Source organism: Phaseolus vulgaris, chromosome 4 (genome assembly GCF_000499845.2).
Source record: "Phaseolus vulgaris cultivar G19833 chromosome 4, P. vulgaris v2.0, whole genome shotgun sequence".
In the NCBI taxonomy this organism is placed as follows: Eukaryota; Viridiplantae; Streptophyta; class Magnoliopsida; order Fabales; family Fabaceae; genus Phaseolus; species Phaseolus vulgaris.
Genome location: NC_023756.2, coordinates 46,676,628 through 46,748,716, shown reverse-complemented (window position 1 = coordinate 46,748,716; position 72,089 = coordinate 46,676,628). Strand labels below are relative to the sequence as shown.

Sequence of the window (72,089 nt, the reverse complement as noted above, 5' to 3'; positions counted from 1 at the left end):
TAATATACTTTTTAAATTATTGAATACAATTATTAATATAAAACAGTTACAATAAACTTTGGAACTATTTCTTTCATAATTTTTCTCTCTATTATTAACATTTCTTGAATACTTTAGTTTATACATTAATAACATTAACATTATTAAGGGAAACATAAAAATTTTTATTAATTGATTTCTTAACTAGTGGTGCACAGAAAACACTGATTTGTAGGATCCAATTATTTGAATCGTGCAATGAAAAAATAGGGAGAAAAACGAGTTGAAAAGTACACCAATAAAGATACCTCTTGTTTTTTTAAATATTTTTTAAAATTATTTATCCATAATTAAGAATGTGGGAAAATATAATTGTTGATGATAGAGAAGAATAACCAAAGTCTGAAGCAAATCCACTCAAAAAGTGGGACAATATCTCGACACCAAAAAGTAAATTCAAAATCACCATAATTAAACAACCAATAATTATCAAACACTTATATATGTAATATATCTCACATTATTAAATATATTTTTACTTTTTAATTTATAAAAATATTTTTTAAAAATAAAATTGTGATAAATTCTGAATTTTAAAATAGACAATATTTCAAATACAGTTATTAATTTTAATAATATTATCTTAATAAATTTAAGATTAAAACTTTTAAAAAAAAATTTGAAGAATGCACACTTCCTACAATTAGCAAATTAGGGCAAGGTTACGTTGAAATGGTAGAGTTAGAAAAATTAACAGTGTTGCTTTAAAGTTGACGTAAAAATTATGATCATATACCATCTATTCATAAAGTTTTGTTTTAAAAGTTAATAATGATTATATTTAGGAAAAAGAGTTGAAAGGCCAGTTAAAGGTTTTTAAAAGACCAAAACGTTGTTTTTAATTAAAATTTTAATAATTTAGTTTATTGAATTAAAAATATTAACTAATACTTACTATTTTTTATTGATTAATGTATATTATATATCTTTTATCTACAATAAAATCATTAAATATAAATTAATCTTAAAAAAAAAATTAATTACTGTTTTAATTGAATTAGATATTATTTTAGATACTAAAAAATATTAATATATAAAATAATTTTTATTATTAATATATAATTTTTAAATTGATATTTAATTAATTATTAAGATTTTAGTTTTGGTAGTTAAAATTTGATATTATATTTCTTTAATATTATTTTACTAACACCAGTTTAAGTAGAATTTAATCACTTATTTAAATAAAAAGCCTTAAATTAATGTATTTCATCGAAGCAATAACTAGTCTAATTGTCAAAATGTTACCTACAAATATAAATTACACAAAATCTCTAATGACAAAAATTTTAAATGTAATAGTACATTAACATTGAAGAGAAGGTTCAGATTGCAAAGTTATAGTGAAAATAATAAGTGTAATTTTCATATTAGTAAACGAGAAAAAAATGTGTTACATAGCATGATATTTAATTATCTAAATCTTATATATTTTATATTATTTTGATGTCTGATTTGTCTTTTATTGAAAATAATGACATTATAATAACATCTCATCTAATATTGTTGTAGATCCCACATCGACTAGAGATTAGAACCTTCCATAGTATATAAGTGGGTGCAAACCTCACCTTATTGAGTCGATTATATGAGGTTGAGTTAGGCTTAAAGCCCTTTTATAGTATATAAGTGGGTGCAAACCTCACCTCATTGAACCGGTTCTATGATGTTGCATTAGGCTTAAAGCTCACTTCTTAACAAATACAATTAGCAACGAGATTTTTTTATTAATTAAACAAAATTATGAAAAAATATTAAATAATGTATTAGTTTAACCAAATTTAAATAAGAAAAATGTTTTGAAAAAAAAAAACATGTTAAAAATGATGAGTTAAGATTTATATGAAGTGAGAGTGACTAGTGTGCCGAAAAAGGTACAGTGATGACTGTAGAGACCTGAACACGCGCGGCAACAGCGAGTGGGGTAGGATAGGATAGGATAGAAGAGAGAGAAATGGTTTTCATATTTTGAATTTCGCTCAATACAATACAAAGTATTAGGGTTGGAATTGTGCATAATTGAAATTTTTATGTAAATAAGTTATTAAAAAATTCAATAATTTTAATATAATTTTTGTGAATATTTAATGTATAATATCATTATAAGAAAATTAAAATTAATTTTAAACACAAACAATAATTAAATTAAGTATTATTACAGACTAAAAAATTATTAGTATTTAAAATAATTAATCTGACTATTTATTTTTATTTTTATATAGAAGTGGATATTAATTTTTTAGATTTAATACAGAATAATTTATATATAAACATGTTTAAAGAATTCATGCAGAAACTTTAAACAAAATATGTTAATTAGTACACTCATTTTTTAGGGATTCATCAATAGACCATAAAGTCCATATTGGTTGTCTCTTCCTCATTGGCTCATTTCTACATTATTATAACCCTTTCCCACTTTTCAAGTGCTGCTTCACCATTGGGGAACACATTTTTATACATCCATTATTCTCATACTATTTTTTTTCATATATATATATATATTTATTGTTTTTACAAGTTTTAGAAATAATTAACTTCTTCTTCTCCTTCTTTTGGCTACTCGATCACATGTTGATGACGTGAACTTTCGATTATTGATTTAATTTGTTTGGACTCTTTGTTATGTAAACTTGAGTTTGCTCTCACCTATTAGATGTGAATTTTCATTTAGCTATTAGATCTAGGTCAATTCTTGACTTTTAGGTCCATGATTACTCTCGGTGGTGTGAGTACCTACCTGCAAGAGGTTCCAATGATAAAGTCAGAATCAGTTTGCTTAATTCTCAAATAGAAAACATCATACTTACCTGTTAAACAGATCACCTATTTATACTGCTCGTTGTTGGGCCTTAACTTGATTGAACTTTAACTTTTTACACCTTATAATTACTAAATATATTTTCAGTGTTTTGGGTATATAACTTTTCGACATTTCAACCTCTCGGCCTAGTGTGTATATATATATATATATATATATATATATATATATATATATATATATATATGAAAATGCAAAGTTGGGAAAGATGAAGTTGAATGGCTTCCTTATTCCTAATTTGGTTTTTGAAATTTGATTGATAGGAAGAATATGAATGAGATGGTAGTATTTGCATGATAGCTAAGTGAGATTATAAAAGAGGAATCTACTTACCCCACATATCTATAATGGTAGTGATGATCTCTCATATTTTATTGTTAATAATGTGCATGATTGGTCCTCTCATTTAGGCAAAGTGTGATCCATTACTTGCCCAAACAAGAAATGATGTTGCAAATTTGATTGTTGAGAGTTCATTCTTTTGAATATATTAATCTATCTTACCCACTTCACGTAATATTAAATGTTGTTGTAGAACCATAACCTCCAACAAAACTTCAAAACACTACTTGGCTACATCACCACCAGTCATTCTTACATTAAATAATGTTTTTAGGTTATAAAAGAAGAAACATCTTTTTAGGTCTAAGTAGATATGTATGCTTCATTATTGACTAATATGGAGCTACCTATGTTTACTTCAACTTTTTTATTTCTCATATCCAATGAAAATTCGTGATTTCATAATAATAATCTTGGGGTGAACCTACACAAAAATGCACCTCATTGGATAATTAGGTTAATTTAAACTTTTGAAGTTTTATTTGTGTCGGAAGATGATTCGTGGTTATATACCAAAGTGATTTTCAAACCAACAAAAGTGGAGAATGGATATTAGTAATTAGTAAAATGTTGAAATGATAATTATTAAAAATACTTCACTTTTCTCATAATGTATATAGTAATGAAAGGATTTCTATAATATAAATCATTTTGATGAACCCTAATTTTCCATTTTATAATCATGGTTTGAGATTTAATATTAACTAAAAATAAAAATATTTTATAATATATAAGGGAATGTAAACTTTATTTTATAAGTCAGTTTTGTAAGGTTGAGTTAGTCTTAAAGTTTATTTTTTAACTTTTTTTAATAATAAATAAATTGAATAAAAAATATTTCAGGAATGTTTCAACCTTTATGCATTTAAACCTCTTTTATTTTTACAGTTGGTCAATACCAAACTGCAAATAGACCATAATAAAAACATAAAAATTTTATATACATCCAGTAATATAACATTTTCATATTTCTAAATCTATACTACCAATAAATTTTGTCTAACCAATATCATTTCAGCTAAATGTATCAGTGCACTGTATAACCACTTTTTAATTTAATATGAAAGTCATTTGGAAGTCTATTTTTAAAAAAAAAATATCCAAAATTAAATTACACTTAAAATTTATTTTTTTAATAATAAATTGTTAATTATCAAGTTAGGAATTTTTTAATTAATTTGATGTATTCTCGTATGTCAATATAGTCTTACATTCCTCAAACGAAACCAAAGACAATTTATATATTTATTCCTCTCTCAACTCATCGATACACTTATGTGGACAAAACCGATAAAATATTAGAAAATTTGCATGTAGCACATAAAAGTGGAAGATGTTGAGTTGATATACAGTGGAATGTTGGGATATTTTTGAAAAGAGGGAAGAATGAGAGGCTTTTTATTATATCAACACTCTTTCTTCTGTTCCTACGCACACTGTCTCCTATAAATTTGTAGATGCACAAAACTTTTGTTATGTTTTCAAAAAATAATTATTACCTTGTTATGTGAGAACTTATATGTTCCTTTCGAGTATATTATACATATAAAAATAAATAAAAGTTAAGACTCAGACTAATTTACATTATCAATGTTCTTTACTTTTTAATTAGTATATTTTAATTCAAGAATATTGATTAATACTCAAAAAAAAATCTACACTTAAAGAAAGTTAGTTGGTAACATTTAATTATACTAATTCTACATGCAAAATATTTGTTTAAATAACCTTTCTTAAAACTTAATATCAAGGAAAAATAGTCTTACAAATTTCTAATTAAATATAGGTGATCAACAAGACTATCGATATATAATAAAATCATTAGATAGAAATCAATTTTAAAAATTAAAAATAAGTTATTATATTGATTAAATTAGATATTATTTTAAAGATTAAAAAATTATTGATATCTAACTTAATTTTTATTATTAATAAAATTTAAATAGTTTTTAAATTGGTATCTAATTAACTATCAATATTTTAGTTATCAATTACTTTAGATTCTAAAATTAATAAGTAAAACCTTTATATTTAATTAGATACCAATTTATAAATTTTATTAATAATAAAACTTATTTAATAATTTTCTTATATACTTTATTTGTATTTAATGTAAAATAAGACATATATAGAAAAGGGTTATTTTGTACTTCTTCCACTCTCAAATATAGGTTTAAAAAACTAAATTATATTAATTGAAAAAAATTAGTAGTATTTGGTTTTATTATTTCTAAATTGTCTTTTCTTAAAACTTAATACAAGAATTAAAGAGGATTTTGTTAAATGTGAATAGGTACAAAGCATTTAAATCTTTGGTCAATGAAATAAGTAACATTATTGGTGAATGACTTTATCTTGAGTTTGACGTGCATGCATTTAAATATTTTATCAATCTTCTTTTATTTCCAGTATTTATGTTGCCCTTTGCTTAAGGGTACTTCCCAATTCAGTATGTACTTCTGGCCCTACTTATCTATAACTTTATATATACATATATGATTTAATTCATTACTTTATTTTCCACACTACTATAAATTTATTAAATATAAATCAATTTTAGAGATAAAAAATTATTAATCACTATACTAATTAAATTAAATACTATTTTAGAGACTAAAAAATTATTGATATCTAAAGTAGTTTCTAAATCTATAAACTAGTTTTTAAATTGGTATCTAATTAGTTAACAAGTTTTTAACTACCAATTTTAAAAATGTTTCCAAACTATTTAAACATAGTTCAACATATCTAATGCTTAAAAGAAAATTTCATTTTGCCTAAGTGCAAACATTGTCATGTAAAGAGCATATACACTAAAAAAAAAATATGAAATAAAAATCAATTTTTAGAGACCAAAATAATTAGTTACAATAGTAACTAAAATAGAGACCATTTTCGAAACTAAAAAAAAAATTGGTTTCTAAATTAGTTTCTATTATTTTCTATTATTGTTAAATAGTTTCTAAATTGGTATCTAATTAGCAACTAAAGTTTTAACTGCCAATTATTTAGTTTATAAATTTGGTAGCAAAAACCTTGGTTGCTAATTAGATACTAATTTAGAGACTATTTAACAATAATAGAAACTAATTTAGAAACCAAATTTCTTTTTAGTTTCTAAAATAGTCTCTAATTTAGTTACTATTGCAACTAATTATTTTGGTTTTTACAAATTGGTTTTTATTTCGTGATTTTCTTGTAGTGATATGTAATATGTGAATATTAAACAATAGTAAATTAAGATATTAATTGATATTAATCTCTTAAGTATTTTTTTTCCTTAACACACTTGAGACATTTTTTCAATTCAAAGTAAAAAAAAATATAATTAATAAATAATTTGTTTCGATTTTAAGTTTGTTGAGATAATATTATTGGGTTGCCACACTCAAGGTATTATTCGTTTTGAATTTTAGAGTTTCGTCACGAATTTGTCTTTAAAAAACATATTGAAGGGTTAATAAGGTAAAATATATTTAAATTACTATTGATTTCAACTTATAAGGGATGTGAGATTATATATTGAACATACCGGAATAAACTCTCCAAACCAGGATTAATGGAACGAGAATTTATCTTTAGAATAATGTCAATATTCCGACCTCAAGTTCATTGAGATAACATCATTATGGTCAATCATCATATCCAAGATATTATCTGTTTTAGAGTTCAAAGTTTCGTCATGATTTTGTCCCAGAAGCACCTCAAAACCTTAAGAAATAAATATATATTTAAATTATCATTAATCTCAACTCCTAAGCCATGTGTCAAATTATTCATTCTAAAACACAACTCTTTGTAATTATCTCATGCATATTAATATAAGAATCGAGATTTTCCGATATTTCACCAAAAACTTATTTCAAAAATATTAAAATTCCAATTTTAACTTTTAACATCTCCTTTATAATATATACTATTATTTTTTTATCTAACACTATAGTCTTGGTTAGCAAAATCAATAGTAACACATTCTTTAATCGAATAAAAAGTGAAACTTAATAGTTTGTGACATTCATTTTACGGATTAAAATAATTGTGGCCATAATCAATGTTTAGGTAAGCTTACATATGAAATAGGGTCTTCAATTTGTCTTATCTCTTAAGAAAACCAAGAGAAGTATAGCACAAAAATGAGATTTCAATCTCTGATTAGTTAATTAGTGATGAAAAAATGATTTGAGTGTAATGAAGCAGGTTAAGTAAGTGATTGGTCGGTTCATATATTATTATTAGTAGTAGTAAGTTGAGATGAACGTTTTCTTAGGGTCTATGTTTGATAAACAACTCCAAAACAACAAGATTTCCATCACATGGATTATTGAGGCAACCAATAACATTACTTGAGATCATTAAAAGCAAATAAAATATTTTTTCTTATACCTCTTAGTTAATAGTGTTTTTGACTTGTATTACTAGATTCAAGATTTGCATAGTAATGGAAAAATCGAGGGTAATGATGACTTAAATTGCTTGGTAGGTATACTTCACCTCTTTTAACTCTCAATCAAGGATAATAAATTTTCATTTTTTCCTAAAAAAAAATCTTAGTATCCAACACACAAAATAATAAAAAATTATTAAATAAAAAATATTTTTAAAAACTGAGAATAATTAGTTAATATTGTTTAAATTAGATATTATTTTAAAAATTAAAAAATTATTAGTTTCTAAAATAATATCTAATTAATTATCATGTTTTAAATACTAATTATTTAGATTTTAAAGTTCACAGTGAAAATCTTAATAATTAATTAGATATCAATTTATAATTTATTTATCAATAATAAAAATTAATTTATAAATTAATTTTTTTTTTTAATTTCTAAAATAGTATCTAATAATTTTTTTAATTTTTATTTAATAATTTATTTGTAGTGAAATGGTTTTTTATAGTAATAAAAACAAATTTAAGAAAGTTTTTCTAGAAAAGAAAATTGGATGATAGGCACATTGAGGTAACATCAAGAAGATTTTGAACCATTTACCAAATCTCAAGTGTCTAATCATTAGAAAAGCAAAGAGCCATGACCTAATTAATTAGCTATGTTAAACCGACTTAATCATAATTATAGTACAATTAAGAAGAATCTAGTACTATCACTATCACTTCAAGTATGTTCTTAGAGATGGTTTGAATTAGAGGGCAAGTTTACAACAAAATTTTCTTGCTAAATTAATTGAAGTAACTATGCATTTGTTTTATCTATCTACCTATAAACATATGAGCATAGTTGGATTTAACTTGCTTTTGTCATGACTTGGTGAGGTGGAAATGGGATGCATGTGTATACATCAAAAGAAAATTTCTAATTTATTTTCCATGTTGTTCTTTTCATAGGAGAGAATGAATCATATGATTCAAAATAGCTTTTTGAATCCAAAATGAAGCTGAATCATGGCTAGCCAAAAAGAAAACTCAGAAAGTGAAGCTTCATTCTGTGTATTTGTGTGAGGGTGATGTTACCCATTTTCCAAGTAACTAAAAGACATGAAAAAGTTTTGAGAAATAACAAATTCACAAGTTCATCCTTGACTTCCTCCATGATTGTCTGGTTTTGAAGGTGTCATTGGGAATGAAGACAAGACATCAGGTGAAAGATGAGAGACACGTGGAGGCCTTGTAGCCAATCAAGTTTCAAGTGGTGGCTGTCAATGGTGACAATAGATTCTCCATATCTCCACAGTCAAATGATTCTCAGAACTTTTTTTGTGTGCTTGGTTTTGGATTTCATGAGCAGTTAACAATGTCTACCGACTTCAAATATATGAATTTATAATTGTCCAATTTGTAGATTTTGCTCACGGAATTTTGATGTTGCAAGATTGATATATGCATTGTTGGGGTTCTTCAAGATTTATCGGTTGTAACCAGTTGCACAATGTTCAAATTAACATTCTCTAAAATTCTTTATCCTAATAATGGGTTATGCTAATTAAATATGATGTTTGATTCTAATGATATTATTTTAATAGATTTGAGTAAACTAATGTATCATTCTGAAAATATATAAATTATTATTAGACATAAAAATCATTTAATAAAATTAATTATTGTTTTAGGTGTATTTTAATTTTCTGAAGCTCCCAACAAAACAAGTTAGATAAGGTTGGATCAACAAACTATATAGCTGGTCCCAAAGTTTGATATGTGAATAATCTTAAAAAATACAATCCATTTTTAAGAAATATGCAAAGACATAAGTAGAGTTAAAATTCAAAATAAAAATTCAACTCTGAAATCGAGTTCTCGAGTACTACTAACCAAAAAATATTAAAAAGTTAATACACACTATCACACACTATTAAAAGTGAAATTAATCACCTTCAGAATTCCCATAACTCGAATATACGGAAAAATAACTGAATTATGTGCGACTAGAATTGACTTAGTATCTGATAATGGATATCAGTTTTTATTGAGATATTTTCGTAAATCCAAAAACTTATAAATACTACCTTAGAAAATATTCATCTTATTTCAATAGCATCATAAAGTCTTGTACAAATAAATCATCATTCATCTTTTATCAACAAAGCTCAACAATCATATAAAGAAGAGATCAACAAATTCATACACAATCACCTCGAACAATTTTAACTCACTTTTTTAAGAAGAAATACGATAAAGTGGAACATTTAAAATTGAGTTAATGCATGGAAAAACTTTAAAACGAACTGGATGTTTAAAAAAAAATAGGCTGGACAATTTTCCAATTCAATTTTTTTTTTTATCATACATCAAGTTAAGGGTATTGTTAGGAAGCGGTTAAATTGCAAAAGAAAAAAGTTTGTATTAAAAATCATATAAGAGCATATTAAAAAATTAGGGAACTTCATTTATCAGCATATCAATATATTTTTTTTTCTTTTCATTCTTTAACCAATGTCCTAAGGATGGTGTAATATTTTTTCATTAAGCAACCCTAATCTTATTCTAACTAACTGATGAATGATTCTGGCCCAAGGCCAAGGATGTGGTAACAAATTGGGATGCTAGTTTAGGAATTCGGTCCAGTTATCCAAAATGTCAAACGGTACAAGATACACTCGTGTGTAAACTTATTAGTTGCTAATTAAACCTAAACATATAACATTATGTTTCAATATAATAAGTAATTTAATTTGGTTTGATTTGACTGTTAATTTTCTATCTGAACCAAACCCACTAGTTGGGGAAAAATATATCTAAAAAATCCAAAAAGTTGTAGTTTTAATCAATTTTTGGTTATTTTTTTCATTGGTTGTTTTCTTTTATTACCACTACTTATGGTTAAGTTGGGAAGCATGTAGTTTTCGCAAAAGAAATATTTAATTACATTGATAATTAACTTAATATTAAATATATAAAAAATATTTTGATGAATTTATTTAAACCTATATTTAATGAAATTTGATTGTAATTAAATTTAATACTTTGGTAAATTTTTATATTAAGAGTTCTAAGATATGAAGCTCGGATACTCTCTTAAATGACGTGTTCGTATCGGACATCGATACTCATATGACACTCATAGGACACTTATCAGTGAAGTATCTAATTCAAAAAAATATTTGTTGAATTTTTGACAATTCTAGCACGAGTCTAACACAAATTTAAAAAGAAAAAATACATTAATTTTCTAAAAACTTAAACTTATTGTATAAATTTTTATTATAATTATAAAAATAAGGAACAAATCATTTTGAACCAAACATGAAAAACATCTTTCTGCTAAAAGAAACTGAAACATATTTAGTGCACATAAATCTTTATTGTCAATTTATATAATTCATAATTATATAATATATAGATTTGTGTTCCCATGTCCTACACTTTAGAAATTATACGTATCTCCGTGTCCGTGTCATATCAGTGTCTATGCTACATAGGTTCTAACGAAGGAAATATCATCCTCAGGTAAATCCACTTTTTCTGAAATGAAAATTCCATTGTCCAAGTCTTGGATAGAAGGAAAAAAGTCTTTCATAAAATTGATAAGGATGAAGAAGCAAACACCTTTTTCTTTTCTTTGCGGCATTGGCACTGTTTGGCAATACATTCAGCAGAATCTGAAAAATGTTAACTTTTCTGTCCAAGCTTGAAAAGCACGGTAGACATTTGGCAATTAGCAAGAGTCCAATACGTTGTAGGGTTTAGAATCAGCATGTCATGCCTGTACCAGAATTGATAACGCCGCTTAAATGTTTAGGTGTAATGATAGTCACAAAGAATGACACATCACCAAGCTTTAGGTGCAACAGATGAAAGCATGATGGACATGGACAGTGAGTATCCCTATTGGGCAATGAACCTATCATGATAAAATGCATGAATTATTTTAGCAAATTGACATGTCAAACCCCCTGTGTCTACGTTGTGATTTGAAAGAGAGGTACGAAAATGGTAGTGATCAAGAGGGGGACAAGTGTGGGATCACCAATAAGGAATTCAATTGGAATTTTGCAAGTTACGTAGGAAATTATCACAGTTACAGGATTACCAAACTAATTGATTGATCTGCGTGTGCTTGGAAATATTTTGTGGAGAAAGCAACAAAGAAACAACCCACGGATTATGACTACAGGGGATTTTGTACTTCTGGTAATAATTCATATAAAGAATGAATTTCTGATAAGCACACCTTGACATGTACTGAAGCAAAAGGAAACAACGATCAGGGCATTTCAACGGGATTCCAGTGACTCTTCATTCTTAATCCCGAACCACTCCACAACACCTGTTAACGGGAAGAAAAGGATACCACTCCGAACCAATAATATAGGACAAAACTACAAGCAATTCCCAACAGGGTAGTTTGACTTTACATTGTACTCTCCACAGGTAAAAATAGAATGTGGACATACATTTGTATTTGTATACAAAGTTCAGGTCACAACAGTGACCCGTCAAAACAATTAAGTGAAGAACAAAAACGAATCTGATTCCTATTTGGACACCCCAAAATCAACAATAATCTTGTCAACAGCAACATTTTAACAAATGAGAAACAAACCATGGCAATGAAATCATAGAAGCGAAATCTAAGATCACGAAGTATTCCTCATCCACAACACAACAATCATCTCCTCATTAGCACCAACATCAATTACCAGAAGATACGAAAACATTATACTCTTTTAAACGTCTCTGAAACTGAGCCAACCGTGTCTGCAATTGAAAGATTCCTGTAGCCTTTTGTGATAAAATGGTATTCAATTTGGAAATATAATCATCCAATTGATTTCCTGGTTGGTCCGCCTCAAGAAGTAAATTCATCTCCTGCATTAATTCACAATATGAAAAAGATAACCAAGTTTAGCAAATCATTAAAGAAAGGTGTGGGATTTGTACAAACCTCCCTGACAATGTCTATGGTTTCCTCCACCTGTCTACGATGAGTTGTTACTAGATCTTCCTCTTCCTGTTTACCAAACAAAATAGGCACCATTCACTACTTTAATAGTCTAAAACACTTTAGGCAGTTTGGCAAAAGACTATACCTTCAGGAGGGCATTTAAATTATCATCCGGATCAGAATGATTAGTCTGAAAATGCGATGCATCAACATTAACACGAGATTCTATCTTCTTGTCCACAGCAGATAACTGGTCGTCATCCACTCGCTTGTTTGTTTTTCTTGTTCTGTCTTGTTCATATATGGGTCCTAGGTAATCATGTTCATTTGCAGTTCTGTCATTTTGACTACCTCTTTGACCGTTTGGTGGGTCAGAATACACAGATGGCGCCAAATTTCCCCCCATTTTACCACTTGGAACATGGTCCACATTATTTGGTGGAGAGGGTTCTCTTTCTGGATATTTGGGCCAACCAAATCGATTCTTGTCACTGGAGACATACGTTATTTCTTCCTCCAAGGTATCATCATGAGCTAAAATTGAGGACCCAGGCAACAGAGTGGACTCTCTAATGTTTGAGGAAGAAAGAGGATCCCTTCTAGAGTGGTTCCCTTTTGACAAGCTCTTCACTCTGAAATTTAACCATCAATTAGAATATTTTATCATATCAGATCAATCCTTCTTTATTATAAAATTTCAAACTACATACCTGTCAGCATATCTTAATGTGTTAAGAGTATGCTCGCATGAACCTGAGCTAGGTGAAATGCATGATATCATTACAGTGCGCGAATTACCAACAAAAGAATCACGCAAAACTTCCGTCAATTTACTTCCTCTGAAAGGGATATGCCCTTGGTCGTTGTCTAGAGCTCTAATGCATTCTTTCAGAGCAAGTAAGCTTTTATTTATTTCGGCCCCTTCAATTCTGGAATAAAAGATAAAAAAAAAGTCAGTTAAACCAACGTAGTTACCTCTGGACATAGACACATGCACTATTTGGTAAGTCTTCCAGTTATTCAAATGAAACAGCATTCAGCTAACAAAATATGATTGAAGATAAAACCAAAATCCCACCTAGTCTGCTTGTCATTGTCTGTAGTATCTGCACCTCGTTCACTTCCAGCCAGATCTATAAAAGATAGTTTGCCCACAAGTCGAGCAGGCTTTGATTCAGTCCCACCAGCTGATCTCTTAATGCAAAGCTGAAGTATAGCATGTGATCGAGAGGATTCCTCATTTGCTCCAGTTGTGCCAGTACTTCTTGAGGCATTTCCTTTCTCGATAAATTCCTTGATTGTCTCTACTTTAGATACTCTATACTCTTGCAAGCCAACAATGCAAACCTGTTGTTTCCCATCCTCCCTCATGCAAAGTTTTCTGCAAAATCACAAGCTAATCAACCAAATAACCCCCAAGTTAGATACTTATTCCACCGCACATTATGATGACTTACTTTCTATCATTGAGGAGATCAAAAAGTTTTCCCCCGTATATTTCAAAGAAGCTAACAAACAATTGGAAACCTTGGTTCCAGTAGGTGTGGTGCATTAATCTTAAAATATCTTGGGAAGCTTTGAGAGGCAATGGTTGCATAGTATATGTCTTCCCACTGCCTATATCATAAAGTAATTTCATATCAGCTAAAAAGTTCAGATATAGGAGAAAATCAAGACAAATGAAATGCTTGGTGTTTACCAAACTGTTTTATGCATAATCTGACAAGCTAAACTTATTCCCATATATAGCAGAACACCAACACCTATTCAAATTCATCTCCAAAAATGAGAGATCCAGGAGCATATTCTAATTCAACTAGGATATGGGGAGCAGTTAAGTAAACTAAGGAAATAGGTGTGGTACAACTAAGAAATAGGTATATGGAGTTTACAGAGTTCAGAAACGACTTACCTATGAATATTGAATACATAATAAAAAATTTGGTTTTTAAGATCATCAAGATAACATTATGTCAGTCAACTCATAGATTTGTTTAATTCATATCCTATACAAGTGAAGTATCCAAGATTTACTACTGAATAGATAGTAACTGTTCTGTTAAATTACAAAATGTTGAAAGGTATTCATAATTTTTATAATTAGATTGTTTGTGCACAATGACACACATTCCTCTATTAGCAATAAACAGAACCTTACCAGTTTGACCATATGCAAAGCAAGTTGCTTTTGTTCGTTGGAAAATCAGTGGAACAATAGGCTCCACAGTCTCAGCATATACCTATATCAAAAACCAAAATAATAACTAATATAGTGAAACCATTGAATAATCAGTCAACATGGTCACAAGAGCCACAACAACAAGTCAAATACTCACTTCATCATTTGAAACATCTTCATTCAGCACAGCATCAAAGACAAATTCATGTTTCTCAACATATTCTGTTAAGTCCACCTACAAACACAGGTGAAGTAGAGACACAGAAAAAGGTAAAATACCTAAACATCCAAGTTACATTATGAGTGAGTGTTTTCATTGCAAAATTATAATATGAATCTATCAACAGCAATTAGAAAATTATTGATCTGAGTAATTGTCTCTTTTACAGTAATTGTAAGGTCCAATGCTATTTGAATTGTTTATATACATACCAAAGAATGAGAAAGAGCAATTTTGAAATTTTTGATATTGATGTTTAAAGCATTGATGTGAAAGATTCTCCACGTCTAAGTCAATCTATTTTGATTTCTTAATATATTCTTCCCATACCTCCATTTTGGATTTGGATGCAACAAAAAACTGAGCAAAATATTCATAATGATTTGGCAGGATCATTGGCAGTATATTTTGAAGAAGTTTGTACTTATCAAATTCTATTAGGCATACTTAACATTGAAATACAATTTATGTTCTAGAAAGTCTTTAATAGAATGTAAAAAGCATGAGACATTACATATGTAGAATTTTGATGTCGAAGTATCAGAGATAAAAGCATCAGAGAGTATTATATCATGATGTTCAGTAGTATGGTAGACTCCTGAATTGCTTGTGAATAGTACTTTCTATGTCAATCTATCGCATGCCAACTGCTGCAAAGGCAGCGTAGAGTACTTTGTATTGAACTTGATAATATGTTTCAGAACAGATTCAATCTATAGTTCACATCATGAAATATGACAACCTTGAGTTTTCTTTCATGGACTGTGAGAAAGTTTGAATCTATAGAAATAATGTCTTCCTCTCTCTTTGCTGTTTCCTTCTTATTAAGGGGTCTCTTCCGAACCTGCAACAGACCTCGACATTTTTAGCCAAAATGCAATTGTTAAATGAACTGAAGTCCTTATATTACGGATAAAAGAAAAAGTCACATTTAGCACTAAAAGGAAACACGCGGCAAGAAGCATACCGCAACTTTAATCTTGGCAACATTGTTTGCTCTCTCTTTTTCAGTTGGGACACTTTTCAGAAAATTGTTCTCAGGCAATCCCCGAGTCCTTTGTACGTGTTTGTTACCAGAGAGGATTGACTCATAGCCATCATAACTTTGTCCCCGAACAGTGTGATTAGTGAAGTATTCATTGTGATCACCATACATCTATTAAGAATCAAATTAAAATTCCAGTCACTTGCATGTTCACACAAATCGTCATGCTAAATGAAATATTAAGCAACAAATAAACACTAACATCATGCTGTTCGCTCAGGCAACTCAGCTCATTTCAAACCGAATGAAATTAAAACACATTAGGCTTTCTACTTAGTCTGCACAAGTTTTCATCTAAAAAGTCTATTTGATTATAGGCTTGTTTGGAAGAACTCGTCCACAGAGACTTTTAAAAGAGAAAAATAAGATTCGTCTTATGCACAACTATAGAAGAAAACCTCTACATGTTAGCTTGTGTACAAATTCCTTTTAGCTTTATTTCCCTCTAGAAATACTTTGGAGAAGTTTCTTCAAACAAACACATACTTATAAGCTCTTTCAGTACACGAAATAAGCCAATCAAAACACAAACGCCAAACCTCGGGTAAAAGCTCGGTATCTAAGGAATGCAGATCAAGCAAGCCACTGCTCGAAACATGATCATCGCCGATTTTCCTCAAGCTCGAAGATCGAGTCCCGAACTCCTGCACAAAACGATTTGTTCCGAACACACACCGACGAATTAGCTCTCGCCGTGATTCATTTTCATAAAAGGAAGCAAATCATCGAGAAAGCATAAAACCTCACCTGCGCGAAAGTCGAAGACTGTAACCAGCTTCTGTGAGCGTCGAGGATGAAGTTGTCGGAGCTCTGCCGGTGGTGGTGCACGGCGGAATTGGATCGCGGCATCGCTCTCCCAGTCACACTCGTTCACTTGAAATTTCGCAATCGATATCTCGTTCTGGCACGAGTATGCACACTCACGATACGAGTAATTGAAGCAGAGACTCGTTAATCTATAAACGAAGATAAACGACTTCAACGCTTAATATCATTGCTCTCTCTTTCGTTTCCCTTTCAAAATAATATCGGGAAACAAACAGTGCTGAGAGGAGAGAAAGTGAAAGAAGAGTTGAAACTTCAAAAGGAAAAGCGCTCGTTCTGTGTAGTAAAACGGAGTTGAAGCGCGTGTCGTCACGCAGCAATTGTGAAGAGGAGGAGGAGCGCGTGAGAGGGTCCAATTAATGTTTCCGAAAAAAAAGTATACCAGTGTTGAGCGGCTTTGCGACTTTTGACTTTGCCCCACCAGAAAATTAGAATATCCGGCCACGCGCTGTTGTCCGTCGCGTTGGACACGCGCGCGTGAGCATGCTGAAGCAGTTAGAGTCAGTTGGAGGTCGCATAGGGCGGAGTGGGCTTCACGTTGTCAACGAAAGTCTGGCGCCACTCTGTTTGGGCTGATTCTCCCCTCACCATATCAATTCAGAAATGTCCATTTTTATTCTTAATGATTTTAAATTTTTATCATTCGGATATTTATATCTGTATGTCAAATTACAAAGTTTTGGATATATAAATTCAAAATTAATATGTCACTTTCAGATTTCACCATCTAGAAGTTTATTTGAACAGCATAAATGACTTTCCGAAAGTCAAGATCTGTAAATAAACATAAATGAGTTATGAATATCAATCTTCGGCATCATTTATGACACATCATTCTGGATATAAAAATTCGGAACTCATAACTCACTTCCAGATATAACCATCCGGAAGCTTAAATGAAATAAGAAAATGATTTTCCAGATTTTGAAATCCATAATGTATAAAAATAACTTCCGAATATTGAAATCTGTAAGCAAATGTGTGAAAAGGACAGAATGGGGTTTTAAAATTTTCGTTGGGTGCGAGTCAAAATTGATTGGGTGCAGGAAGTAATTGCCATCTGTTTGTATAAAAGCAACTCACAATACACTGGGAGATTCTTCCTGCACCTCTATCATTTTTTTTTCACCTCCATACTTTAGGTCAAAAGTCTATTTTACCTTTAACAAAATAAAAAAAGTGACTCCTAAGAGACCATCTTTGATGGCATGAACTAATAGATAAAATGTTTAAAATATGAACTAGCAGAGATAGGAAATTACAAGGATAAAAAAAACTTATATGAATTTTCACAAAAAATAACTCAAGTAATGTGCAGTCAACATAACTTTCCAATTCTACATTTCATATAAATTTGTATTTTGAATTACAAAATTCTAAATTCATGACTTTCCAATTTTAGAATATGAATTACAAAATTAATTTTGGAAAATTTATAATTCAACTTTGTATTTCAAATTCTACAATTCAAAAGTTTTTCTTTCTTGAATCCATGACTTTCAAATTATTTTTAGAATTAGATCATTTGTAATTTGCACCCATCACCCGCATAGGAAATGTTTATTTTATCTTTAATTTTTCGGATATCTATATTCGCAACACAAATAAGACAGTTCCAAAAATGCAACTCTGAAACTGAGATGTGTCTTTCAGAAATGATCATTCATAATCTTATTTGGACACATGAATGTCTTCCGGACGCTAAGATCTAAATTTTTTTTTCTCATTTCAAATGCAAAAATCTAGTTTAAAAAATATTATGGGTGCAGATCGCAATTGATCTAATGGTAATGGTGCATGGAGAATTAACCTACAAGGTGCACCTCTTTTCGTTTCCTGCTTTCACATTTTAAAAATAAAATGACAAATTTTAACCATTAAAGTAGAAAAACATACGAATAAATGTCAATACAGTAGTTACTTGCTATAAAAAAAATAAATATTTTTTATTTTAATACAAATAATTTGTAATGTTTTAATTTTTATATTATATAAAATAGTATATATTTTAATAGTATTGGTTAGGCTATAATGTTTTAGATTGATCTCTAACTGCCAAACCTGGTCCAAGGGAATGTTTTCTAAATGGATAAGTTTGTTACATATTTTTGGATAGTTTTTCAGGAGCATCGTTTAAGTACCTAATATTGGTTGCTTGATACATTCTACATATATCAAGTTTTTAAACACACACTTAAAGTTATGAAAGAAACTGTGACACTGTGCATTCTATTAATATTTTAATCATAATGCATGGCATGTGGCCTGTTCAGATATTTCATTATTTTAACTTTTTTTTTTTTACTTTTACCACTTGGTGCCTTTTTTTATCTTACTTTCTAAAGTTGACTGCATGTTGCGCACTTACAAGTTCAATATATCTAAATAAAACAATTAAATTCACACAATTGTTTGTTAAAAATAATAAAAATTTATTTTAGTAATGTACTTGTATGGTCAATCGACATGATGATGTGGCTTGATTTATTCTAACCAAGATGACTGAAACACACGTTGACTGTTCGGGTTACCTGACCGAGTTGGTCAAGACACCACGCACGAGAAGGATCCAATGAAGCTTTAGCAACCTGTCTGATCGAAAAAAGAAAACGAAAACTTCAATAGTTATATAGATTTTATCTTTCTAGTAGAAACAACAAATATTTTAAAAAAAACTATACAAGTTTAGTGTATTTAATAAATTATGCAATGGTAACTAAATAGTACAAAAATTACATAATGTGAATATTAATGGTAACTCATATCTCAATGAGTCGAGTGAATTTCTATGAATTGTCCGATTCTTTTGTTTGTTATTTAATAAAAAACAGATTTCTTTAATTACTTTAGTTTATTTTCTTTCTATTCTTAATTTATCTTATTCATGTCTATAGTAATTTTCTACTGTTACTATAATTAATCACCTTTACAAGGATTTTGATTTAAATGTTCAATAAAAATTGGATATATGGATATGCTTTGGTGATTCTCCAAATCAGAGATAATTATTTATTATTGAATACTTGTTATCTTTTGGGATTTTGTTATTATTTATTGTGTTTCTTTAATTCACTGAAGAAGTTAGTTTTTTTATTAATTAAACATGACTGTTTAATCGCATAACGATAAATGCAAAAAAAAAATGTTTAATTAATGATGCAATTGAGTTTACCCAATTTATAATTCATAAATGAAACAAAATAAAACTCAGTTGATTTCTTTACCTTGTAATATTTATCAGTTGATGTTAAAACGGTCAACGTTATAACGGTGGTTAAACCTACCACATCTATTGCGTTTGGTCCAACCCAGTAAGAAACCCCGTTAGTCATAATGCGATCCAGCTCAGCGTAAAGATTCTCACGATTCCCAATCCCATCCGTTCGTCACACTTCTACACTCACCAAGTCAACAAATCAACGGTCAGAGACTTTCTTACGCATCACATTTGTTTTTGTTATCCGCTGTGGCAACGTTAACATCATCCATTAAGAAAAGAGTTGATGGGAAATCATTCTTATCACGACCTTTAAAATAGTTAATAAATCTATTTATAATATATTATTATAATTAAGTTTTTAATTTGAATAATTTGTTTTAATTAAAACAATAGTTTGAATTTCGTAATCAGATTTGACTTAGGTAGTAAAGAAGTTTGATTAAGAGAAAGGTTTGCTAAGAAATAATCCAAATAAAATTTAATATATTTTTTTTCTTCAAATAAAAACACAAATTCTCAACTAAAAACAAACAATTTTTAAATGAGTTTTTATTTTAATTTTATCACTACAAGAAAATGAGTATGTATTTTTATAATTGATGCAACACTAAGAAAATCATAAAAGATCACAATAAAAAATTTTGTAAATTATTTTATTCAAAATATTATGTGAAAATTTCAAACCACAATCATAAAATAAAATTTAACAATATATTTATTACAAAGTGTACTTTAAGTCTAACTCAACTCCATGAAACTAACTCATGGGTTGAGATTTGCACCCACTTATATACAATGAAATGTCTTAATCTCTAGTCGATGGGTAATCTCCAACACACTCCCTCGCGCTGGGATAACATATTATGGATGGTCCGATAACGACCCAATAGCTGATGACTTGATAAATTCAACAAACATTCACTAAAATAGACTTTAAATGACTCTAATATTCCATCTCCCCAATTTTCATAATTAATAAGAAAAATATTAGTAAAAGAAAGTAAAAGTGATTAATTGAAGAGTGAGTTTTTAATGCTTGTTAAAAAGAATAGCAAAGGTCATTATCGTAATTAACCAGCCTTAAAATTCGCCTTTTTGTCCATCTTCTCTTGCACTTTTTCTTTGTCCTTCTCACTTCTTCAATCTCTTTCCACTGCAGCTCTGTGCTATTGCTCTCGCCGGCGAAAACGCGAACGTGGTTTCGTCAGTGGCGAATCTCGCATTCCGAGTTCCAGAGTTGAATCGTTCGCGGAGTTCAGCCACCGAGTCCGATCTTCAGACATGTTGGATGGCCTGCTCGGTCGAGGATTCTCCCCGAAATGGTTCAACGCTGCGATTTTCTCTCTTTATTTACTTGTTGATAGTTATTAACTGATTCAGTTTGAGAATGTGTCTGTGATATTCGTGTTTTGTTTTGTTTTGTGTTGTGTTGTTTTATTCGTTTGGTTTAGCAAATCCTTGATCAAATTGACGAAGAATCGGATCGATGTGATAAGGCGGAAGAGGAAGGCGACGGAGAAGTTTCTGGCGAAGGACATCGCTGATCTGCTGGCGAATGGTTTGGATGTCAATGCTTATGGAAGGGTAGTTACTTTTTATGTTCGTTTTTTTATTAGGTTCCTTGCATCGTAATACTGTAATCGATAATTCTGTTCATTGCGTACTGTTTCCGAACCTCTGTGTCTAAACGGATTGCAGATTATAGTGTCAGTATAATAAAAGGCCAGGGGTGGATCCAGAAAACAAACACCAAAATTAAAAGAATAAAATCCTTTGACACATACTAGCAAATTTACATTTAAATTATGTACAATATATTTGTTTGTTTATATAGAGAAATATCACCATTGTCAAATATTTGAGTTCGAGTCCATCAATGCTTAAGAAGCTTTATTTTATTTTATTGGAATTAATTAAAAAATTAGGAATAAATCTATGATCAATTACTAATTTAATGTGTCTCAAATTCGAATGTATGGAATCTAAATTTATGAGTGTAGAAAGTTTTGGTATCAACAGGGGATATCATAGGACTGACTAAAATTTAGGCAAATAATATTTGGGAGGAAAATATTGAGATACATGATATGCAGAAAGCCGCGAGATATATTGAGTAATTAGATAAACTTTAGCAATAATATTTGGAAGGAAAATAAAAATTATAAAAATTATAAGATGCATTATATGCAGAAATACTCGATATATTTTGAGAGAAATGGTGTATTGAGATAATTAGATAGATCCTTAATTTCGATAATCAATAATGAAGAATCAAATATAATATATAGGAGTTGATAATTAAGTTAATAAATTATCAGTATATATATAAAAAAAAATATACATAGATTTCTAAAATGAAGTTTGTACTAGGAGAGGGGAGGGGAGTTGTTGGAATCTAGCCTTCTAAGGTGCTTAATGGATTCTGATAATATTTTGGCACCACATTGAGACATTGTTAGAATATAACATGATTGAGATGACTTAGGAGAACTGTTTTTCAACTGTGTTCTTATTTTTTTTAAGGAATGAGAATGATGAATCCCTATATACTATCTTCTTATTGTGTAATTTAAAGGGATTTCAGAATTTACATAGTGTTTTGGTGTACCCATGTTTATTGTCACTGCAACATAATATCTTTGCTTTGTGTTCTATCCTACTTGTGGGGTGTTTATTCAGGCTGAAGGACTCTTTGTTGAGTTGACTCTATCGTCTTGTTATGATTTTGTTGAACTATCTTGTGACTTTGTGTTGAAGCACCTCTCAGTGCTGCAGAAAGTGAGGTGAGGATCTATTTTAATGATTTGTGTTAGATATTGTTGTGACTTCTTTTTTTCATTTGAACCATGCTAAACAGTATACTTGGCTTGATGTGTCTATACTGACTTCTATTTGGTGATTATTTGAAAGAGATAATCAGAAGACCGTGTGATATTTCTTAAATTGTTGTCTTTACCTTTACTTCTCGATGCTGTCCCGTGAAAATTGAGTGTCTAATAGGATTTTCATTTTTAAGTTTGATGTCCTATGATTTCTCATTCAATATCACTGTTTATTACTCAGAAAATATTAAAATAAATCTTAGGATTATCTCAACCTGTCTGATTATACATAATATTTCTTACAAAATAAGTTTTTTCCTTATTTTTTCCCTTCACTCTCCAATATTATAATTTAAAACCGAATGAAAGTTCTATGGTTTTGTTTGGAGGTTATTTATTTTGGTTCAAGATAGAAAGTGGAGTTCAGGCCCTGGTTAATGACAATATCCTAGTTGGTTGTCTTCTTTCTCTTGATATTGTCATAATTTGTCTTTCCTCCTTTCATGCAAAATAAAAACAGTTGTAGAAATGCAATAATTTGTGAAATAAAACAGGATTAATGTTTCATCAGTACAACACCATAAGTTTTATCTATTTAGGATTTAATTGTGTGGTATATAGTCCTACTATGTGAGGCAGTGCACTAACATAGCCAAGTATACTAGCAATTTCAACTCTCAAGGTTATACAACTAACCTTTTTATGGATCCTATACTTAGAATTTCAACACTAATATAATTAAATTTATGTATCTAAACTTGGTGTATGATAACATCCAACAGATGTGGCCAAGAAATATTCATTTCAGGGGAAACACAAAATTTATTATAGATTCTTATGTTTTTTCATTATTATTGTGAGCTGGTTATCAGATTATTGGCCAAAATATTTTCTTCTCCGTAATCTTTTAATAAAGAGTGGGAATACTAAAAATATTCTCCAAAAGTTTCTGTTCCTGTTGTTGAATTTTTGTTTACATTGTTATGCATGGACAGTTGTAGAGTCTAAATATTCTTATGTTCATGCCACCATTTCATTCATTTCCTGATGTCTTTTGCAGTGGATGCCCGGAGGACCTCAGGGAGACTATATCATCTCTTATGTTTGCTGCAGCTCGATTTTCTGATCTGCCAGAGTTACGTGAACTTCGTCAAATATTTCAGGATAGATATGAAAGTTCCCTAGAATGTTATGTCAATCAAGAGGTCACTGCTCTTCACAGCTTTTTTTATTGCTCGAGAATGTTGCATGTTTATTACTTACTCATGAACTGATGCATTAAATTTCCAATTATCAGTTTGCTATAAATTTGAATTCAAAGTCTGCTACATTGGAGGAGAAGGTTCAGTTGATGCATGATATTGCTTCAGAGTTCTCAATAAAATGGGATTCCAAAGCTTTTGAACTGAGAATGTCAAAATCCTCCGGTTCTGTACAGGTGCTGTCCAGTCCTTTGTTCTCGAATGTATTGATTTTGCCATTGTCTTATAAAATTACTTTCCACCACATATTTATTTTGCAGTTGGAAATCATTTTGGGAATATATGTGAATTTTAATTGTAGTTACGGTCCACAAATTTACGTGTGCTAATGCAGGACAAAATTCAGAATGGAAAGGAGGCTCTCTCAAAAGGAGATAAAAATAATCTTCGTTCTAAATCTAAACTTCCAAATTCTGGAAATGGATTAAAGCCACTAAGCAGTTATGATGAAGTCAATTTGAAAAGGGATAGCCATGGCAGTTCATTACCTGGAAAAGAAGAGCTTACTTCTAAAATGAGTGATAGAGGAGGGTATTGGAAAGAGGGTAGTATGCTAAAACCAATTGGATGTTCTTCCAAGGATACAAAAGAGAAACAAATCGAAGGTGGTTCGAATCTGCACGATAGTTGGGGGAATGCTAGGCATGTAAAAGAAAGCCAGGACACTTCCACTGCTGGGAAATCTCCTGTTCATGCTCGATTTATTTCAAAGAACAATGTGAATGAGCCATATATTAATCACGGTGGCATACTTGATGTTGATAATTCAGAGAGAAAATGCCAAAAGGATGAAACTCCTCAGGTAAAGCCCTCCTTCTATAATGACATCCCACCTGCTTATACAAGAGAGGAACAATTTGAACGTGGTTCCAATCAGCATGGTTGGGGGAGTGCTAGACGTGTAAAAGAAAACCACGACACTGTCACTGCTAGAAAACCTTCTGGTCATGCAGGATCTCGTTCCAAGAACAATACAAATGAGCCATTTGCTGTTAATGGTGGTGGTCTACCTGTTGATAACTCAGAGACAAAACCTCAAAAGGAAGAAACTCCCAGGGTAAAGGCCTTCCACAATAATGCCATCCCACCTCCTTATGTAAAACCTAATTCAAAACTGAAGAACCGCACGCATGGAACCGATTCAGTATCTTCAAATATTGACAGTGATGGCATCCCTGCTTACCCTTCTGTACGTGAAAAGCTTGAAGCTACTCCTACAATGCATAGGATCCAATCAGGTTTAGATGATTCTGAACGGGATTTGCAGGCCATTAGACATGCTGCAAGACCGAGTAAACAGGGTCATGAAAAAGAACCCTTTGTTCAGGAAGATGCTACTGAAGTTGTTGTACTAAAACAAAAATCTACGAGACGGAAGCACTCAAAATCAAGATCATCCATTTACGATGATGCCAGTAGCGAAGACACTGAAGTTGTGAGAAAACAAAGGAACAGGAGACGAGAGGAACAAAAACGTGGCCTGCAAATTCTGTTTGATGATGAACGGCATAAAAATGATGAAGAGGAAAGGATAATAGATAGATTACTGATCCATTACAGCAAAAAGCCATCCATCAATGTGCCTGAAAAAGCCAGAAGAAAGTCTCGAAGTCGCCATGCACATCAAATAGATAAGGATGGAAGCAGGGAGGGACCTGATGAGACACCAGAGATGGTTGCCCGTCCACCAAGATCAGTTTCACTTCCCCGCGATGAAACAGAAGTTGTGGAAGTTAAAAAGGTATTTGCTCGTGCTGTTTCCTTTCAGCCTGAGAGATCGAACGAAGCTCGGCATGTACATCCCAAGTTACCTGACTGTGATGATTTAGCTGCAAGGATTGCAGCCTTGAGAGGAACATAACTGATAGAATCACGATGAATCAGTACTCCCCTACCATGATTGCAGTGATTATGAACATCGTGCATCAATCTCACGCACCATTGGTAATGTTGAATACTGCACCTACTGTGGTGCTTTAATTTTCAAGTGTTAACTACGACAGAACTATACTATTACTAATCAGCCATGGTGGTTCCTGTGATGTTGACAATTTCTGTGTTGTCATAATTTTTTCTAATGACGGTTATGCACGAAGTTCGTTTGACTTTTTTTTCACTTATTATGATTGTAAAAGTGTTGGTAACATCAGAAATTGGTATTCTTATTTTCTGGAGTGGACTAAAAGTTAAGATATGTGGTTTTGTGTCAAAGTTTACTCGACCATAGAACAATACCCTATTTTGTGTCAAAAAATTTCACTATTACTTTTTGTTGCAGCGGTTATGTTTATTTGAGAAAAAATAATGAATATTTATTATGTTACATTTTTAACTATTTGAGGATATAATTTATCATTTTTTTATGATTTAATAAACAGACTTAAAAACTTTCGGCTACGAGCTTTTCAATGTTTCAACTAATTTTCCAGTCAATTTACTTATTATACCCTATTTTGGATTCATACAATTAGGCACTATTATTTATAATTATTTCTACATTCATATTTTTAATTTATACCAACAAATTAAAGTTCTATTGGTAAAAAATTTATATTAATTATAAAAAAAATAATTAGGTATATAAAGAAATGAGGCAACACAAAAAAAATTATTTTAAAAACAGAATAATACTAAATATTATTCTTTCAACGTTTTAATGTGTTATTCTTATATTTGTTCATAATATTACTCGTCTTACCTTATTCATGAACTTGCTTAGAGAAAATAAATTTCTTTTTCTATCTACAGATAATACAAAATTAGTATACCACTTGACCAAAGAAAATTTCAGAATCTCGAGTTCTGGCAGAACATGATGCAGAAAATTTAGCAAGATTCCCAATTTTAAAATTTAGCTTTTGTACAAAAAAAGTCATTAAAACGTGTGACATATAAATTGTCTTAAATTTAAAACTGGATCTTATGTAAAAGTTAGAATTTCAAGAATAAAAATCAATTAATTACAATAATTAAATTAATTACATTCTTTGTTTGTTTATGGTCTTCAATGAACCCTAATATTGGAATGATAGCTCCATGGACCAGGTCCCCACAAACTGAAATGAATAGAAAAAGCACATTCTTTTCCCATAGTAATTTTTCTTCAAAGTTCACGTGCACAACCTCGCAATCCCAAAAACATACGTAAATAAAATGGGAAAATCAAGAACCTGTGTTACCAGGAACAGCAACACCTTTCTCTAAAAACCAAACAAAAATAAAGAAAGTGCATACATACACTATAAAAACATTTCTACAATCAGATAAAGGCAGAATATAGCATTAGAAAAAATAATGAATAAAAATCTAAAATTTAATAAACACTTAAACTAAAATTTTGTAATTTAGTACTTAATTTTAAAAAAGTTATAGATGCTTAAAACAAAAACATAATATATATTAAAAATCTAGAGTTTATTTGTCCTAACTAGATTTAAAAGCAAAAATAACATTATTAAATTTAGCACTCAACTCTTCACAAGATTTATCATTCCATGTAAATATTTTCTCAATAGGATCATGTGAAAACTAACTCAATCAATAGACATATGATTCTAAAAAAAATGTTACACGATCCCAATGACTCCATAGTGTGATCAATTTCTAAGTGATACACAATTGAGTTCTGTCAGCAGTTTCTCATACTTGAAAAGATTGAGTACACTATAGTTCTGGTTGGGACCAGACCACATGATAATCACCACGAAGGAGAAGTAGAAGGGGTATCCGAGGAAGAAGAAGAAGAGGGCCCATGGATGCTTTGAGTATCACTGCCTGAAGTACCTAAGGAGGTGGCATCTCTAGGAGAAACAGAAGAACCTTCTGCAGGGAGCTTCTTCATAGGTATGAGAGGAGGTGTAAGTGAAGGTGGTGAATGAGAGAAACCACAAGATGATCCTTCAGCAGCAGCACCATCATTACGATCATCATCTTCCCCAGAAGAGACACTTCTTTCTAAACCAGAGGGTGAAGTTTCTGGTGTCTCAAATGGGGTGTTTACTTTACTTGCTTTGAGCTCTAATTCGTTCTCATAAATGGGGTTGGAAATGTACACAAGGTGCTCCAATCCACCACCACAAGGCTTCTCATTGGCACCACCTTGAAGTGTGTTGTCTTGTTGAAGAGTCTGAGGGGGAGGAGCTCTTGCCAAGAATGATGCCAACGAAGATGATGATGACGAGACAGAAACAAGGCCAATGCCTCGTTGGATTGCATTTGGTTCATCTTTGCATGGGAAAAGGAAGCTTCTAGGGGCTTGGAGAACTCCTTGTGAGTAAACATTGTTGAAGGGAGGAGAAGGAGGAGGAGGAGGAGAGTGTGGTGTGAGTGAAGGTGGAGCATTTGATGTGGTTGTGGTGGCTTGAGTGGTGGAGATGGGAATAGTGTTGGCCTTGGTTTTTTTTCTGAGCTGGCGGCGGTGGAATAAGAGAGAACAGTAGAGTTCAGCTAGAAGCACTAGAATGAGGCCTAGAACAATGGCAAGACTTACCACCATAACCAAGGTTGTTCCCATGATGAATTTGGAGGTGCCCTTCATCTTCTTTTTTGGAGTTTGGTTTTTGATTTTCCCTTCTCTCTTTCTCTTCTTGTGGAACATATATTTGGCGGGAAAAAGATACAGGAAGGGAGTGAAGATGCAGAAAGGGCATTTGTGGCGGGAAATGGTACTTTAGAGTGCAATGCAGTGGTTGTGAAAGGGAATCTTGAAAAGGGGTGATGGTTATTGGGAAGAGTAAAGGCTTTTGTTTGTGAAGTGAGTAATCAGACTTAGGACTTGCAACTTCTGACAATAGTCAGATTGTCACTTTGTAGTGTTACTGTCAACTTTTCACCTAAAGATGCCCATGTTGAGATATGTTTACCTTATTTTGCATTAGTTTACTTTTTAAAATACTATTTTTTTTAAAAAGGATATAGAATTTTATACTATTCATCATTAAAAATAAACTCCAACATTGATCAGATCAAGAGGCTTAAGATTTAAAGGTGAAATACTATTATTTTAATTCTGTTAATATACTGATAGTTTAATAAAGAATGCACAAGTTGTACTAAAACCAGCAGAAATCATCAATCCATTGCTAAGAATTATGTTAGCAACAAGTAAATTATTCCAATGCACACAATTATAAGGGCATGAGAGGCAACACTATTACAGAATCATCACTTGTCATAAAATCAGAACTCAAAATAGAAAAAATCACACAATATTAATGAAATTAAATTATCTGCATGTTAGGATGCCTCAGTGAAAGCTACCATGTCTTTCCTTCAATTTGACATGATTTTAGTTTGAGAAGGGTGTGTATAAAATGATCCAAACTCACGCTATTATTTAAGATATACAAACAGAGTAAAAACCTAAAAATCAGAGCAGCGACCGTTGCGTTCCCAATCACCATACCTAGTGGGTTCAGGCCCTTTGGGTCCACCAATCTCACCTGTTTCTTTGTTAATACTGTCACCATCTTCGTCATTACTTTCTGACTCATGGCTTTCTTTGCTCTCATCATGGAGAGATTCTTGAGGTGGTTGTGCTTGTTTCTTGACAGGGTTTTCCTGTTGCAGGTGGGTTGAAGATGTGCAGAGGAGCCGTGTCACTGAGTTGGAAACTAAACCAGTCAGCTGCTCGGATCTGGTGTGGTGAAGAGCAGTGTTGGCTACACTGGTCAGTGAGCGAGTGAAAGAGCTGGTCATTGTTGGGTGCTAATGATGTTAGGCAGATGATAAGAAATAAGAAAACTTATACCAAAAGGGAAAAAAAACCTGAAAATACAGCAAACAGGAATAATTAATGTTAGTGCCACAAATATTTATGTCTCAGGCTGTGAAATATCCACAAACTGAACATGTGAATCATTGTTTTCTTTTTCAAAAACAATGGATTAGAGCTTTGGTTTTAGATCACATTTCAACCAGTTCAGCACTAACTGTAACACCAAATATAAACTATCTTATTCTATAATTCTTCACTTTTTATCCAGTAATTTTTCACATGAAGCATAGTAAACTCTAATGTAAGAAAGAGCAATATTGTTAAATGAGGTGGCGGATATTTTGCCGATCATCACAAAGGGCTGCAGTTTGAAGTGGGCAGGGTAGATGAAATCTTTCATCCAACAGGGCCTTTTGTGTTGTCTTGTGGGTCTGGCGTTAACAGAGGCCAACTATAGCGCAGCACTATTGGCTGCAATGGTGTGTTTATATGGTGGAATTCTGGCAATCCACCCTTAATAATACTAGGAAAAATATTAATAATAGTTGACAATGGGTAAACAAAAAAACTCAGAATTATAAGACTTAAATTATGGCAAACTATTCCACCACTAGTTATAAGGGAAGAACCTTATCTCGTTCTTCATAACATTTTAGTACAATTTATATCCAAAATAAAGTATTGCCTCACCACAAGACACATATTTTATTTAACATCACAGGCAACCAACCATAATCCTACCACTGTGGATAGACCTAGCTTTTTCTTGCAATCTGAAACCATTACTGAGGGTGAGGGGGTTGTGGATTTGAAAACTCGGTAGGAATTCTAATATTTAAAAGCACCAATAAAATATTAATTTACTATTTCCACATATCAACTGATACCTGTAAGGTGCAAATTTTAACAAAACTTTTGAGTGCCCTAAAAACAATTTTTACATACACACATCAAAGACCATTGTGCTGTTAACCATATTTCCTCGCTTTCACGGGTCAACAGGGTAACACAAATCAACAATATTCCCAAGCACCTACCTATTCATGGAAATATACAGTATTCATTCTCATAATTTCAAGAACACAGGGTCTGCTAACCTCTCAAACAATTTGCACGTATATGGGAGCATGGTTTCCAGATTCCTTTCTTTCCCTTTGACTAGACCAAAACCCTAGCACACCCCAAAGGTATGCCACCTAAATAAAACAATTCCAAATCACTCTTCCAACACAGTTCCACCATTCCTTGGCATCCACGAAAGTGAAAAACAGGATCGTATAGTACTCATACAGTATTCAACAAGCAATAATAGCTATATAAAACCCTATCCAACCATTTTTCTCGTTGCAGCATTTTCACAAACACCTTACGGGGAGAAAAATCATATAAAGTTGCAAGTGAGAGATATTCATATACATATACATACACGATCATTCTATTTTGCTTGGTTTTAAATTTTAATTATAATATTGATAAAAAAAAAAAATAGCGCTGAAATGAAATAATAAGAGAAGGGGGAAAATAGTGGAGAGGATTATACGAACCTCACTGTTGCGGCGCGTTTGGCTGATGAATGAATGAAAAGGAAAAATACAGAACTAAGACGTGGGGGCGAATTTGCTCTCATATTCTTAAGTCATAAATAATTCCAAAATTTATTTACGTAAAAAATTAGTTTATTTTCAGAAAAAAAATCCAATTATTTTTTAAACGCAACTTTAAGAGTAATTTGATATTAAATGACAAAATATAATTAAATTGTAAATTATAGTGTTTAAGTTGAGAGATCGAAGGTCGAGAGGTCGCCGGTATATTAAAAGTTAAAATAATAGAATAAGATAATATTGTATCAATATTCAATAAATAGGTCTAAAATTCTTAAAATATATATAATAATTGTAAGGTGTGAAAAATAAAAGCTCAATCAAGTTAAAGTCTAACAACAACCATTATAAAAATGTGACTTGTTTAACAGGTAAGTAAAGTTTTTATCTGATAATCAAACTAACCGATTATGACTTTATCATCGGAGTTCATTTGAGAGTGATCTTGAATCTAGAAGTCGAGAGTTGAACCATATTCAATAACTGAGTGATGGTCCACATCTAGTAGCCGAAAAGAAGCACAAGTCTATACAACAATCCGAGCTAGTTGTTCTACTAACCGAAAATCCAAGTCAACCACAAGAAACCGAAAAGAGAAGGAATTAATTATTTCTATGGTTCTGTAAGAAGATTTTGACGTCCATTTAAAACCAAATTATACATTTTACATATTTAATAATAAATAAAAGTTCTTCTTCTTTCAAAATCAAATAGATTATATCTAACTTCAAATTACTCATTTGGTAACAATCAAACAAAACTAAATTATAGAAATAAGCAAACTAAGATATTGAAATAAAATAATAAAAAAAAAACTAGGAGATATTTGTGACATGACATATGATATTAGATTGGTTTAACTGCTGGTAAATTTGAAATTAATTATTATACGAGACAAGAAGTTTGGTCGATGGTTAGGTTCATCATGAAAGGCATGTGATGATTGCATCCAATCAATAAAGGCCACAAAGAAAAGCATCACCAAAATAACACAGTAACATGGTTACTCACAAAGTTGACCTTTGATTGATTAATGCAAGAATCAATGTTTCTCTTCTGCTGTTCCCAGGTCCCCAAGAAATATTAGGGAAATCATTCATGATCTTATGAACACTGGTTAGAAATTATCATTGATCTAAGGTGTTTTCAGTTTCCAACTCTGGCTAAAGAGGATATCTATAAAATGTGTTTTCAGTATAAAAGGTGTTTTTGAGTCTGATTTAAGTAATTGTTTAGTATTCAGTGTAATAAATACGTAATAATAATGTACGTTTTGATTGTTATGTTTATTTATACAATTTGATGAATTTTGTTATTGTTGGGTTGAGATTAATATATGAATCATGATTAATGATGTATTACCTAATATTTTATATGATTTAATTTTATTAATCATCATTTAATCTTAATACATTTTAAACAATAGTACCAAATATCAAAAACATCCAGTAACCGATATAATATATATGAATAAAAAAAAAATGAATATTAAAATTGTTATAATGTAATAGTCCCTCTAACTATCTATAAGTTAACTTAAAATTACTAAAAATTAAAAAAAAAAAAACATCTTACCATGTTTAGTGTGTATCTCTTTCAACTTACCCTAGTAGATAGAATTCTGCCCCCACTAACTTGCACATCATCTAAGTATCAATTGTATTTTTATTTTCTTTGTCGACCTTTGGAAGACCCATATAAATTGGAACAACACTTGTCGAATGAAGTATTATTTGGAAGACAAAAATGCTTGTAGAGTGAGAAGTAGCCACAATAAAATCTCTATCAATTCATCATGTTACTTTCATGGAGGGAGGGACAATTATTGAATCATATTATTTCATAGGACCAATAATATATATTTTTTCTATTATTGATTAACGAACTCACTTTGTCAACACAAGGGATGTTGAATAGAATAAGATGTCTATTTGAGAAAAAATAAAAAGTATTTTTAGTATTCTACATGTAATGTTTCTTATTTGATTTATTAGAGATAAAAATATTTTTTATTATATAAACGAATGTTATTAGTTGATTTTTTAATGTTTTGAAATTATTTTTTAATATGGTATCAGAATTATTTAAACTTTAACTTAGCGAAGTTTGTTAATCTTATCAGGTCATTATTTAGAGTTTATCTTAGCGAAGTTTGTTGATTTTATCAGGTCACTCGTTATCGGATTGTTATTTGACTACTCATAAATATATAGTCTCCCACATATATAAATAAGTGCAAACATCATTTTACAAAGGAATTTTGTAAGATTGAGTTAAGATTAAATTTTACTTCTTAATTATACAAAATAAAATAAAACTAAGTAAATAAAATACTAAAAGCAACACAATTAAAGTGCAACTTATCTAAATAATTGTTCTAAAAAAAATTAAAATAGAGCTCTAATAACTTATGGTATTTTCATTTGTTATTTTTTATCATAAAAGAATATATTTGCTTTCTTCTTCTTCTTATTTTGCTTTTTACAGATCATACTCAAAGGAGGTTATTTTGACTCGTATATAACTAGCAAAGAATGTTAAATAGTGGGTTAAATGTTTCTTAAACAATACAAACTACTAAGATAAATTTTAATATAAAAGGGAAGCATGTATAAACATCATAAGTTTATGTGTGTTATAAAATAATTAGATGATAGACTAAACCTCATTTATAAAAAAAAATAAAAAATCATATTCGAATAAACTCATTTTATAAAAAAAAAATGCACATACACAAATTGTTTCTTCCGAGTTTCCACTAAAAAAAATGTGGTTAGATAAGAAAAATGACATTTTGAAGAAAAAAACGTTCGTGTATAACCTTATCTTATATAATATTTAAAACTTATTCTATTATTTCAAACATCTATTTAGTATTATAATAAGTTGTGAAATGTTTAAAATAAAGAGTATTACAATATCTGTATTGATTTTGTAATAATTTATAATAAATAATATTTATTATATTTAAAAATTGTAAAGAATGAAGTTTTGCTTTTATTTTTAATAATAACAATAATGATAAAAATTATTAATTTGTGCATAAGATAGAAAATGTTTACGGTATTTTATTCGGGTTAGAACAGTTACTAAAAAAATACTTAAATAAAAAATATTTTTAAAAGTAAAAAATAATTAGTTATTGTATTAATTAAATTAGATATTATCAAATTATAAAAATATTAATATTTAAAGTAGTTTTTTATTTTTAATAAAAAAATATTTCTATTTTTTTAAATTATAAATTAGTTTTTAAATTTTTAATTTTAACAAGTTTATAAGTTTTTAAAATAATAAATCTTACTTAAAATATCAATAATTTATTAGTTTATAAAATAATATATAATTTAATTTATATAATAATAATTATTTTATTTAATGATTTATTTAATTATTTCTATATTTTTAGATAATTTGGATGTTGAATTTGAAATAATATTTCTAGTTAGATAATTGCCATGTTGAAATTAAATATACGACTTTAATTTCGAATATGTATTATTGGATCCAACATTTATTATTATATTTAAAATTATAATTAATGTTCTTAAACGTTAAAATTCGATTCTGACGTGGCAACCTGACATTGGAAAATGTAAAGGAAAATGAATGAAATGGCAGAAGATTATGCTTTGGAGTAAGTGAGAATAGAAAAAGATAGTCCATATATGCTAATACGGTGTCGTTTTATTCACAACATAGCCACCACAATTTTTTATTTATTTTCAGGGTTATATTTAGCTACTTCTACACACTACTGAGTGCGTGAGCGTAAAAGTGCCACGTGTGCAATCTGCCATATGAAAGCACGAACTTCCCACGTGCTCACCCTCTCTCTCCTTTTGATTCCATATTAATTGGGTCCCCAACACAATAATTATTACTTTATCCCTCAATTAGTTCCCTATTTCATTTTTTAATTAAAAATCTATAATTCAATTTAATAAAAAATCCACTAAAGTATATCTTAGTCAATTTTAAATTACACAAAATTTATAAACTATTAAAAGAGTTAATTATTTTCTGTCAATATCTACAAAGTATAAGATTAGACATCAACTAGCTCGGAACAAGGAAATATATTCAAAACAGATAAAATTTGTTAAAAGATAAACATTTAAATAAATAAATAAAGTGAATATTCTTCACAAAAGATATTAAGGTGTGGAGTAAAACTTACTCATATTTCATTTTCTATGAAATAAATATAATTTTTATACACAAATATTTCGTATGGATTGGATTAGGATTCATTCTTCTACTTTAATATGTTCTTGACATTTTGTCCCTATTGTATATTTATAAATAAATAATCTGGTCATAAAAAATACTCTGTATAATAATGTATGTCAATTATCTTTTAAAGTATTTAAAAATTAAGAAAATGTCTCAATTTAATAATTATTTAGTTATTGAGATTTGATCTTGTATCACCAATATAGTCACATATTAATGGAGTCGAAACCTTATATATTTCTTGCTTTTCCAACTCACCGAAATATTTTTTAAAGATAAAATTGACATAGATCATCATCTTTTAAAATAAATAATACTTTGAATGTGATGATTAACCCTAACGATGTCACTCAGAAATAAAAAATCGAAACTAAATTTAAAATAAAAAAATTGTTTATTTTGATGAATTAACCTTTGGATTCCTTGTTATTATAGTTTTTATCTTATCTATAAAGAAGGATAGATCTTATATAGATATGAAAACCCATGATCATGATGATTGTTATTATTATAAGTATATATAAAAGGGTATATATCTTTTCCTTGGTGTGTTTTATTGTATCCAAAGGAACCTCCTATTTTCACAACCAACTTGAAGAAGCTCCATCACCTTCATCCATGGCATCTCAAGCTCAGGGCAACAAGCTCACTGTTTCCACATCACCAAAGAGTGACAGTGGCAGCGGCGGCGGAGGCGGCGGCGGCGCGGCGGGATCACTGCCCAAAGGGCCGTGTCTGTGCTCACCAACGACACACGAAGGGTCCTTCCGGTGTCGTCTGCATCGTGGCCCCACAGCATCACCAACCAATTGGATGAAACGCTCCAAATCCATGCCTGCTAATAAGCATGCTGTTTCTGACTCCACTTGTTGATCTTCATCATGCTCAATTTCTCATCATAACACAGATTAAACCTATATATTATTGTGAGTTATAATTATGTGTTCATGTGTAACTTCTTTTATATATCATATCATGAATCCTTCACTTGCTTAAATTCTTCAGTTTCCATGCACTCCTCAATTTCTCTATGCTTAATATGATAATCAATTAATTAATTATTCATAGATGATTAACTTAATTCATGGGTGGATCATGAATGATGGAGTTGCAGCTCTAAACTGGTTTTCTCATGATATTTTTCTAACTTTTTTAACTAATCGCATCAATATTTGATCTCTAAGGAACAAATCAAGTGAAAGATTTCATTTTTGAAGTAGCTTTGGTTTGGAAATATTAATCTTTATATGGGTTTAGATCCTTTGCATTATACTACTATACTTTTTTTGATGGGGTGTGATTTTTTTTTTCATCTTGAGTGTGTTTTAGCCGATCATGAACATGATCATGAAGTTGCAGAAGCAGAGGCCTATGTTTTTCAGAAAATTTTTGGAGATGTGGAATTAAAAAGCTTTTTGTTTTGTATTTTGAATGTGGATTTTGCTACAAAATAAGATTTTTTTTGTGTGATGGAGAAGGTATAAAAAATAATGATTAGTAGAGATTTAGATTTAGATTTAGATTTAGGAGAAATAGGATGATTGATTTGGTTGGTTGAGTGATTTTGATGAATGATATGATTTTTCTGGACAGCAAGTAAATGACTTAGATGGGTTTTGAATGGCTAATGATTTTAAGAATTTTGCATATGAAAACATTGAAAATGACGACAATGATGTCCTTGTTCAAGTCAACTAATTGGGAGTACCAGAAAAACCACCCCACCCTCACAAAACAAAACCAATGGCTCTTGAATGTCGATAAAGACACTTACATTCCATTCTTCATAAATTTTACATTTCTTGAAGTATTAAAATAAAAATATTTTATAATATATAAGTGAAAGTATATTTTATTTTATAATATTTTTATAAAATTTGAGTTTCACTTTGTTATTACCAAAATTAGACTAAAATGATACCTTTGTGAGAAGTGCATGTTTCTTGAATAACAATCTTTAAGTTGATCTCTAATGAGAGAGGAAGGTTTATCTCTGTAAGGGAGGTCCACTTTCAAAAAAACTCTTCGATGCTTAAGTCAGTAGGAATACAAAGACAATGATAAATTCTTAACAAAGATAGTTAAAAAGTAAGAGTATATAGTAGAGTTTAGTGTGTCCTTTTATTGAAAAAGTCATCACTTATTTATAGGTCTTGTTGGACTCAAACCATTAAGAAAAACATTTAATGGTTATCATAAGATATAAATGGATTTTGTAATAGTAACTAAAACCTATAACACCGATTTATGGTCTGATTTATGTGCCTTAAATATTATATCAAATGACTGATTATTGGTTTGAATGTATTGATCTTAATTGAAAAATGTATAGACTTAAAACTTCTTTTCAATATGTTATGAAAATCATTTAAAACCTATTTATATTGAGATTTCACGTCAACTAAATATAATAATATTTTATAGTATATAATAGTATATAAATAATGTAAAATTCAATTTATAAATAAGTTCGATTTGATAAGACTAAGTTAAGGTTAAAATACAACTCTTAATAACTATCTTTTTATTTAAAAAATAAGTAAAAATACATTTGAAGAAACATATGTAATTATGTTTATTTAACAATGAACAAGAATAATGGATTAATTGCGGAGGCAGGGACATGTAAGTAACAACAAGAACCAAATTAAGAAGGATCACGATAACAAAGAAATATTTGTTAACCACCCTGTATTTTCTTCCACATATGAAAATAAGATATAAAGTTAATTATGTTTTAGTTATTGATTTACTGAATATTTAAAAGTTTTATATTTTTTTAATAATTTAATCTTTATAAAATATAAACATATTTTTGGCTAATTAAAAAATTAGCTTTAAAACACAATGATTTTTGGATGAAAGAATGTCATATTAATTCGTCATAATGCTCACATGTAGCATTAAATGTGCGTCTATATGGATAAAGTATATTAGTTAGCAAAAACTATTCTGCCTTAGTTACGTAGTCCTGAGTTCAAATATTAAAAACGCAAATATATGTTAAAATTTGACAGAAATCTTAATAATTTATAGTGATTTTTGTTGGGTTAGATGTGTGGAAAATTATAAAATATGTATTAATTCTTCTAAGTAGTTTAATAATTATTACGATTACGATAATTTATTACGTAAGAAGCAGGGTTAAGGTGTAAACAAGAATGAGAGAAAATCAATGGATGAAGGCAAAAAAACGGAAAAAAAAATAGTGGGTCTATATTATTTTTCGAATATAGATTTGTTTTGTTAGTTTGGAGTCGTTGCTTTGGATGGATCGGGGTGCAGTTCGCCTCTCACAGCACAACGTTCTTTTGCTGAATTTTTCTTAGTTCAGGCTCAATAATGCTCCAATTGATGTGTGAGGAACAGTTTGAATTGCAGTAGTAAGCGAGTTGTGAAAGCATAAGAACAATGTAATTTTTAATAGGGGAATGACCGATGTTTCAGAAGTTTTTGCCTTAGTACAATTAAAGGCTTGGTCGTGGGTCACTGTCAAATCTCATTATGTGTTTTTTATCCTTTTCTGACTGGTGTCTTGACCCTCTGGTTTGTATGGTGATGGTTTATTGATGTTTCTTTCAAGGATTTGATCTTGTATGCGAGTCCTCTAGGTCCAGTCAAGTGAGTTGTATTTAGGAGTATAATGTAGCAGTTTGAATTTAGGTGTAGGAGATTTAGGATTTGAGGTTTTTTTTTTTATAAGGTTGAACCACCTTCAAATAATTCATATTTATTTATTTTTTATTATTGATAAAAAAATAAAATATTTAATATACAAATTTTATATTAGCACATGTAATCCAAACTAATCTAAACAATAAGACATTGATCTCAATATAGTAATATTTTTTAAAATAAAAATAAAAATAAATCTAAATATTTTATAATTAGATAATTTATATTTTTACTTAGATATTTAGATAATTATAATCTGATTTTAAAAAAAAATAAAGTGACCTGAAAAAAGTTGAATTGATGTCACTGTCACAGGCCTAGATATTCTAAACCACTTTGATTATTTCAATTCTTTAAGATATTTAGATAGATTACTTCTTAATAAAAATATTGTCACTGTCATGTACCTAAAAAGATCAGTCATGTCCCCGTAAAAAAGCAGTCACTGTCAGATGATTCACATCTATTAAAGAACTTTAATTATTGTTAATGGCCACTAAACTTATCCACATAACAGGAAACAAAAGGGTTACAATCCAAAATCATTCAAGTTAAAAAATACTTTTTTTTTAAGCAAAACCTAAAAAGTTTGATAATTATAAAAAAGGAATAATATCACTTTGGTTAAAATGATTTAGAAGGTAAAATATATGAATTTAAGTCGGAGATATTACCACATTCATTTAAATAATATAAATGTATAAATCTTATATTATAAGTCGATTTTACGAGACCGAGTTAGATTTATTTATTTCTTAATATGATACGAGAATTATTTCAAATTTATTTTAGCGATTATTTGTTGAGAACCGTTATCAAATCATCCAATTCATAATATATAGTCTCACACACGAGTTGTTAGCTTCACGAGTTGTTAGTTTCGACGTGAGAGAAATATATTGACGATTTCACATCAATTAAAAATTAAAATATTTCATAAATATATGCGAACCTCACCTTATACCTCGAACTTGAATTAGACTTAAAATACACTTCTTAATAATTTTCTTAATAATTTACCTGAAAACTTAAAAAATAGAAAATTATTACGTGTTTTCTTATGATAAATCATTAAATCATAAGTTTAGCTTCTTGTATAAATAAATATGTCTACCAATAAGATTATTTATTATATATCAAAAATATATAAAAAATCTATTATTTACATTTGTTTTAAAAAACTAAGCTAAAAATTGAAAATACAACTTGGGAGTTGTTTTATTTAGAGACTTTGTTGACTGTACCAGATAACTGTATTTTTGAAAACACAAATTATATAGTTTTATAATAAAGAAAAATATAAGTGGCCATAATAAATTCAAAATTATTTTAGAATTAATAAACTCCTAAGAGTACATTGAGTTAAATTTAATTTTATATGTTGTGTGCAAAGTTAAGCAAAAATTAAAATAAATTTTATAATGGTGTTTGTTTTGTATAATTTGTTTTATGTGTTTATCTCCTGAAAGAACCATTAGATACCATTGTCGATATTCAAAGATGATTGGGAAGGACGAGTTCGTCTCTTACTCGCCCCTTCCCTCAAACCCTAACCCTAATTCTTACGCTTATCATTACCCCCAAAACCAAAACGTTGTCGTTCTCCTCCCCACCTACCGCCCTCGTTTGCATCGCCGTCGCCGCCGCTGCATCCTCTACTCCTCCGCGCTCTTCCTTTTCCTACTCATCGCCGGCGCCGCCTTCCTCCTCTTCCCCTCCGACCCAGAGGTCCACCTCGCCCGGATCCGGCTCAACCGAATCGGAATCCGAGCCAACCCGAGGCCCATTCTCGACCTCTCCTTCTCCCTCACAGTCAAAGTTCGCAACCGAAACTTCTTCTCCTTATCCTACGATTCTCTCGCCGTCTCCGTTGGCTACCGTGGCCGCCAAATAGGCTTAGTCTCCGCCCCCGGAGCCGGCGGACGCATCAGGGCGCGCGCCTCCTCCTACGTGGACGCCACGCTCACTGTCGACGGGTTTGAGGTTCTCTACGATGTGTTCTACCTGCTCGAAGATGTCGCTAAGGGCGTGATTCCGTTTGACACTGACTCGCGAGTTGAAGGGAAATTGGGGCTTTTCTTCTTGACTATTCCTTTGAAGGTGCCTCTCTTATGAATTTCAGTGGTCTTTTAATTCAATCTCTGTTTTGTTGTTTTACAATTCACACGTGTTCCACAAACACTCTCTTTGATTTGGGGAATCTTAAATAAAGTACGCACTAACATGCATTTTTTTTATAGTATTATAAGTTTGTATATTACATAAGTTAAAAGTGATATTAATGATTATTTATGACTGGTTTACAATGTATAAACTAAACTACACTGTCGGTGCATAGAAATTATACATGGAACATGTAATAGTGTATTTCCCTACAAAATCTTAGAGTTCTATGAAGAAAGCATTCAATGAAATGAAACAGTAATTGTGTCTAATGAGTTGGAAACATAAAAAACATTTATAACTCTTCGTCTCGCAGGAGAATGTTGTAGGGGGATTTTAAAATATTTTGAGGTAAACCGGATTAGTTACTTGGCATTTTTGTTTCATACTATTTAGAATTTCCCATGAGTGGATTAGTTAGCTTTTGCATTTAATTTACTTGAAAGATGCTTCAGGGGATGAAGGTGAAATTTTTTCTGTGAATGTAATTCAATCGGAACCTCATGTAATTTGTTTGTGGGTAGCATTTTCTGTTTACTTTAGCATTGGGTACGAGAGAAATGATGGTAAAATACTGTTACTACCACTATTGTTTTGCTGGAAATGTAAAGCTTAAAATTTCGCATTTAATGGGTGGAACTTGCTATTTGGATGTTGTATTTACTGGAACTTGACACAGTAATGTGCATGCTTTTGTCTATTTGATCCCATTATATCTAAAATACTGTATGCTTAATGTAGGCGACGGTGTCATGCGAAGTTTATGTGAATATAAACCAGCAGACAATTGTACGTCAAGACTGCTATCCTAAGGTAAGGATTTTTTATTTCTCCTATCAGTCTATCATTTACAATTTTTGTCTGCATATTCATGGCCCAGGAATGATCTTTTTCATCTATAGATAGAAATTGTTCCGTTGGTCCTGTCCATTATTTTACTGAATTGCATGCTTATTCCAATTTATACTTCAGCAAGTAATTTTTAGGTGCAAAGGCAATGTACTTGTCTCTTTTATATTTTATGTAACTTGGCAAGTATTTAAGTTATGTTTCGCTTACTATCAAAGGCTCTGTCTGCTCTTACTACCCTGGAGGGATGGGGTTACGTTAGCCACCCTTATTTCTCAAGAGAGTTAAAACCCAACGCAAAGTCAGTGTGGAGAAAGGGAGGCAATATTGCACAGTCCCTCTTCTATATTATATTTGCAGCTGCATAAACTTGGTAGGCATTTTTTATGTATTAGAAATTCCAACTAGCAACAGGCTCTTGCTTGTTTGCTGGAACACAACTTAGAAAAGGGTGGACACGTGGAGTGTAATTTTTCTTTAAATTGTTGATTGCCTTTCTCCTTTAAGATTCTGAAAATTCAAACAAGCAAAGGCATCAAATGTTGTCATTTTATATATGTACATAGCGGCTACGTTTATTAACTTAAGACTTGAGAGCACGTATCTTACATTCTTATCATAGAGATCTTTTGTAGCTTAGCTGTTATGCATTACTTATTTTTTTTAATGCCCAGCAAAGAAAAACCAGAATGTTTGAGAAACATCTCAAATTAAACTTAAAATTATCATGTGTTTTTGCAATAGAAGGGCTGCTTCGATTATTTTATGGCAGTGTTTTTAAAAGAGAAGTTCAAACCACCTATATTAGACGCAGAGATTACAGTGTTCTCCTGTATGCAAAACTGTGATCACTGAGGGCCTCATTTTCATTTAGATTAGAACCTTGGATTCTCATTTTGTTTATAAATTGCAATTGGGTTGCAGTATAGGACTTTTTTTCTTTTCCCCTGATATAACGCTTGTGTTACCATATTTCTCTGCCTTTATTTCACTGGCTAATCTATTCGTTTTCTAGCTGCATGTTTGTACTACTGAAACAGTATCATAAAATTATTTTTTTCCTGTGGCTCTAAGCATTCCTGCATAATATAATACTTGAAACTTCAAAGGATACCCGTTTTATGCTTTTCAGACTGAAGTTGGTATTTATCATTTTTAAACGAGAGTTTGAGTCAATATTTGTCAGCCTAGGAGCGTTTTGGTCTTAACCATCATCCATGTTTCTTAAATCCTGGAGTACTCTACTAGGGGATTGAGTTTCTAATAGAATTTACCCTCTGTACTAATCATCTTTATATACTGCTGCTTTTACGCAGTTTCAAAAGTTTAAGGTTGAACTAAATTATAGTATGAGCTTCTCCTTTGGTACTTTCAATTTTTCAATTTTTAGCTATGCAGGCCTTCTGGCTCATTAGGTTTTGTTTCATATTTGTAAATTCTTGTAACTATGCATGTTTTAATTTAATATATATAGAACTTGCTAATCCATTTTCCATTTGCTTCAGTCATTGGGTGATCCGCTGGATCAGAGCGCAGATATTGAAGCTGGTGATACATGATGCGGTATTAAACTTTAGCATCCTTTGTCTGTACTGCTCTGGTGGTGGTGGTGTTCGTATTCAATACATTTTGCTGTCTGCGTGCTGTATAATTTGTATATGGTTCCACACCCTTGTAAATAACGGTTAAATAGAGACCACCTGCATTTTGTATTTAACGCTCGTATGATTTAATTTAATGAAAATGGTACCTGGGAGTTTGTCAGGAAATAAAAATCTATCTTCCCTCATAATGTTATTTTACTTTTTTTTTAAAATGCCGCGCTTATATGTGCACAGTGCACACCCTGGATTTTTGTTGAGTTTTGTTTTGAAAGTTCTTTTATTCCACATCTTGGTAAATACTTTTGAAAAAATGGAATAGTGGTTTAACCATGTGGTTTGCTTTCGTCGCATAGAGTGCGTAATCTATTATGTAGCTTACCTTAGTATGATAGTTCTTAGTTTCTAACTGAGCCGATATTCGGTAGTGCACATGCCCGATTTATATAGTTATAGCAATTTTTACTGTGAGATAAGACTTCATTGATAAGTCTCGGTTGATGCTGTTGAGATTCCTGGACATGTGTTCTTTTCTGTTTTAATATTTATGTGAAAAATGTTGACACTCCAAACTCCTATTGATTGTATGGAGCAAATGTGGGGCAAATAAGGCCCCTCTTTGTTCGTAGGCACGGGGTCCTACCACGATATCCAATTAAAATAGCTAGATTGAATTTTCAACTTCAATTTCTTGGTGGAATGTTGTCATCAGTGGTTAGGGGGTTGTCATCCAGCATCAAATTTCTGCTAGCAGTTTCTGTTCTAACAAATATTCTGTTCTCAACGTGTTCTAGTATTTTAGGTGGTGGCACACATGACCCGTTTGCAAGGGAGCCTAGAACAAGGGTATAAATCCTTGTTTTCTTCCATCGTACTTCAAAGATTGGGTACTTTTTATCTCTCTTTTATTCTCACCGACGATGAAAGGCAGCATGTAATGCCTTCTGGTATTATATATTATTCACAATCAAAAAGATGAAATGCTTCTGTAACTCATTCTGAAATATTGTGTAATCTGTAAACGCATTACATGGTGCGACCATCTATCTATCTATCTATATATATATGTATGTATATTTGAGATAGATATTGTGTCAATTCCCCTTAATCAATATCTGACAGATTAGAGTATAACTAAACCTTTGTCAATTTTGAATTTGGTGTCTACTCTGATATTTATCCAATACTCTGTTATTCAAGATGATACAATATGATGCAGAGATTATGGATGTAAAATGGAGGAATAGAGTAGATGTAGAGTCACCTTCAAAGCAGCAAATTTGCAACCCTTTATAGATTTTGTCTCGTTTAATATAAACGAAACATTTGTGTCTTAACATTAAGAGTGAATGCACCAATTTTTTTAATTTTTTATCCAAGCCTGTAATTATGTGATGAAAAAACATGCCTGGCACAGAAAAAACAAAGAAAGGCACAATTTGTTTTATTATTTAACACAAATGCAAGCAGCTCCAACCTCTGTGATCTGAAATTCTTTGATCATTCATGATGAAAGAAGAAAGATGGATTATTTATTTACATGCATGCTTATAAACTCACTCTTATTATTGGATACATCCAACTACCTAATAGCTCTACCACGCCATACATATTCGCCGTGATGCAACCGGCAACGGAATGACCCCGGATGCTGCGACGGCGAGCACACGCATCGCTTTGCAGAACCACTCTCACCGGAGCTGCCACCATCATGAGCCTGGCTTGCCACCGCTGGGAAAACCCATCTTCTATGCACCATGAAAGCTTCTCTGTTGAGAAAAGAAACTCCAGGGTGACACATTGATTCTTCTCTGTGCTTTCAACCTTTTCCTAATAGTGGGTGCAATACATTATATATATTATGTGGCTTACTTGGTGAAGTTTAGAGTTGAAAAAGAAAAGAATCTGAGGGGGAATAGGACATAGTGGAAGAAGAAAGGAAAGGGTTTGGTTTGGCATCATAGGAAGCACTGAGAGAGGTTTTGAGGATGTTTTTGTGTAACCACATCCTGTGCTGTGTGGTGTGCTGTGTTGGACCAAATCCCACTGCATCTACAAAAGTTGGAAAGCGTGTCTCTTTTGGCATCTGTCTTTGCTGCTTCCACGTGGCTCTCTTCAGTGCCTCTAACTCAATAACAGATCTTGCGTGGCATCTGCCTCTTCTGTGATATCAGTGAAGCTTCCAAATATTGACTTCCAATATATCATGTATTTGTCTCCACCCTTATACTCAATTAACACTGTTTATTTACTTATCTCAAACCCTTATACTTAATGTCAATAAAACATGAAAAATTAATGTAAACATTCATTCAAAATCATGTTGACTGCTATTTCAATATGATTATGAAAATTTAACATGAAATAGAATATGTATTTTGTCTGCAGATTCACTAGGTTGTGTTATTTTTTTCTTTTACATCAAAATGTAGGTCTAGTTGTAATTTTGATTTCTTTATTGTAGTTGTATGGGCCTAGACTTTACTTACTAATAACTTGATAATTGATTTTTTTTTTCTACCTGTTTTCCTTTTTCTTTTTTATTTATTTTATGTTTAGACTTCGGTTCTCAATCATGCAAAGTTATCTGATTTTGATTTTAAAGTTAGTATTCAGTAAGATTAATGTAATAATAAAAATGTATTTTTTTTATATCGTGTTTATTATATATATTATATTTGATGTGTATCATAATTTAAATAAAATTAATTAATTTGTAGCATATCTTTTTGTTTACTCTTACTATATTTAGTCTGGTCGGTTGGCGGCTTCTGATACCGGATATTACCGGTTCGTCCGCTCCTACCCATACATTTATTGTTAATTTTTTAATTTGATTGTTTTTTATATTTTATGAAAATATTTTGGTTTATTTATTGAGTTGATATTTTTGAACCATATTTTATATTGATGTGACTTGCTCAACTTTTGTCCTCAAATTCGTTATGTAAATTGAGACTTTTCAAGTAAGACATGTTGATAATTTCAACATACGTCATATTTCATCAACATTATTAATGGATATAAGCTTTTATTTTTAAAATCTTTTATTTTTAAAATCTTGGTATTTAAACAAATTTGAAGATTTATAAACATAACTTTCATTTAATACTTAAGTCTTCATGCAGAATTTCTAACAATTTAAAGTTGTTTTTTTATGACTAGTTTTTTTTTTACTATATTGGGTTACTATGTAATATTTTTTTACGATATTGTGATTATTATTGATTCAATGAGTTTTTACATATATAAGAGATCAAATACAAACTCTACTATATGGATCGTTTTCATAATGTGTAATTCTAGAATGTATAACCCCATTACTTTATTCAATTAATAAATGATATAAAAATATATAATTAAAATAGTAGGAAAGTACCATATTTAAAAAAAAAAACCAAATTAGAAGGAGGTGATCAAATTGCAAAAATAAATAAATAAAAATAAAAATTAGCCTAATTTTTTTATTAAATAAACCAACTCTAACTCAATTTTATAAAATTGAAGGTGATGTTTGTATTTATTTATATACTATAAAATGTATTTATCTCTAGTTGATGTGAGATATCCAATACACCCTCTTGTATTGAGACCTACAAACTCGTGTGTGAAACTATATATTATGGATAACGAATGATTTAATAAGTCGAAACTTTGGGATAAACCTAAATGATTTTGATATCATATTAAATAGTAAATTTTAAGTTTAAACTCAATCTTATAAAACTGACTTATAAGGTGAGGTTTGTACTTATTTATATACTATAATGTCTTTATCTTTAGTCTATGTGAAATTTTCAATATCTTCTCATGTCGAGACTTGTCAACTTGTGTGTAGACTATATATTCTAGATGATCCAATAACAGTTTAATAATAGGTGACTTGATAAGTCCAACAAATTCTTGATAGGATATACTCTAAATAACTCTGATACTATATTAAGAAGTGAACTTTAAACTTATCTCAACTTTATGAAATTGGTTTGTAAAGTAAAATTTACACTTATTTATATACTATAAATATGTATTATAAAATGTACTATAAAATATTCTTAATTTTAGTCGATATAAAATTTTCAACATATATTAACTTCATGTAAAAAGAACACAAAAAATCAAATAATAATAATAAAATAAATAAATAAGAAACTCAGTTAATGGTTACACGTGTGAGAGAAATTGGAAATATTTTACATATTTGTATTCAATTTTAATGAATGAAAAATAGAGTTAATAAAGCATCTTGATTTTTCTATTCAATTTGAATACTTTAGATGCATTTTAACTATGAGAAAGTGTTTATTTCACATATTCAAGTTGTTTAATGTTTATGATTTTGTTCTGAAATGATTATAAAAATCGAGAATATTACTTTTTCTTGTCGAATTCTCAACTTAAATATTTTATTTGTTATTTTGTATGTTCTTTACAATTTAGCTGCGTAATCCTATTTATAAAACTTTTGTTATAAAATGTTTAAAACCAGGCTTGTGACATTGACATGTCAAAACTCATAAAATCATTGACTATTCTTATAAGACACAAATCTCATCTTACTTATTTGCAAAATTTAATTTCATTATCAAAAGTGTCGTATTTTGCCTAAAATAATAATTATACAAATGATTCATCTCATAATCATACCTATTCATGATATGATAAAATCAATTAAAATGGTAACCCTCTTATATTGTTTTAATAGTAGTGATGTGAGTGTATACGTAACCATGGAAAAAAACAGTAGAAGGAATAAGAAAGAAGAAGAAGAAGAAAGAAGAAGAAGAAGAAAGAAGAAGAAGAAGAAAGAAGAAAGAAGAAAGTAGAAGAAGAAGAAGAGAAAAAGAGGTAATAGATGAATAGGAATATGTTTCAACTAGGACATTTGGATTAAAAAGAGTTACAATAATTCAAAAATAAGAGATTTATTTTTTTATTTTCATGTTTATTTTGGGGTTTATTATATTTATGTAACAATTTTACTCAAAATTACTACTTTATTTTATTTATGTGGTAGATTTGATCAAGATTAATTGTTTATTTTAGTGTTTGTGATAAAAAAAAAATTATACTTGTAGTAGTATTGAATATCCTATTTTTCTTAATCGATTTTTCGTGGGTAGATCGATTTTGTATTTATCATTACGTAGTTCCTCAGTCAATAAAATTTTAGTAGTAATTTCTCAACTTTGAGTAATCACATTGATTTAAGTTAATTTACTATAGTGATTTTATCTTTAATTATAATTCATAATATTATATTATATAATTTGTACGTTATTTAAAAGCAAGTTTGTAATACAATTCAGTATAAAAAATTCACCCAAACAAAAAAACTCTTCAGAAATCTCTTTTCATTAATGGTTTTGTCCTTTATTAGGATTAAAATCTCATAACAGTAAAAAAAAAAGCTAACCCATGTTTGAGAAACAATAAACCTGAATCAAATATTCAAATATATTATTAAATAGAAAGTCATGTAAAACTATTTTACTATTAAAAAAAAAGTCAAATATGTTTTTCGGTCCCTCTATTGTAATACAAAATTGATTTTTGTCAACAGTTCAAATTTTATATCATCTAACTATCTATAGTATGAAAATAATTAAAATAATTAATTTTTTTGTTTTTTTTAATTACAGACTAATTTTTACTGTAATTACTTTCAGTAGATTCATAAAATAAAACTTTTAAATTTAATCAATTTCACATCTAATTTATTTCAATTATTTTCATATTACAAGCATTCAAATAATCTAAAGTTTAGATAGAAATGAAAATCATTTTTCTATTATAATACAAAAATAAAAAATTTATTTAACCTAAAAAATATAAGTTCTCAATAGTCTTTTAAACATTACTCTCTTTTTAAAAATGGTTTTCAAAATGATATAATTATGTAAATAGTCATTAAAAATTTGAAAATTCATTAATTTAATCTGAATATCTATATAATTCTTAATTTTATATGAACTAGTTACATATATATTTTACAGACTATATTTAAAAAGAGAATAATAGTTTACATACTAAATTGACGATTTTTTTTCGAAACTTCTTATTGTCAAAGTTGAGTGAGCTTTGACTTTTCTGTTTTAGTTTGACATGCCTTTTAGCACATCACCTTTGACTATTGCAATTTCATATTGTGTTTTCAAAACAAGTAAATAGTTATATTAAGTGCATTTTAAATTTGGTTTACTTTCAAAAGGTAATTATTTAGTTTGTAAATATTTCAACCAAATAATTATTTCCTCAACAATAATATAAAAAGGTGCTAATTCTTATAATAAAAATGTAGATAAAACTATGAAACCCATAATTTTAAGTTACATCTTATTAATCAAATTTAATAAAGTGTTAATATGTTTTTTAATAATTAAAAATATTAAAGTCTTATTACAATAAATTTAATTTTATTGTTTTTTGTTTTAATTTATTAACCTTAAATAAATCACTAAAAAATTAAAATTTATAAAAGAAAAAAATTAATTGTTTTATGCAAGAGTTACTAAATATAAAACATGTGTACAATTATCTCAACCATTAATGTTAAAGTTTTGGATTAATAATGTAATTTTTTATGTCAAATATGTCATTATTTATTATATAGTTATTTTAATTATAGTAGTTCATCAAATTAATTTAAGTAGATGTTATTCTTTCAATAACATAAATAATTTTTAAAACAATACTTAATTTATATATAACTTTTAAACACTATTAAATTTTTACACTCATTACAACTATCTATAAAATAGTTTTAGAATAAAAATGGTATAATTAGAATGATAAAAAAATACGATGTTAGAGGTAATAAAACTTCATTTTAAGTGGATGAAGTGTTTTATTTTTTTTATTTTTTAAAAAAATATATAAATATTAAATTTCAATAAATATATTTTGAGATAATGTATATATACTTATACTATTTTAATTAGATATTATGATATAGTATTGAATTGATATGAGTAGAAATGTTACACTAATAATTAATACAATTAATATTTCTCTTTTTACTACTATTATTATTATTGTTTTAAAAAATTATAAATGTATCGAATAAACATAGTAAACAACACAATTAAAACTTAACATGCTTGTAATAAATAAATTCACAAACAAACACGTATATTTAAATACTAATTAAAGACACGTAATAAGATTTATTGAATTAAAACAAAATTAAATAAAATAACTACAAAACCTGTCTAAAGTTTATTTAGCTTGAACTGAGAAAAACGTGTTAATTTTTTTACTTTATTATATGAAAATATTATAGTCTAATTTTCATTCACGGTTGATGCATTCTTTTACGTTATCAACTAATTAAAAGCTATTTTAAATATAAGTGCCATAAAATAAATTTTTTAAAAAAATATAATTTACAACATATAACAACATGAATAAAAATTTCCTAATTAAGTCCCTACGATTATCTAAAAAAAAATATAAACCCTAAATCCTAGACACATACTAATCAAAATTAATGACGACTTATTTTCTATTTTAATTTTTGAACGTTAGATAGAGATCTCACATCAATTAAATATTAAAATTAAAATATTTTATATGCAAATCTCAATTTATAAACCGGTTTTGTGAGATTAAGTTAGGTTTAAAGTTCACTTCTTAATATTTTGAAAGATAAATTTTAAATAAATTGATTTTAATTTAATAAACTATTTCATTAATTTGAAAATGTTTCATATTTTAAATCACTTAAACTACAATTAATAAAGTAATTTGCAGGGAGTTAGTGTGATAAGTACTATTCAAACGTTGAATATTTTTTTCTTGGGAACAAAACATTGAAGATATTATAAAAAAAGAAAGAGAGAAAGATGTTCTAGAAGACTTGGGTACTTCTTTCTGAGAATCCAAACTTCTAAGGCAAAACTACAGTTACACACACATGTAACACATTAAAAAACTTATGAAGATGACAAAAAACAATTAGGTAATAACTATTAATTGATATGACATATAATTCAATATTATCAAATTTTTAAATTAAAAAGATGAAAGTATGCGTCAATAAGTACTTTCATATAACATTTAATTAAATTTTTATCAATTGTGCTCAATAAATTATCTAAATACAAAATATTCAAATACATATAACATTAAGAATGGAAAGTATTGAAGAGAAAATTCAGACTTTTTTTATACTTTATACATATATTAACTAAATTAAATATTATTTTACAAAATAAAAAATATTAATATTTAAATTAATTTTTATTATTATACATAATTTTTAAATTAATATTTAATTTAGATATAAAAAATTTCACACCTAAATATTTAAATTCTAAAATTGGTAACTAATTAAATATCAATTTAAAAATAATTTATCAATAATAAAAAATAATTTAAATATTAATAATTTTTTTTAATTTTTAAAATAATATTTAATTTAGTATATAGGAATAAATAATTTTTATTTAATAATTTTTTTACCGATATATAATATTTTCATTATCTTTTTATCGAGAAAGTGAAATTGACTCCTATATATAATTATTAATTATTATTTTGCGTTTGAATTATTAAAGTTAACCCAATATTATCTCAACTGTTTATAATCGTCTTATATGAAATTGTTTATTTTATGTTATATTATATTAAATTAAATTAAATTATATTTAGTTAAAATGTGAAGTTACATAATAATGTTTAATATAAATTTTTTTATAAAAAAATTAAATCAAAGTATGATAAAGATATGTGGAGAGTTTCTTACTATTAATGTATACATTAATTTTTTTATTTAAAGGGGTAAAAGATTTTGTTTGCAGGAGTGTTTTAATAGTAAATATCTTAATAATGATCCGAGTCGCTCACCGAGTCGAAACCAGCTGACGCGTTTTGAAACTCGCTCTTCATTTGTTTCGTTGAAGTTTCTGGTAGACGCCACGCGTGAACACACTTTCTTTCTGCTTTTCTTCCTTATAAATAACACCTCTCTTCTCTCTCTCTCCAAAAACCAACACATTTTCTCACATACCCTTTCATTTCCTCAACTTTTCCACCATTTTCTTCCTTCATTTTCCCAGAAAAAATGAGAACTGTGAAGAATATTTTGGGCCTTCCTCTTCTCACTTTGTTGTTCATGGCAATCTCTCATCTGGCTCATGCTCAGGATTTTCCTCTTTCTCCAGCACTTTCTCCCACCAGTGATGGTTAGTTCAAAACTTCCCTTTTTCTTCTTCACTTTTTCTCTCTTTCACTTTTCCTTAATTTGTATTTATGAGATTGAAGGTGTCCGTATTATCGGATACTGACATTCATATAGAACACGTATAACAGTTAATTCAAAAAATATTTATTAAATTTATGATAATTCTAAAAAACTTATTTACATTTTAGAGATTATATAAAATTATATGGTCTTTATGTTTGTACTAGAAATTAGAGATTATATAAAATTATATAGATTTTTATGTTTGTTCTAGAAATTAGAGTTTTTTTTCTGGTATAAATAGATACAAATCTCATGAACCGATTTTATGTATTATATAAGTTTATGGATTATATAAGTTAAGTTTAAAGTCGAATTTTATGGATTGAATTAAGTTTAAAGTCGAATTTATAAGTTGAGTTAGGAAATTAGGTTTAAAGTCGTCGATTTTATGGGTTGAGTTAGGAAGTTAGGTTTAAAGTTATCGATTTTATAGATTAAGTTTAAAATAAATTTCGAATTATTTCATATTATGTGTACATATTAGTTTCTTTATGAATGTATAGGTTACAACTTAGATTTATATAAAGTGATAAAACTTCTCCTTTTTATGTTTTTTCTTACAATATGTTAATCTGGGTTTGTTTTGATTCTGACAGGCACTGCAATTGATCAAGGAATTGCTTACATTCTTATGGTGGTGGCTCTGGGCATCACATATATGATTCATTGATTTTTCTTTTTCTTCTTATTTTTTATTATATATCATGGGCATATTAGAGAAATTTTCTCAATTTTTGTGCTGTAATTATTCTTCATGAAATTCAATATTATTCCTTCTCATAAATTATCTTTCTTCTTCCTTTTCTGGGTCAATTTTCCTCCTTTTTTGAACCATCTTTTCATTATTCAAAATCTTCCATTTTTAAATGACGCCGCTTAGAATAAATGGACTCATGATAGAGATATGATTGATAGATTTTTCCCATTTTCACAATGTTATTAATGAAATATAATTAATGAAATAATTAAACTTTTTTAAAATTATTATTTTATATGGATATGATTTTAGTTGAAATCTGATTACATGAATATCACACCAAGATTCACATCGTGTTAGTTTTACATTACTAATACACTGATTACTAATTATAATTGATATCATGTTATCTTTATATGATTTCAGTTTAAATACATATATACTAAAAAAATCATTAAATAAAAATATTTTTTAGACACCAAAATAATTAGTTGTAATAGTAACTAAATTAGAAACTATTTTATAAATTAAAAAAAAATTGATTTCTAAATTAGATTCTATTATTGTTAAATTGTTTTTAAATTGGTATCTAATTAGCAACCAATGTTTTAACTACCAATTATTTATATTCTAAATTTGTTAGCAAAAACTTTGGTTGTTAATTAGATACCAATTTAGAAACCATTTAAAAATAATAGAAATTAATTTAGAAACAAAAAATTTATTTAATCTCTAAAATAATATCTAATTTAGTCATTATAACAACTAATTATTTTTTATTTCTAAAATTAGTTTCTATTTCATGATTTTCTTGTAGTGATAGTACCAATTATATTGATATCGTGTTATCTTTGTATGATTTCAGTTTAAATACATTGAGATTTGGTTAGGTTGATATATATATATATATATATATATTTTTTTTTAAAAATTTTATGTATTTTATTAATTAAAAAACGTAATTGTACCTTTTTATTAAAATAATATAGGATTATTCTACTCTTATGCGTAAAGAAGAGAGTTGTTGGAAGACTTTAAAAAAAGTATTAAATAATGTTGATAGAGCATACAAATTGGTCAAGCCGTGTAACTTTGAATGTTACCAACTCAAGAATTTCAACTCATTATTTATTTATTTATTGCCACTCATACAACAATAATTATATTTTTCTCTCATATGACATTTATTACCTTAGAAAGAGACCAACTTATTCTTTTATTACAATTTTTTTAAAATGGATAACTTTCAGGATTTGCGAGAATTTAAGGCAATAGAATAAAAGGATATATTTTAAAAGGTTTTTGATAAATGGTAAATTAATTTTAGGGAAGGTAGGAACTTTTTTAAAAATTTGTTACTATATGAACTAATAGATGAAACAAAAATAATGAATAGATAATGTTTGGTGTGTAAAGTGGATTATCGAAAAAAAATACAATTTTAAAGAATGTTTATTTTATATATGATGAGAGTGATGAGATTTTGCCAAAAAGTTTTTTATAAAAGTTAAAATAATTTTTAAAAGGTAGAATTTGTCTTCAAAGTTTGTCAATGAAGAAATAGATGGAAAAAAAAAGATAAAGTGGTTTATGTAAAAATATATAATTGTCTCATGAGAGTCTATTTTGTACATGGATGATGAGAATTCACGAAAATTGGTTGGCATAAATAAAAGGAAATGGTAAAATTTTGTCACATTAATTCTGGTGAATGAAAATCTAACCAATAAATTCAAAAGTAAAAAAAGATTGAGACAAAGAGATTAATTGACACATTTTCTATTTATGGTTGTGAGAGATTTAGTGTTGATGAGGGAAATATCTTGAAAGAAGATATATAGAGAACTTTTTATGATAAATGGAAAAGTAAAAATAACTTATTCTGAATGATTCAATAGTTCGAAATAAATGTTTTTAATAATGTGTTTGTTATTAAAAGTATTATGATATTAGAATTATATTCAAGGTTTAAGGTGAATTTTTCTAAGAAAAGGGGCATGAGAATTGGGGGTGGAAACCATAAAAATAGAACAAATGATAAATGTGTTGAATACATTAAAAAAAAAATAAGAAGATAGGATTATATTGTGTTTAAAACCTTTTTTTTATATTTTTACAAGTCATATTGTTAAGAAGTGTGTTTTAAGCCTAACTTAACTCCATAAAATTAACATCTTCTAATAAACATGAACAAACGAAACGAAGTGTATATTCAATAAAAATATAATCAAGTAGTTCTCTTGAGAGTTTGTGTCTGACAAGAAACATCTTATGCAACTTCAACTTTGATAAATGAACTATTTAAATACGTTTTTTAAACCTTATTTTTTTCTAATTTTTTCCTTTTAAATTAGTTACAATTAAATAATATGCAATATGAAAATATTAGAGAGAAAAAATATTTACTCTAAATGTTTTCATATTGGTTTATTTATAAACATCACACTACATTCAATTTTCAATCAACTAATTGAATTTCACTAAACAAACTAATGTTTCAAAGATACAAGTGAGTATTGTTTGGACCTCAAAACAACTCAAGTATTATTTATGCTACCACTCTTGGCTAAAAAACACTGAGTATTATTTGAAATACAATCACTTCTAGCTAAAATAAAAAAGGTTTACTAAGAAAATGATATAAAAGATCACTAAATTGCTCATTGAAAGAGAGGTAACGTCTTACGGCAAATACAAGATAAGTTCAGTCTTTTAGCTTGAGAACTTGAATTTGTTCTTGTTGCAAGACTTTTGTCAGCCTTCCCTTTTCATATAGATTTTCTATATATAGAGGTTGAGAAGCAAAAGAGTCATTGCACGTCCTTTATAGCTATTGTTAAGGTTGCATGCTCCTCTTGGAAGAATGAACTACTAACAAGAAATAAATGTTTTTTTGAGTTTGATGTGTATTATGAAATGCTTCATAATTATGTTTATTTGACGAAATATACTTATTATATGTTCAAGTAAAGACTTACCAGACGATACATGTGTACAACACTTGCATCTGTTGAACGAAGTACATTTCAAACAGTGTCAATATTTGTCCAGTCACACAATTTGTGTCTAACATGATTTGACACACATAAAATTGTGTTTTACTTTAATTGTTTAAGTACACCATCAAAACCAAATAAAGGATCTGTTGAACTTGGATCTAATATGGAGATACATTTTTGTCTACTTAAGTGTCCAAATTGTGAAGAATCCAAGAAAGAAAACTTCATAGAGACCTATTGTAGAAAAAAACTGGAAAGATTTATGCTCATGCCCAGGGAAATATCTATTTTTTTGCAAATAAAATTTGTTTGATTAATTAGGATCTATCCTCCTTACCCTTTCTCATTTTATCCTTCTTCATGGTTCGTGTTGCGAGAAAGTTACAAAGCACAAAAGGGAAAGGGTTATCTTTATGGGTAAAAAGAAAAAAAACGGGCGTATGGTATGAGTGAGTTGGAAAGATAGTTATTTATCAAGAAATCATAGAAGACTAAGAAATAAAGAAAATTATGATATTTAATGGGACACTTCTAGAAAAATGGAAATGAAACTTGTTTCATCAAAAGAAAGTTTTGTGAGTTCAAATCTTGGTTGCTAAATACGAGAGAGGTGAAAAGATTTGATGAAAACCATAAAACATAAGTACATAATTATATATGGTGGAAGTTTTTTTTTATCAGCAAAGAATAAATAAAATAAAATGAGACATTTCGGGGTGTCCCAATCCTTATATAGACACTTTAGGAGTGTCTCAACCTATACAAAAAGTAGTTAAGGCCAACCTACACAATACATAACCTACAAACATACTTCAGACTCTGCAAACTACATAAATACGAATCAATTGAAGTTGTTTAAAAGAAAAATCAAATGTAAAATAGGACATGAAAGTATAATAAAAATTTAAAAGGATGGACGTAACTTTAACCATATTATGTTTATAAAATATAATCTATGCGTTTATTTGATGGATTAGTTACTAAAAAATAAATTTATTTATTTATTTTTAGTTAATGGGAACTTACATATTAGTATATTAATAGAATTAAGAATTTATAAACTTATCATTATTTAATACAAAACATTTAAAATAATAAAAAAATAGAAGGATTTTTAAAGGACATTTTTAATTTGACCATCCCAACTTAAGTAGTCTACCTCCACCCTCTTTTCCAACAATCAAGAAATTGTCTACAATGTTAGTTAACTAATAATATTATAAATGGTAATTTGAATTGTGACAATACATCTTCATTTGAGATTGAGATGTTTGTTTGTCCCAAAATGTCTAGAATACTAAAATTTTATACATGGCTTGCTTATGTTTTCTCTTGCTCCATTAATGTAAGCAGTGTTTTATTTTCCAACAATCTTAATAGTGCTAGTGACAATGCTGCTACTAAATATAGGAACAAAAATGCTTCACTTTTCTCAGAACTTACTATTATAAATATGCTTACATAGTCACATTATCAATGACTTGAAATTATAGTTTCAATAGAAAATACTATAACCAAGACTGTTAAAATGCAAGTTAAATTGGAGGTAAGAAAGTTTCAATTTATCAAAAATTGGGAGTTTCTGTGAATTTCTCTGCGTAAGAGTACTTCTCTGAGAAAGCACTATTAAACAAATCATTAAGCACCCTAACCATAGAATAAAAAAATATACCAATGATGCTCCAAAAGAAGAAAAAGAACATAAGTTCACATGGCAAGTTGCTCCATAAGCAGCTCCACAAGGCAATAGGATGCAGTATGTCATGTGCATCATGTGCCAAGTTACACATTACAAAGTATGATAAGATATTCTGATCCACATAATCTAGGAAGAAACATTTGGTGGCTTAGGTTCTGGGGTAGGGTGGTTTTGATTATAGATGTTATATTTTTTGCTCACTTGAGGTTCTATGAGTAGTTTTTAATACTTGGTCGGTGAACAACAACATTCTAGGAAACCTAAAAAGGAAAAAAAGTAGTGTCCTAGACAGTGGCCAATTCCCTTGTCTCAAATTCAAAAACCATGTGCTTATAATTATGTTCAAAGTCCCCTCACTTCTAACTGAACTTATGTGCATACAGTGTTGAGAACACTTGAACTATTAGTTCTAGTAAATCCATGGATTTGAGAAATTGTTGTCATTCATGCAAGAGAAACATCATCCAATCAGGAAGATGTTGTTGCAATGAGATTGAGCATGTGAATTGTATATCAAGTAAACTGAGGTGGAAAGTGTTGTGGATGAAGCTCAAGAAAGAGAAGAAGAAGTTGTTTGAGTCTGCATCACCCCTACAACTCCCTTATAATCCATACACTTACTCTCTGAATTTTGACAAAGGAACTGCAAAGGATGAGCTAGATAACCTCTATAGATCATTTTCTGTTCAATTTGCTGATCCTTCCAGCTCTACACTACTTGTGAAGAAAGAGGTAGTTTAAGGCAAGGCTTTGGAAACTTGTGATTCTATCTGTAATTTTTTGTGTCTACTCTCTCATTTTCCACTCAACCCTTGGCCAGATTCCATGTGGGTAACCACTTCCCTGAATATTTATATTATACGTTTCTACAATGAGTATTATGGACAACAGTATCAGTAATGATTTTAATGCAAGAGTTTTACCTAGTTTTGAAGTTAACGATTTTATCAAATACATATTGTCACCTTATTTTTCTTCTATTTTAGAGTAATTTATGAGGAAGTATGCAAACTATTGTCCTGATTTAACAAACATTTAGCATTACCAGTGTTGTTCTTCAAAGTGGAGCATCACACAAGCTTTAAAGTTATATTATTGCTAAGATAATATCTAAAACATCCGTTGTTTCCTCCTAAAAGGGAAAAATGGAAGCATTAAGTTGTTGATTGAAATGATGTATGTTTTTAGTGTTTACAAACACACAGAGATGGAAGTTTCAAAGCCAAGGAGAATTGTAAATAGGAGTTGCAACAGATTTAACTTTAAGATACTTATGAAGTGCTTCAAGTCCATAATCTCTTCCAAATCCACTCATCTTATACCCTCCAAAAGGGCAGTCAATATCAAATGCAAAGAAGCAGTTGATCCAAATGATGCCTGCACGGATGGACCTTGATACAGTGTTGGCAATATCCAAGTTCTTGGTCACAATCCCTGCTGCTAGGCCATATTTGGAGCTGTTGGCTTTCTTAATTGCATCCTCAATGGTGCTGTTTCATGCATACCACACTTGGTTTAACATTCAGTTGCACAATAACAAGTTTTTTTTCTCTTATTGTAAGTGAAAAGGAATATTAGATGACTTACTTGAACTTAGAAAGTGTCATCACAGGTCCAAATATTTCCTCTTGTGCAATTAGCATGTCCTCCTAAATATGAATTTTCATAAAGAAGAAAGAAGTTAAGATTGGTGGTTCAATTATGACAAAGATAACTTATTTCTTGCTTTTTGTAGAACTGAAATACACCTTAACATTGGTAAAAATGGTTGGCTCAATATAGTATCCCTTGTTGCCCACTGGCTTACCCCCAGTCAACAGTGAGGCTCCTTCACTCTTTCCATGCTTAATATAGGAAAGAATTTTATCAAACTGTTCCTTACAAGTCTGCAGTATAAAATCATGTCAGGGAAGAACTACATTAACAATTGTATGTGTGTGTGTTTTTTAAACTATTACATGAAGATTGAAGTAGAATATGCCTCAAATGCTATGTAAAGAAAGTTGTTTTGTGCCAATTTTGAGTAATCTTACTTGGGGTCCCTGTTGAACTTTTGGATCAAAAGGGTCTCCTACTACCCAAGTTTTAGCCTTCTCGACTATCTTTTTCTCAAATTCATCATATATCCCTTCCTGGACAAAAACTCTAGAGAATGCAACACAGATTTCTCCCTGAAAATTAGAGTTTCAAACAGAATAAGTCTATGTTTTTCTATGGTACAAAATTTCCATGGAAGAAAATTTACCTTGTTGTGTAGGATGCCAAAGAGAGCAAGATCAACAGCTTTATCTATATCAGCATCCTCAAAAATCAAAACTGGCGACTTTCCTCCTAATTCAAGAGAAACAGGTTTCAAGTTGCTCAATGCCGCAGCCTGCATTATTTTACGACCTGTTTCTGTTGAACCTGTAAAACTAACCTGTAATATAACAATCACAACACACCTTAGAAGTTGGTGGCAAAGGAAATACCCCTCAACTTAATCAATGATATAAACTTAACACTCAAATTACCGCATCAATGTCCATATGTGAGCTTATTGCAGCCCCTGCAGTTGAGCCAAATCCAGGTACTACATTGAGCACTCCATCTGGGATACCAGCCTTCATGAAAAAGGAAAATATGTATTCATGTTCATCCATGTACGAATTATAGTTGATACTAACAAACCAAACATGCTAATGTTCTTAAGGTAGCATTTGGCCCAAAGTTTTGATTCCACTAAAAGGGTGTGGAATCAACATATACCTCTTTTGTAACACCATGTTCTATTTTTAAGGTGTACCAAACATATAACATCACCCGTGTTATATTTGAGATGATGTTAATTAGTGATATAGCCAAATGCAACAGATTACAATTAAAATGAAAATTATTTTTTTGCTGAAATTGAAAATTAATTTCAAAATTGTATTGGTCAAATCACATTTATAAACTGATGTCTTTCAATTTGCATATCAAAGTAACATTTTTCTATAGCTAAGTCCATATATATCAGTATATTACTAAACAATGTGAGATTTCTAATATGAAGGAAGATTGTCTCCCAATCATGTTATTTTGGTCATATCACAAGACACACAAGACAGAGATATCCAACATGTTATGTTTTTGTCTCATTTTAAAATGTCTACCAAATGTTACTTTAGCTATGTTTGATAAGCAACTAAATCAATGTATTAACCATACCAACTTAGCAAGATGAGCATAGAAGAGTGATGAGAGAGGTGTTTGCTCAGCAGGCTTGATGACCATGGTGCAACCAGCAGCCAAGGCCGGGGCGACCTTGGCGAAGAACATGATAGTAGGGAAATTCCAAGGGATAATGTGACCAACAACACCAACAGGTTCCATAAGAGAATACAAGTGGAGGTCACGAGATGTTTTGAACACATTTCCATGAACTTTGTCAGCAGCCCCAGCATAGTAACGTAGGATGTTGCAGGCTTCAGGAACATCCACAGCCTTACACCAACTGAATAGCTTTCCTCCATCAATAGTGTCCAATGCTGCTATTTCTTCTACATTCTGTTCAATTAGTTGTGCCCATTTCAGCATAATCTTGGCTCTTTCCTGTCCAACATCCATGATCATAACAAGTTAGTTAATGTTGCTACTGTTTGAGAACAGTACTGTGTTCAGCATGTGTAAAAAATTTTAGAGTTGACATTTTCATTATTATTACTCAGAAGTTATAGTTAGATAAAACTCAAACCTTTTGCAAAATCAATTTCATATAATTTTTTCCTCCCATTCAACAGAAATTCACCTCAAAGGAGAGATGTAGAGGAATTTGACATTGTAATCTGCTAACATAATTGAATAAATAAACAAAAGGCTAGAATAGTTTGTAGAGCATTTGTATGAAAACAATTAAGTTTCTGTTTTCAACCATTGTCATGAGTAAGGCTGAACATGCAATTTCTATGTTGAAAACTTAATTGTTAATTATAATTGAAATAAAGATAGGTGAAGATATGAACTTACAGCACCGGGAATGCGTGGCCATGGACCAATATCAAATGCTTCACGTGCAGCCTTCACAGCAATATCAACATCTTCTTTGGAAGCCTCTGCTATTTCAACAATCACTTCTTCTGTTCTTGGATCAACAGTCTCAAACGTTTTTCCTTTTGTTTTTCCAAACAGTTCCAAATGCATAGAAGTTTTAATAGGCCGATTTAATTGTTAAAACATGAAAACGAAGGAATCATAATTTGTATCAGTTCACTGTTGTATTGTGTGGATACCATGAATCTAAAACATATTTCTCTGTCAGTAGTCTAATCATTGGTTTTATCTAAAAATATGTGTATGTTAAACATTTTAATTCATACACACTATAACTATAAAACATAATCAACTAACTAGAAAACATTGTTAATAGTTGTTATAAAAGTCACACGGTTATCATCCATGAAGGTTTTTAGTCAAACAAAAATGTAAAACACAAAAAACTTTAGAGTGGTAGTATATGGAATATTCAGTCACTAACAGTGAAACATCTACTGATTCAGTAGGATAGAGGAAAGTAACTGGAACCTGAAACAGAATCCACAAATTCTCCATTGATGAAAAGCTTGGTAAACTTTACTGTTGGAATCTGGTCAAAGGATTCTGAGGGGCTGGAGCCAGTGTTGAGACTTGCCATCCTTATCCACTTCACTGTCTGATCTGCTAAGCACCAACCAAGTTTGTGGAGTGATTTGAGAGTTGTTGGCTATGGAGAAGAGGCACAACACAGCAGTTATTTATATGTATTAGCACAAACACACGTGCATTTGTATCTCACTTGTGAGTTTGCATTTGCATAAGTTTATTGGTGCTATATATGATGGTGTTAGTGGGCTGGTTTGTTTGTTAAGGAGGATCATATGGTGGGTAGCTGAAAAAGTTGGATAGCATAACTGTTAACTTTGCTAACAATAGACCTTCCCTAATGCATGCATTTCAACCCCTTTTTCTCCCTTTGCATTTTCCACATTCAATGCCACAGAAGAGTCAGAATTTGTGGGAATACAAATCATGCAAAAAACCTTGAAAACCTTTTTTTTTTCACATGATCTTTGGTTGGAAGAATTTTTTTAAGAATCAGATACTGATATAATCTATGACAGTATGATTATAGTTTGTCTGATATATGAGATTAAACCCCACATGTTTAATTTCAATTTCATAATTTCATTCAATCTTACATTATTAATCTTGATAAAATAAAATATGTATAATAATATATTAATACAAATATCATTTCTCACCTACTTTTCAACTTCTGATGTCAGATTTGTTTTGTTTTCCTTTCCCTGAATCAAATAATTTACAAAAACTCAAAAAAATTGGTTATGGCTGTGAAGTCTCTGTTAGTACACAATTGACATTTCAAAATCATGTAGAATAAAACTGCTCTTTCTTTCAAGTTAAAATAAATCATCAAACTTCCTTTTTTAAACAAGTAGCTTGAAGCTAAATTAATGACTCACATATCACCTTAATTAGGAGATTAATCAATACTGTTTGTGTTAGTGTATTTTGTATTATTTATTTGTCAAATCCTTGTTTTTTTGAGTTTATATGATTTAAGTCTCATGTAAATTGGAGAATAATTAATATCCCATCAAGTAGTATCACATGTTTGCAAACAAATTTTACTCATAAATTTTTTTAAAATCTACACTTTTTACAAATCAAGTACTACCACAAATTTTATAAATCTAAATTATTTAATGTCCTATTTAAAAAAATATTAAATAAATAAAAAATTTAAATTATTCAAAATCTTAAATAAATATCAAATCTAAATTAGTAAATTTCCTATTTAAATAAAAATATAAAATAAATAAAATTTCTTAATTATTCAAAATCTTAAATAAATACAAATCTAAATATTTAATGCTCCATTTAAAAAAATTGAAAAAAAATTAAATTAAATTATTCAAAATCTTAAATAAATATAAATTCTAAATTATTCAGTGTCTTATTTAAAAAAAAAACAAATTCCAAATTATTTAATGTCCTAATTAAAAAAATAAAAATAAATAAAAATTTTAAATTATTTAAAATTTTAAATAAATACAAAATATGAATTATTTAATATTTTATTTAAATAAAAAATCTGACATAAATAAATTTTTCATACATAAATAAATATAAATCTAAATTATTTAATGTCTTATTTAAAAAAACATGAAATAGGATATTAAACAAAATAATCCAATATGCACCTAACAAATAACACTATCAAGTAAAAAAAAATAAGAATCAATTATGACGTATCTATAATCTATGATCCTAAAAGAAACATGAATAACGATTATTTTTCATTATAAAAGTATCATAACATCGATTATGAGCACCACGACATTGAAAAAAACATGAATAATCGATGTTGTAAGTATTTAAAGACAATGAAACATTAATTATTAATTAAAAATATAAGAATAATCCATTATTTTAAACAGATAATAGGTTTAGGTTTCTTCAAACGTTTTATGTAAAAAATAAAAGTAATACAGAGAATGCACATGTGCTACTGTAGTTTTCCCATGCTTTCTTTGCATTTAAAAAAAAAAAAACACAAATCCTGCACTCACAAATAAGCCCTTTTTCCATCTACATAAACAATAAATTATATATCAAAATACTGTTAAAAGATAAAGTCATATAATATAGAATATATACAAATTTTAACCCAATATATAATTTATCCAAGTGAAACTGAAATTAATATCCTTAAATTAAGTTTCAGATTGGAATATTTTCTATGGAAAAAAAAGTGATAACCAACCATTAGCTTAGATTTTTCCACTATAACTAATCATGAATAATACTTATTTTATATTGAAAACATGAGACAATCTCAATCTCAAGGGTTTGATACTTTAACACCTCATATAGTAAAATACATACATTTTACACACTTGTAAATTATTATTTTAGTTATATTTATTTTATTTTTTAATTTGAAATATTATTATACTATTATAATTGTTTATCAAATGTTATTGTTGAGGTGTTAAAATAAAACTTTTCCCATTATCAAACATACAACTATTTGATAACTATGATTTATATGTATGTATTGTGGACTCAAATAGTTATTATTATATCATAATAAAATTGTTAAATGATTGTATATTTTTCTACTAAAATACACAGAGATGATGAGATGTCCTTTTTAACCATTTTAAAATAAGGAAAATTTATTTCATCAGCCTAATAATCACATCAACCATTTTTTCGGTATTATGGTTAATATGTCATCATATCTACCTAACTAAATTATTATTTAATTTTTGAAATTTAAAAGGTTGATAATGGCCATTTATTCTATCTTTTTATTTTTTTTATTTTTTTAATAGATAAATTGTGTAAGTAATTAAAGATGGAATAATATATTAAAAAAAATGATAATCCTTCAAAGTTTTTGAAGTCAATGCATGTTTGAGTCTCACGTGCTTTGGAGAGTGTTAGGTATGATAAAACAAAACCACTTTCACCTTATAAGTTATAACCTAATTCTAGACTCAATATAATTCATTTTCTATAATTGTGAAAAGGTTTAATTCATTATTAAACCATTGCATTCATTACTCTCTTATTTTCTTTTTAATTTGTGTTAAAATTTTATAGTAAAAAAAAAGTATTGATTGGTCTTGTTGAAATAACATTTGAGAGCAGAAACGACGTCGTGGCAGCAGCTATGACTTGGGCTTTTTTTTCAGAAAAAATTGCACTTAAAACATTTTAGGAAGTTTCTTTTTGCACCTTTACGTTTTTCTTTCTGCATCCCATAATGTTATGCAAAGATAAACCTATCCTTAATATTTTCTAAAAACCCTAAAATGCACACAACACCCACACTCTACTATTTCTTCTTCCTTTGCACACAGACTGCACTGCTCTCTTAATGGTGGCGCTACTTCATCTCTTGGCACATGAAGATGTTTTTCTTGGTGGTAATTCTAACGACTTGGTAGTGGTTTGATGGTTTGTCATGGCAGTTCTCTGTTTGGAGAAGAAGGTAAGTATTTTTTTTTTTTTTTCAAATATATAGTTTTGTTTTTATTGTGGATTTTCGTTTCCACAGTACATATGTTGTGATTCCAGATAGTGCAGACCGCTAGGTTTACAAAACAGGGAATCCACACTTTTTTTTTTTACTTCCAAAATATTGAATCCACAAAACTCCCAAATTAGTGCATCCGTACATCTTCTGGGTTTGTGAGTCTAGTAATCCATAGTATGATTTTGGATTAAGAAATCCGTAATTCAAAAAATGCAAATGCCTTTTTTCAAATAAAAAAGTCAAGACTGGTTTTAGAATTTTAAAAATTATATAGGTGCAGGAAGAAAAACGTAAGAGTGAAGAAAGAAACTCCCAACATTTTAACATCCCATTTTCTAAATTAGACCGTCTCAACCCAATTCGGGGTGGATATTTATTCCTGCACCTCTAATGGGTGTAAAAGTAAAAAATGTTGTTAGTCTTTGTCATCTCTTTCTAAGTTGTTGTCATTAGTCCTATTTTTTCTATCTCTTCTGCTTTCTCCATTTAGGAAGTCAACAACATATCACGATGCAAGCTCTTTCAGTCTTCAATAATAACTTTAAATAGTATAATTTGAAAGGTTTTCTACGCAAAAAATAAATAAAAAATTACAAATTGTATAATTTAGAAAACACTTTCGAATTATATAATTTGAAAGTTTTATTTTATCAGAAGATGACTTCTAAGTTGTATAGTAAAAAAAATATGAAAAAATGAATTTTGAAGTGGACAATCGAAATGTTTATTTTTATATAAATTATGACTTTCAAATCACATAATATGAAAGTGAAGAAAGGATCCATACAACTAAAAGGAGGCCTAATATTCGGTTAAGATCGGCCGAAACCATCACACTCAAAGATGATTAACAAGACTAATCAATTATCAAGCACTAAGTAATACATTCTTAATTGACACATAATAACAAAGAGTCCGGTAGACCACCCGACCGGCTATTAAAGAAGATGATCGTTCTCTTAGTTCAAATCTCGTTCGATAACAATAACAATAACAACAACAACCACAACAACATCAATATAATAATAATAATAATAATAATAATAATAATAATAATAATAATAATAATAATAATAATAATAATAATAATAATAATAATAATAATAATAACATATTCCTCAGCACTTATCTAATACTTTCTTTTAAGAAAAAAATAAAAAGGAAGCAATAATATAGGGTAAGAGGAAGTGTCTTAGTCTGTAAATTGTGGGCTCATATTGGGCCAGTGAGTCAGCATTCTGTAACCAAACACGCCATAGGCCGAACACATGGTGTGCCTCTACATTTCTCTGTGCCCATGTGATTGGATTGTTGATACCTACACTCCTATGCTTCACATATATTTTTAAAATTACCATAACTTTTTTTTTTTCGGTGCCTAATTAAAAAAATTAAAATTAAAATTTGTTTATAAAAATCACTACATATCATTACTTAAAAATCTACATTTTAATATATGAGAAAAATACATTTATGCATCTTATCTTACTTCAAACAATTTTATTAATTTTTTTTCCATAATATAAGTAATTAAAATAGTAAAAAATATAAGAGGTTAAGAAATTGATAATAATTATAAAATTGATAATAATTATTTTTTCATATAGCAGCGTAAAAGGTTAAGAAAGAATAATAATATAAAAGAACAAACACAATACCCTTTATCACAAAAATGGATCTCGAGGCCCATGGAAAACTATTTTAAATTTTAGTAAACACAAAATAAAATAAAGTGATTAAAAAATAGAAATATATTTTTTATAAATGTTCTTCCTAAAAACATAACAAAAAAGTTTAAATTAATTTTTTGTGCTCATTATTTGTCGTGAGATATACAAATAAATAAGGGACACTTTGCTAGAAAAAGAAAAAAATAGGTTGTAACAATATGCTAGAAAAGTGTCATCTTAAATTTCAACAGGTTATTATTCTGAGCTTTTTTTGGACCTACTTTCAACTACCACACTATATACACATATATTTTGCCTTGTGGTTTTAAAATTTGTACATTTCCAATTAATAAAAAAACATTTTATTATAATTTGTTACACATTTTTAAAAAACAAAAAATTATTATATGTAATTAATTATAATTGGATGGTAGTATAAAAATGGAATATATTATATGTTTATGAGTTGAAATTCTTGTACAGCATCAATGAATAAAAAACAATTTTTATATAACTTTAAAACTTTAGTCTATACATCATTATAACAAAAGCAATAAATATTAATTAGTTTTAAAAATAAAAAACAATTTGTTATTATATTAATTAAATTAGATTTTATTTTATAAAATAAAAATTATTAATATATAAATATTTGTTTTTATTAATAAAAACTTATAAATTAATATTTAATATTAGTTATCATAATTTTAACAAGTATTCTTACTGCCTAGGCTCCTATGTCAGAACCAGGTGTTCCACTAGACACTAATTTAATTATAAGTGAATGAGTTAGGTCATTGACTTGAGTAATATAAAATGCAATAATCATTTACAAAGAAAAAAAGTCAAAATAAATGTTTCTCTTTATTCTTAATAATTACAATGCAACAACAATATTTATAATACATGTGGAAATAATACTTATAAAATAAATCTGATAAAAAAAAATTAGTCTAAATTTGTGTATTAGTTCACTCTATCACAAATTTCAATCAAGTTGGATTAAAAAAAAAATTATTTTATAATAAGTCAAAAAGTAGACTCAATTTAGTTGGTTAACTCTGTTGAGTTAGGTTGACTTGTTAATCCACGTAATTTCTTTTAAAAAAAATCACTATAAAAAAATATTAAATTAGAACCGTAGTTCTTTAATCTATTATTATGCGTTTTGAATAGATAAAAATTTGTTAAAATATTTTCTTTTTCTTTATAAACAATAATTTTAAACTTTTGGGTGAATTGAGTTGTTTAACTTAATAATTTATGATTTTTTTTATCAAAATATGATAATTTTATAGATTAATTATTGTATCTATCTCTATCTCATCAAAGACCGGATACGGTTGTTAACTTGGGACAAATATACGAGATCGTAACCGAGTCTTTATTCATCATAAAAGACAATCAAAGAAAAACTGATCTAATTAATGGGTCTTAAAAGGAAAATGACTATTCAAGAGTCGAATAGTAGTTACATAAGAGGTCTGTTAAGGACACCACCTGATCAACCTATATATTCATTATTTATTTAGGAATTACAATTCGATCTATTTCATATTCTATAACACATATATAGCACAATACACTGTTATCGTGTTCCTACTAACTTAAACATCAAACCTTCTCTCACATTCAAAGATCAACTGAAGGCTTATTCTCATAAGGAATACATGACCCTCTTCTTAACATATTTTCGATAGGAATAATTATAAAAATAGATAAAATTTTATAAAATTAATAAAATAGATAAATAGTTAACTTAATGTAAAAAAATTGTGTCAAGATAATAAGACTTTTGTGTATATGAGCTGAAATTACATTTCATTATGCAACATAATTTTAAAATTCTCTCGATAATTTTATTTTCTTTAAAATTCTTTGAAGTATATGGGTTGGAGGAACACGTTGAAGAATATGGCAATACAATGAGAATAAAAAAAATGGGAAATCACGTTTTGTTCGAAGCACTTTATTGTGGTTACAAGAAACACAACGCAAAGGCCACGTTATTTCTTATTTATGGGGCTTTGAATTTAGCAAAGAAAAAGTAAACCTTTCTTATTTATTAAGTCTTAAATTATGAGAATGCATATGTAGAAGAAGAGCAAGTTCAGTCTCTATAAATAAAAAAATAAATGATAACACAGAAAAAGACGAATTAGTGGGTAAACTCAACTCAATGCTCAATCAATGGACCAGTCAAACACTTAATATATTTTTTATCCATACAAATAATATAATTTTTTATATTATTTCATCAGAGTACAACTATAAGGATTTAACTCTCTAAATTTAACTGTTTAAAGAACATACAACATACAAGTATAAGGATTTAACTCTCTAAATGTAATTGTTTAAAGAATATACAAAAACGTAGAGAGTTATACACAAGAAATAGAAAAGAAAAATGTTTCTTACAAAAAAAAATCATGTACATTACGTACACTACAAGAAAATCATGAAATAAAAAAACCAATTTTTAGATACCAAAATAATTAGTTACAATAGTAACTAAATTAGAGACATTTTAGAAACTAAATAAAAAATTGGTTTATATTATTGTTAAATAGTTTCTAAATTGGTATCTAATTAGCAACCAATGTTTTAACTACCAATTATTTAGTTTCTAAATTTGGTCTCTAAAATCTTGGTTACTAATTAGATACCAATTTAGAAACTATTTAACAATAATAGAAACTAATTTAAAAACTAATTTTTTATTTAGTTTCTAAAATTGTCTCTAATTTAGTTACTATTGTAACTAATTATTTTGATTTCTAAAAATTAGTTTCTATTTCATGATTTTAAGGTTCACTTATTTATTCAGTTTTCTCTTTTCTTATACACATTAGTAATTTTCTCTTTTGTTGTCTCCGATTAAAGAAATAAGACAAAAAGTAAAAATAAATAAATTCAAATGAGCAAGGTGAGAAAGAGTGAAGAGCACATCACCTTTTAAAGGATAAGCACAAGTTGATTTACCACTTGAATAAGCTTTCTAAAATAAGAACCTAAACTAAAAACATCCAATTTTCCAAAAACTTGAAAATCTCACAAAAAAAAAAACACACTCTAATTCGCATAAGGGTTTAATTTATATTTTTTTTTTATAAATACTTATAAACAGAACTTCTTTATAAATAAAAAAAATATTTAAAAACGTGATTTTTTATAAATTAAAAAAACATAAAATGTGGTTAAAACACACACAACTTCTTTATAATAAAAGTATTTTCAAATACTACTTACTCATTTTCATTGTTTTAAATATATGTATTTTTCATATATAGTTACATTACATTATGTACCGGACCCCGAACGACCGAGTGCATGAATTAATCATATAAGATAATAAATACGTGGTAATAAAATAGTTACATACGTGACAAGAAAATAGTTACAACTAGCATTGAATGAGTCAAGGACACTCCGAAGCACACTTACGTAATATCAGGAAGCCACTACACACGACATAAAGACCACTACACACGACCTAAAGACCATTACACATGTCTTAGCAACTGGTTATCTGGCCCACGCGAGTGTGAAGACCCAAGTCAACTTATAAAATGGACTTCTGAAAGGGGGAAAATGTACGTTTTTAATTTCCTAAGTGAATAGACTAATCAATAACATTGACTTGAGCGTCGGAGTGCAATCGCAGATACCCTGTCAACCGGCGGAACGTGCACAAGAGAGAAAAAAGTTTGAGAAACTAAAGAGTTTACCAGCACGACAACGAATTATGTACCAAGTGG

General features: G+C 29.1%; 6 protein-coding genes and 1 long non-coding RNA gene across 9 annotated transcripts; 2 read left to right on the top strand and 5 right to left on the bottom strand.

Annotated features, from left to right (window-relative positions):
• Window positions 1-11,186: 11,186 nt before the first annotated feature.
• On the bottom strand, window positions 11,187-11,952 carry LOC137838072 (uncharacterized). The gene is made up of 2 exons (XR_011085547.1): window positions 11,827-11,952; window positions 11,187-11,358 (listed from the first exon to the last, which is right to left on the bottom strand). It is a non-coding gene; the product is annotated as an uncharacterized lncRNA (long non-coding RNA).
• A 23-nt stretch (window positions 11,953-11,975) lies between these two features.
• On the bottom strand, window positions 11,976-17,374 carry LOC137838071 (kinesin-like protein KIN-13B). Its single transcript, XM_068647293.1, has 12 exons — window positions 16,732-17,374; window positions 16,524-16,628; window positions 15,907-16,095; window positions 15,682-15,783; window positions 14,877-14,954; window positions 14,699-14,780; window positions 13,998-14,157; window positions 13,619-13,921; window positions 13,251-13,469; window positions 12,686-13,172; window positions 12,541-12,606; window positions 11,976-12,464 (listed from the first exon to the last, which is right to left on the bottom strand). The coding sequence occupies exons 1-12, from the start codon at window positions 16,831-16,833 to the stop codon at window positions 12,288-12,290; spliced, it is 2,070 nt and encodes a 689-aa protein (XP_068503394.1). The 5' UTR covers window positions 16,834-17,374; the 3' UTR covers window positions 11,976-12,287.
• Window positions 17,375-21,136: 3,762 nt separating this feature from the next.
• Window positions 21,137-26,324, top strand: LOC137838069 (uncharacterized). Of its 2 annotated transcripts, none has more exons than XM_068647291.1 (6): window positions 21,137-21,351; window positions 21,481-21,613; window positions 22,709-22,812; window positions 23,912-24,056; window positions 24,149-24,289; window positions 24,448-26,324. In XM_068647291.1, exons 1-6 carry the CDS (start codon window positions 21,311-21,313, stop codon window positions 25,972-25,974), a joined length of 2,091 nt encoding a protein of 696 aa, XP_068503392.1. In that variant the 5' UTR covers window positions 21,137-21,310; the 3' UTR covers window positions 25,975-26,324. The 2 variants fall into 2 exon arrangements, with proteins under 2 accessions (XP_068503392.1, XP_068503393.1); XM_068647292.1 differs by having other exon boundaries at window positions 21,147-21,351; window positions 24,460-26,324.
• Window positions 26,325-27,033: 709 nt separating this feature from the next.
• On the bottom strand, window positions 27,034-31,462 carry LOC137838068 (uncharacterized). Of its 2 annotated transcripts, XM_068647290.1 has the most exons (3): window positions 31,374-31,442; window positions 30,927-31,025; window positions 27,034-29,879 (listed from the first exon to the last, which is right to left on the bottom strand). In XM_068647290.1, the coding sequence occupies exon 3, from the start codon at window positions 28,708-28,710 to the stop codon at window positions 27,811-27,813; it is 900 nt and encodes a 299-aa protein (XP_068503391.1). In that variant the 5' UTR covers window positions 28,711-29,879; window positions 30,927-31,025; window positions 31,374-31,442; the 3' UTR covers window positions 27,034-27,810. The 2 variants fall into 2 exon arrangements, with proteins under 2 accessions (XP_068503391.1, XP_068503390.1); XM_068647289.1 differs by lacking the exon at window positions 30,927-31,025 and having other exon boundaries at window positions 31,374-31,462.
• On the bottom strand, window positions 29,475-29,810 carry LOC137838911 (uncharacterized). The gene has a single exon (XM_068648120.1). It carries the CDS (start codon window positions 29,808-29,810, stop codon window positions 29,475-29,477), a length of 336 nt encoding a protein of 111 aa, XP_068504221.1.
• A 9,258-nt stretch (window positions 31,463-40,720) lies between the features above and the next one.
• Window positions 40,721-44,131, top strand: LOC137838067 (uncharacterized). Its single transcript, XM_068647288.1, has 3 exons — window positions 40,721-41,444; window positions 42,249-42,320; window positions 43,862-44,131. Exons 1-3 carry the CDS (start codon window positions 40,794-40,796, stop codon window positions 43,913-43,915), a joined length of 777 nt encoding a protein of 258 aa, XP_068503389.1. The 5' UTR covers window positions 40,721-40,793; the 3' UTR covers window positions 43,916-44,131.
• A 15,578-nt stretch (window positions 44,132-59,709) lies between these two features.
• Window positions 59,710-63,708, bottom strand: LOC137838066 (aldehyde dehydrogenase family 2 member C4-like). Its single transcript, XM_068647287.1, has 9 exons — window positions 63,139-63,708; window positions 62,584-62,726; window positions 61,786-62,169; window positions 61,110-61,199; window positions 60,842-61,015; window positions 60,630-60,767; window positions 60,345-60,482; window positions 60,184-60,245; window positions 59,710-60,086 (listed from the first exon to the last, which is right to left on the bottom strand). The coding sequence occupies exons 1-9, from the start codon at window positions 63,245-63,247 to the stop codon at window positions 59,813-59,815; spliced, it is 1,512 nt and encodes a 503-aa protein (XP_068503388.1). The 5' UTR covers window positions 63,248-63,708; the 3' UTR covers window positions 59,710-59,812.
• Window positions 63,709-72,089: the final 8,381 nt, after the last annotated feature.

What these genes read in the sequence shown, in the direction of transcription:
- LOC137838071 (XM_068647293.1), bottom strand. Translation starts at nt 16,833, where the DNA reads ATGCCGCGATCCAATTCCGCCGTGCACCACCACCGGCAGAGCTCCGAC. An exon ending in GATCTCCTCAATGATAGAAA is followed by an intron (nt 13,922 to 13,997) that starts GTAAGTCATCAT and finishes GTGATTTTGCAG; the next exon opens with AAAACTTTGCATGAGGGAGG. An exon ending in GACAATGACAAGCAGACTAG is followed by an intron (nt 13,470 to 13,618) that starts GTGGGATTTTGG and finishes CTTTTATTCCAG; the next exon opens with AATTGAAGGGGCCGAAATAA.
- LOC137838069 (XM_068647291.1), top strand. Translation starts at nt 21,311, where the DNA reads ATGTTGGATGGCCTGCTCGGTCGAGGATTCTCCCCGAAATG. An exon ending in ATGTCAATGCTTATGGAAGG is followed by an intron (nt 21,614 to 22,708) that starts GTAGTTACTTTT and finishes GTGTTTATTCAG; the next exon opens with GCTGAAGGACTCTTTGTTGA. An exon ending in TCAGTGCTGCAGAAAGTGAG is followed by an intron (nt 22,813 to 23,911) that starts GTGAGGATCTAT and finishes TGTCTTTTGCAG; the next exon opens with TGGATGCCCGGAGGACCTCA.
- LOC137838068 (XM_068647289.1), bottom strand. Translation starts at nt 28,710, where the DNA reads ATGTTCCACAAGAAGAGAAAGAGAGAAGGGAAAATCAAAAACCAAACT.
- LOC137838911 (XM_068648120.1), bottom strand. Translation starts at nt 29,810, where the DNA reads ATGACCAGCTCTTTCACTCGCTCACTGACCAGTGTAGCCAACACTGCT.
- LOC137838067 (XM_068647288.1), top strand. Translation starts at nt 40,794, where the DNA reads ATGTGTTTATCTCCTGAAAGAACCATTAGATACCATTGTCGATATTCA. An exon ending in TCTTGACTATTCCTTTGAAG is followed by an intron (nt 41,445 to 42,248) that starts GTGCCTCTCTTA and finishes TGCTTAATGTAG; the next exon opens with GCGACGGTGTCATGCGAAGT. An exon ending in GTCAAGACTGCTATCCTAAG is followed by an intron (nt 42,321 to 43,861) that starts GTAAGGATTTTT and finishes CATTTGCTTCAG; the next exon opens with TCATTGGGTGATCCGCTGGA.
- LOC137838066 (XM_068647287.1), bottom strand. Translation starts at nt 63,247, where the DNA reads ATGGCAAGTCTCAACACTGGCTCCAGCCCCTCAGAATCCTTTGACCAG. An exon ending in AAGTTCAACAGGGACCCCAA is followed by an intron (nt 60,483 to 60,629) that starts GTAAGATTACTC and finishes TTTATACTGCAG; the next exon opens with ACTTGTAAGGAACAGTTTGA. An exon ending in ATGACACTTTCTAAGTTCAA is followed by an intron (nt 60,087 to 60,183) that starts GTAAGTCATCTA and finishes TGCATGAAACAG; the next exon opens with CACCATTGAGGATGCAATTA.